A 72,089-nucleotide genomic window follows, 5' to 3' on the forward strand; every position below is an offset into this window, starting at 1 on the left:
TACATTCCAATAAATACTCCTTCTTTTTCCCTTATACAGTTGACTCTCTATACCTTGGAGGGGGTTGTCCCCGAGTGCTGCGTTGGGACCTGCGTAGCTCTGGTGTTTGCCCCTGACTACGTGGTGCGTCTTCTACCTCAGCACTACAGGTGGGCCTAACCCCGGTAGGTAAGCGTGATGGTTGCCTATGTGGTCTAAGAGTCGCCAAGGGTATGACAGGTTCACCACTGACAGGGGGTTGATCCTCCTGTTCCACTGCTGGCGTGTCATCTCGTGTTGGAGCGGACGGTTCTTTAGGTGGATCCGGAACCTTTTCTGTTTCTGGCTCGACCAACTGCGGAAACGTCAAAACTGGTACCACTATGGCATTGTTTATTTGGGTCCAAGTTTTGGGGAATTTTCCAAGGATGGTTTGAATCATCTCCCCTTCTTTCTCTTGACTTTGGGGACTTCCTTGTACTTCTTCCATTTCTCTTTGGATTCTGCACCGTTCAGGGCACGCTTTCAGGCGGTCTCGAGAAATTGCTTGATAGGTCTTGCCTTCATCCTTGCTTATGAGGCATACCTTACTATTGTCAAAGTTGGAGGGGATAATGGTGTAGGGCTCGTTTTCCCACTGATCATCCAATTTATGCGTCCTCCGCTTCTTCTTGAGGACTTGTTCTCCAGGTGCTAAGGGAGTTGCTGGGGCTGTTTGATTGTAATGCTGCTCTTGTCTCGTTCTTGCTTGAGACAGGCTCCTCTCTACGCACTCCTGGACCTTACGGTACCGCTGCTGCCGTTCTGTATCCCAATCCTCTATTTCTTGAACCGCCTCAGGCGACACAGTCCCCATCTCAAAGTCTACAGGTAACTTGCCAGGTCTGGCTCGCATCAGGTAAGCGGGGCTGCAGTTGGTCGAATTTACTGGGATATGGTTGTACAGGTCTACCAGATCTGGCAACTTCTCTGGCCATTGGTTCCTTTCTTCCAGCGGTAGGGTCTTCAGCATATCAATAACCACATGGTTCATTTTCTCGCACAGTCCATTGGTTTGGGGGTGGTACGGTGTGGTTCGGATTTTCTTACAGCCGTACATGTTACAGAACTCTTGGAACACTTCGGCCTCGAATGCAGGACCTTGATCAGTCAGTACCCTTTCCGGATAGCCGTGAGGTCGACAAAAGGATGCCTGGAACGCTCTAGCTGCTGTTCTGGCTGTCTGGTCCTTCACAGGCACTACTACCAGGAAACGAGAGTAATGGTCCACAATGGTGAGGGCGTACACATAGCCTGACCGGCTTGGTGTTAACTTCACGTGGTCCAGGGCCACCAACTCCAGGGGCTGCTTCGTGACAATTGGCTGTAGGGGAGACCTTTGGCTGGCATCATCCTTCCGCCTCAGGTTACACGGGCCACAGTCTCGGCACCACTTCTCGATCATCTTTCTCATGTGCACCCAATAGAACCGATCACGGAGTAGGGCCTCCAACTTCTTCCACCCGAAGTGTCCTGCGTTATCATGATACGCTGCTAGGACCATTGGAGCATCCCTCTGCGGAACCACTATCTGCCAGACAAGTTCATTTGTTCGCCAGTTGACATATCTCTTGCAGAGCTTGCCTTGGTAGGTGAACAGTCGTCCCCTCTCCTTCCACAGCTGCTGGGCTTCCTCTGGAGCGTCTGGGCCAAGATGGGTCTCAGCTTGCGCTAGCTTCTCTTTGACCAATCGCACGGCCGGGTCACCGTTCTGTGTCTCTTCCCAATTATGGTGGAGTAATGGGTTGACCGAGACCTCGTGCTGGCTTGAGCGCTTCACTCCCACAGCATGCTCACACTGGGAAACACCTTGGTGATGGAAAGCCGGTAACTCTATCTCTTCGAGTTCATCCAGGTCTTCTCCAGACTCGGGTAAGTGAGGCATTCTGGACAGCGCATCAGCATTGTTATTCTTCTTGCCAGCCCGATACTTGATGGTAAAGTCAAAGTTAGACAGCCGGGCCATCCATCGCTGTTCCATCGCACCTAACTTGGCTGTTGCCAGGTGTGTCAACGGATTGTTGTCCGTGAAGATGGTGAACTTGGCCGATGCCAGATAGTGCTTGAAGCGTTCAGTCACTGCCCAAACAATAGCGAGGAACTCCAGCTTGAAGGAACTGTAGTTTTCTGGATTCCTTTCTGTGGGCCGAAGCTTCCTACTGGCGTACGCTATCACCCTCTCTCTGCCTCCCTGTACCTGGGACAGAACTGCTCCCAGTCCCACGTTGCTGGCGTCTGTATACAGTACAAACGGTTGGCTGTAGTCAGGGTAGGCCAGAATTTCTTCTCCCGTGAGAGCCCCTTTCAGCCGGACAAAGGATGTTTCTAGTTGGCTGCTCCATTCAAATGGAGGGCTCTGCTTCTTAGCCTGCTTTGGCTGGCCCACCAGGAGATCTTGAAGGGGCGCTGCTATCTTGGTGAAACCATCAATGAACCTTCGGTAGTAGCCCACCAGTCCAAGGAACTGCCGCACCTCCTTCACTGTGGTGGGTCTTGGCCAGTCCTTGATTACAGTGACTTTCTCCGGATCAGGTGCCACACCTTCTGCGCTGACCACATGACCCAGGTACTGTACCTTTGGCTTCAAGAGGTGACATTTGGACGGCTTGATCTTCAGGCCATATTCCGACAAGGACTCAAACACTTCTGCTAAGTGCTTCAGGTGGTCCTCATAAGTCTTGGAGTAGACTATGACGTCATCCAGGTACAACAGCACGGTTTCAAAGTTGTGGTGGCCCAAGCAGCACTCCATCAACCTTTGGAATGTCCCTGGGGCGTTGCAGAGCCCGAATGGCATACAATTGAACTCACAGAGGCCCATTGGTGTCGTGAATGCAGTCTTCTCTTTGTCCGCCTCTGCCACGGGAACCTGCCAATACCCACTGGTGAGATCCAAGGTGGAGAAATAGTTAGCTGACTTTAAGGCTGTTAGTGACTCCTCTATTCTGGGCAGTGGATAAGCATCTTTATGTGTAATGCGGTTAATTTGCCTGTAATCTACACACATTCTCATTGTACCATCTTTTTTCTTTACGAGCACTAGTGGAGCTGCCCAGGGGCTACAACTATCTCTGATAACCCCAGCCTCCTTCATTTCTCGCAACATTTCCTTGGCACACTGATACTGTGCGGGGGGTACAGGGCGGTATCTCTCTTTAATGGGATGATGATCACCCGTGGGGATTTGATGTTTAACCCCTTTCACCTGCCCAAAATCTAGGGGGTGTTTGCTGAAGACCCGCTCGTACTCCTGTACCACCCGGTAAACCCCATGCTTCTGGTGCGAGGGGGTGGAGTCGGTGCCTACATGTAATTTTTGGCACCAGTCTTCCAGCTGCCCCTTGGAGCCATTGTCTTCCGCCTGGTCGGACGGGATCAAGGGTTCCACTGCTTTAATGGTATTGTTGCTGACAGTGTACAGTTTTGCTACAGTGGCGTACCGGGGCAATTTGGCCTCCTCCTCCCCACAATTCAAGACACGGACGGGCACTCTCCCCTTGCGGACATCCGCTACCCCTCTGGCTATCAGGACTCCAGGCCTACTGTCTGAATACACCGGTTCTACCAAGGCATGGTAATCCTGACCCTTGAGGCCTATTGCTGCCCGACACCATATCAACATTTCACTTCTTGGGGGTATTGCAATGGGGAGGGGGTCACTTACCCTCACACTGCCAATTTCTCCTCCAGCCAGCTCTACCTGCTGCCTCCTCATCAGGGCTCGGATCTCCCTCTGTAGGGCACGCTGCTGCCCGGAGCTGGCAGTTTCAGACGCCTGTTGCAACAAAATTATCACTTCGGCAATACAATTTTCTATCACATTTGTACCAATGGTTAGCAGTGGGTCAGATTCTTTGCGATCAATATCTACAATTATCATCCCCTGACATGGCAATTCCACCCGCCCCACTTTAATGGTTACTTCTTTGTACCCAATTTGAGGTAAGGGCTGACCATTACTGGCCACAATTGTTAAATCATCATCTGGGCCATGGTCAATGTCTGAATCAGCCCAATATCTTTTGTACAGTTTGTGGGGGATGGTTGTTACCTGGGACCCCGTATCCAGGAGGGCATTCAAAGGGATCCCATCCAGCACAATGGGAAGGACCGGTCGTCCTCCCACATACTTGCTACGGCTGGGGTTTGAGCCGGGCTTCCTTACACCTGGGGGTTGGCTCCTGGCCCCAGGCTCAGCCCATTTAAAGGACAGCGTTGTGCAATGTGGCCCGCCTGGCTGCAGCGGCGGCAGATCGGTTGTCCCGTTGAATCATACCGGTCTGTGTCTCTGCCTCGGGTCGGCGGAATCCTCCTCTGTCGCATCCATGGGACGTCATCTGGGCTGGAGGCCAACTCGATTTTTGCAGGCGAGGGGGTCATTTGTAGAGACTGCACGGTCTTGGCAAGGGCAGCTACAGTCTTGGTCAGCTCCTGGACCTGCTGTCTGAGCTCTGCAGTGGGATCCTTATCCAGGGACTGCGCCTCAGCCCCTGCAGTGGCTCGTGTTGCAGGCACCACCCCGGGGTACGTGATAGCAAGAGGCCGGAGGGGTACTGGGTCATTCGGTGTAGATTCTCTCAGTACCCTGATGGCCTGGTCCTTAAACTTTGCAAAGTCCAGAGCAGGGTTCTGCAGGACCAGGATACGCAGCTGGGTCCTGTGGGCATCTGACAGGAGCCCCTCTATGAACTGCTCAGTTAGGAGTTTGTCTTCTTCACGTACACTCTCTGGGTCCACCTGCTTAACTGCTTTCAGGGCCTCTTGCAGGTTTAAGGCATAGTCCCTTAGGCTGTCTGTGGCCCGCTGCTTGCACCCAAAGAATCTCATCTTTATCTCTGCTGCGGTGCGGGTGTCAAAAGTACTCTTTAGCTTGGCCAGTATCTGGGCTGCTGTCCCTTTATCTGTATCAGGCCAGGACTTCGCTTCACGCTGGGCTGCGCCGGCTAGCTGTCCCATTACTATGCCCACCTTCTGGCTCTCAGTCAGCGGATACACCCGGAATAAGCTGTGCAGGCTTTCTCTGAAGTCACTCAAGGTATGGGACTCCCCGGAGTACTGCGGCAGCCATTCTGCTCCCGGTATGTACGGCATGGTGATCGGCATTACCGGCGCTACAGTGGGGGCTGGGGCGACGGCGACTGGAACTGCTTCGGCCGGTGCTGCGGCGCCTTGGGCGATGGCAGCCACCTGCTCTCCCTCTGAGTCGGACATCTTCCTCCCCCTTAGTGAACCTTACCAGGCTCCGTTCACTTTTCAAATTTTCTTCTGGGTCGCGCGGGGTTAACAGCGCTCTGCTCTGATGGCGCGCTCCCTTCGCGCTCTTTGTCAGGCACGCCCCCCTTCTTCCTGCGCTCGGCGCGGCTAATGGCGGCGGCAATTTACAACCAGTACACAGTCTTTTAAGCACAATTCCTGCAGGCGCACAGTACCCGGTGGGACCGGGCACGAAATCCTGTTCGTGACGCCAAAAGTTGACTCGCCCACCCCAGGGCTATGGGACACCCGGTGCCGGGCCGGACTAGTCCGGTAGTAGTCAGTGGTGGCTGGGCCCGGCTCCGTGGCCCTGGTGGGTGTCAGTTGAATATGTGGCTGATATTAAAGTCTTTGTGTTCGTGACGCCACCTGTGGTATGCGGCTATTAAGCCGCCGCTGCTGTGCAAGGCCTCCGGGGTGATGTTATGGCAGCAATGTTGGTACTGCTCCCCACAGGTGGAGCGGAGCCCCGGGGACACTGTTGGTGCTCGTGAAAGTCTATGGTGTTGTGTGGCTAACACGGTGCAAGGCCGACAGGCGGGGAAAGAACCAGGCACAAACAACAGTCTCTTTACCTTTTCCTCTTTTACTCTGGGAACAGTCCAGTCCTGGGAGACCGTTACAGGTGGTGATGGGAATCCGGTCGACCTGGAAGTACTTGGGGTGATCTTTCTGGCCAGCTGAGTATGAGGCCTACTCCTGTGCTTTGCTTTGTTCTGATAGGACCCTGCTTCTCTAAATCCAGCAAGGGCCCTCTTTGCTGCTGGGACCGATGGTACGTCCCTTCCCTCTGTAGCAGGCTGCGCAGGCCCTCTCTCTGGTGCTTCTCTGCTGGAGCCCACACCGGGCCCTGCTGCTGCAGCTGTACCTTTGGGATGTTTATGGGCCAGGGGCTTGCAGCTCTCCTGCCCTTCGGATTCGGCTACCAGAGGCGGATTTTATACCCTGGTGGCCACAGACTCCGATGTCCGAGTCTCTCTCTGCTGCCTCTCAGCTACTCCTGCTTCTCTGGGCCAAGCTGCTCCAGCTCTAGGCCCCAGATCCACAGGACAGCTCACTCTGCGTCTGTTCACTTCTACTGCTCCCTCCAGACTGAACACTACTTCCTCTCTCAGACCAGGCTTAAGGGGATCCTCCCTGGAATCCCAGGTTCAGAGCTCCCCCTGCTGGCCGGAGGGAGAATTGCGTTGGGTGTTAAACTTGCTGGCCAATGGATCTCCCAATTACCTCCAGGCTCAGCATTAACCCTTTGGAAGGGCAATGCTGTTGTGGCGACCAGGTCCTGGGGCGCCACACAGGTGCGACTGGATCAGTGGGTACAGAGCGGTGGTGCAATGCAGGTACGACTGGATCAGTGGGTACAGAGCGGTGGTGCAATGCAGGTACGACTGGATCAGTGGGTATGGAGCGGTGGTGCGATGCAGGAACCGGCTCAGTGGGTAAGGAGGGCTGCTGGGACACCGGGAGCGTGACAGTACCCCCCCCTTGAAGCCCCCCTCCCCGCGGCCGGGACATGTAGGCGCGCCGAAGAGGGGCAGCAACGTACTTCCGGGACAACCAGGACCGAGCCTCGGGACCGCAATCCACCCAATCGACCAGGAAGGACTGCCTACCCCGGACCGTTTTCATGGCCACTATGTCCCGTATCGGAGAACCCAAGTCAGCGGCAACGGAGGCAACGGAAAGGGGAAGACAGTCAGAAGCAGGACTGGAGTCGTGGGCGACCGGTTCGGGCGTCTCGGACCGGGTACAGGATAGTGTGTCATCCTCAGTAGCAGGGGGCATCAAAGTCTCAAGTGCCAGGGATGGTGGCACGACGTTGGACTGCGTCGACTCTGCTTCTGGGTCCGGTGGCACCACAGGCACAAGTGCCAGGAGCTGTGGTACACCGCTGGACTGCGTCGTCGCCTCTTCTTCTTCCGGCGGCATAGCAGGTTCAGGTGACAGGGGCCGAGGAACGGGCTGTAGGCAGTGGTCATGACACAAGGAGCCCCAGCGAGTAATAGCGCCAGAGTGCCAACTAATGGCAGGGTCATGGAGTTGAAGCCAGGGTAGGCCCAACAGGAGCTCAGGAGCCATCCTCGGGATCACATAGAAGGTGATGGTCTCAGTATGCCAAGTGCCAACCTGGAGTCTCACTGGTTCAGTGGTATATCGGACAGGTTCGTATAGCAGTTTGCCGTCCACGGAGGCAAACCAGAGGGGCTTGGCAAGCGGGATCACAGGTACCTGGTATCGGTCCACTGCAGACTGGTGTATGAAATTAGCCGCTGCCCCAGAATCGATGTGGGCCTCTGCTGTGAACCTGGTCTTCTTCGTCGTCACCTGGACAGTCTGTGTAAGTGGAACGGAGGGGATTCCGGTGCCAAGGGTAGCGGTTCCCACCATCCCTTGGGCCTGGGGTCTACCAGGTTTCTCAGGGCATGTCCGAAGCATGTGTGACCCGTCTCCACAATAGAAGCACAGGCCCAGGGCGAGCCGTTCTGCACGGCGTTGCTTGGCTTGGTTCAGTCGGTCAATTTGCATGGGTTCCGGAAACATGTCACAGGAAGGCAGGGGCAAAGGAGCGGTAGGCCTCTGCGGGGACAAGGCGTGACGGGGTGGTTGCTTCTCCCGGAATACCTCTTTGGTTCACTCCTGGAAACGGAGGTCGATCCGGGTGGCTAAGGATATTAAAGCGTCCAAGGTGCGTGGAACGTCACGGCCAGCAAGCTCGTCTTTGACGCGGCCAGAGAGTCCTTCCCAAAAGGCCGATGTCAAGGCCTCATTGTTCCAGCCCAGCTCAGAGGCGAGCGTGCGGAACTGGATGGCGTATTGGCCGACGGTCAGGGTCCCTTGGCGTAGCCGGAGGAGCGAAGAGGTCACTGTGGTGGTACGTCCGGGTTCATCGAATGTACTTCGGAAAGCGTGCAAGAATTCCCGGATGTTAGTGGTCATTGGATCCTCATTCTCCCACAGGGGGTTAATCCAGGCTAGAGCTTCGCCTTCCAAGTGTGACATCAGGAACGCCACTTTAGCCTGGTCTGAGACAAACAAATGAGGAAGCAACTTGAAATGCAGGGAGCACTGATTCAAGAAGCCGCGGCAGGACTTGGGATCCCCTGCATAGCGAGGCGGAGCAGCGAGGCGAAGTTGCGAGGCCGTGGAGGAAACTGGTTCGGAGCCGGAGACTGGTTGCTGTGTAGACTCAGACGAAGCAGCGGTCTGCAGTGTATATAACCGGTGGTCCATGGACGCCAGGAATTTCAGCATCCGGTGTAACGTGTCACGCTGTTGCACCAGTTCCTGGCGTAGTTCGGCCAGCTCAGATGTTTGTGCTCCAGCGGGATCCATGGCCTGATCAAACTGTCAGGACCGGGAGGACTGATGGGCCCAGGAGGTGGATCCACTGGACCGAGTATCCCACCGGGGGGCAGGGTACACGGCAGCCGGAGCACTGGCGTGGCCGGGACAGGAATAACCAGGTCAGCAGAGTCACTGAGTTCTTCAGGACGGTAAGGAAACAGGCACAGGTACCAGGAAGCAAAGACAAGAAGTCTACAGGACACGGCACCAGGGGGCCTGAACACCTAGCTCAAAAGACAAAGCTTCCAGACACGTTGATCAGGCAACGCCCCTATGGAAGGGCCAGTCTTATATACCCAGCACAGCCGTAGGTCACATCCTGCTTCAGGTGTGCTGGGTCCATAAAACCAGGAGAGTGGGCGCGGCCTGGTCCTATACAGAGGCATGAGGCTAATACTCAGAGTCAGACTCATGAGACCAGGAGCAGGACACAGGAGAGCACGAGCGGGAGCGGCAGCCATGACCGGTGGACACGTGGAGTGGTTCAGTGGGTACGGAGCAGTGCAATGACGGTGTGGCCGGATCAGTGGGTATGGAGCGGTGGTGCGATGCAGGTGCGACTGGATCAGTGGGTACAGAGCGGTGGTGCAATGCAGGTACGACTGGATCAGGGGGTACAGAGCGGTGGTGCAATGCAGGTACGACTGGATCAGTGGGTATGGAGCGGTGGTGCGATGCAGGAACCGGCTCAGTGGGTAAGGAGGGCTGCTGGGACACCGGGAGCGTGACATATAGACTCATTACACACAGAGGGATCTATTCCTATATATTATATAGAGTCATTATATACAGAGGGATCTATTCCTATATATTATATAGAGTCAATACATACAGAGGGATCTATTCCTATATATTATATAGAGTCATTACACACAGAGGGATCTATTCCTTTATATTATATAGAGTCATTACACACAGAGGGATCTATTCCTATATATTATATAGTCATTACACACAGGGGGATCTATTTCTATATATTATATAGTCATTACACACAGAGGGATCTATTTCTATATATTATATAGAGCCATCACACACAGAGGGATCTATTCCTATATATTACATAGAGTCATTATACACAGAGGGATCTATTCCTATATATTATATAGACTCATTACACACAGAGGGATCTATTCCTATATATTATATAGAGTCATTACATACAGAGGGATCTATTCCTATATATTATATAGAGTCATTACACACAGAGGGATATATTCCTATATATTATATAGAGTCATTACACACAGAGGGATCTATTCCTATGTATTATATAGAGTCATTACACACAGAGGGATCTATTCCTATATATTATATAGAGTCATTACACACAGAGGGATCTATTCCTATATATTATATAGTCATTACACACAGAGGGATCTATTCCTATATATTATATAGAGTCATTACACACAGAGGGATCTATTCCTATATATTATATAGAGTCAATACATACAGAGGGATCTATTCCTATATATTATATAGAGTCATTACACACAGAGGGATCTTTTTCTATGTATTATATAGAGTCATTACACACAGAGTGATCTATTTCTATATATTATATAGAGTCATCACACAAAGAGGGATCTATTCCTATATATTATATAGAGTCATTACACACAGAGGGATCTATTCCTATATATTATATAGAGTCAATACATACAGAGGGATCTATTCCTATATATTATATAGAGTCATTACACACAGAGGGATCTATTCCTTTATATTATATAGAGTCATTACACACAGAGGGATCTATTCCTATATATTATATAGTCATTACACACAGGGGGATCTATTTCTATATATTATATAGTCATTACACACAGAGGGATCTATTTCTATATATTATATAGAGCCATCACACACAGAGGGATCTATTCCTATATATTACATAGAGTCATTATACACAGAGGGATCTATTCCTATATATTATATAGACTCATTACACACAGAGGGATCTATTCCTATATATTATATAGAGTCATTACATACAGAGGGATCTATTCCTATATATTATATAGAGTCATTACACACAGAGGGATATATTCCTATATATTATATAGAGTCATTACACACAGAGGGATCTATTCCTATGTATTATATAGAGTCATTACACACAGAGGGATCTATTCCTATATATTATATAGAGTCATTACACACAGAGGGATCTATTCCTATATATTATATAGTCATTACACACAGAGGGATCTATTCCTATATATTATATAGAGTCATTACACACAGAGGGATCTATTCCTATATATTATATAGAGTCAATACATACAGAGGGATCTATTCCTATATATTATATAGAGTCATTACACACAGAGGGATCTTTTTCTATGTATTATATAGAGTCATTACACACAGAGTGATCTATTTCTATATATTATATAGAGTCATCACACAAAGAGGGATCTATTCCTATATATTATATAGAGTCATTACACACAGAGGGATCTATTCCTATATATTATATAGAGTCATTACACACAGAGGGACCTATTCCTATATATTATATAGAGTCATTACACACAGGGGGATCTATTTCTATATATTATATAGAATCATTACACACAGAGGGATCTATTTCTATATATTATATAGTCATTACACACAGAGGGATCTATTTCTATATATTATATAGAGCCATCACACACAGAGGGATCTATTCCTATATATTATATAGAGTCATTATACACAGAGGGATCTATTCCTATATATTATATAGACTCATTACACACAGAGGGATCTATTCCTATATATTATATAGAGTCATTACATACAGAGGGATCTATTCCTATATATTATATAGAGTCATTACACACAGAAGGATCTTTTTCTATAGATTATATAGTCATTACACACAGAGTCATCTATTTCTATATATTATATAGAGTCATCACACAAAGAGGGATCTATTCCTATATATTATATAGAGTCATTACACACAGAGGGATATATTCCTATATATTATATAGAGTCATTACACACAGAGGAATCTATTCCTATATATTATATAGAGTCATTACACACAGAGGGATCTACTCCTATATATTATATAGAGTCATTACATACAGAGGGATCTATTCCTATATATTATATAGTCATTACACACAGGGGGATCTATTTCTATATATTATATAGAATCATTACACACAGAAGGATCTATTTCTATATATTATATAGTCATTACACACAGAGGGATCTATTTCTATATATTATATAGAGCCATCACACACAGAGGGATCTATTCCTATATATTATATAGAGTCATTACACACAGAGGGATCTATTCCTATATATTATATAGGGTCATTACACACAGAGGGATCTATTCCTATATATTATTTAGAGTCATTACACACAGAGGGATCTATTCCTATATATTATATAGAGTCATTACACGCAGAGGGATCTATTCCTATATATTATATAGAGTCATTACACACAGAAGGATCTATTCCTATATATTATATAGAGTCATTACACAAAGAGGGATTTATTCCTATATATTATATAGAGTCATTACACACAGAGAGATCTATTTCTATATATTATATAGTTATTACACAGAGAGGGATCTATTCCTATATATTATATAGAGTCATTACACACAGAGGGATCTAATCCTATATATTATATAGAGTCATTAACACAGAGTGATCTATTCCTATATATTATAGAGAGTCATTACACACAGAGGGATCTATTCCTATATATTATATAGAGTCAATACATACAGAGGGATCTATTCCTATATATTATATAGAGTCATTACACACAGAGGGATCTATTCCTTTATATTATATAGAGTCATTACACACAGAGGGATCTATTCCTATATATTATATAGTCATTACACACAGGGGGATCTATTTCTATATATTATATAGTCATTACACACAGAGGGATCTATTTCTATATATTATATAGAGCCATCACACACAGAGGGATCTATTCCTATATATTACATAGAGTCATTATACACAGAGGGATCTATTCCTATATATTATATAGACTCATTACACACAGAGGGATCTATTCCTATATATTATATAGAGTCATTACATACAGAGGGATCTATTCCTATATATTATATAGAGTCATTACACACAGAGGGATATATTCCTATATATTATATAGAGTCATTACACACAGAGGGATCTATTCCTATGTATTATATAGAGTCATTACACACAGAGGGATCTATTCCTATATATTATATAGAGTCATTACACACAGAGGGATCTATTCCTATATATTATATAGTCATTACACACAGAGGGATCTATTCCTATATATTATATAGAGTCATTACACACAGAGGGATCTATTCCTATATATTATATAGAGTCAATACATACAGAGGGATCTATTCCTATATATTATATAGAGTCATTACACACAGAGGGATCTTTTTCTATGTATTATATAGAGTCATTACACACAGAGTGATCTATTTCTATATATTATATAGAGTCATCACACAAAGAGGGATCTATTCCTATATATTATATAGAGTCATTACACACAGAGGGATCTATTCCTATATATTATATAGAGTCATTACACACAGAGGGACCTATTCCTATATATTATATAGAGTCATTACACACAGGGGGATCTATTTCTATATATTATATAGAATCATTACACACAGAGGGATCTATTTCTATATATTATATAGTCATTACACACAGAGGGATCTATTTCTATATATTATATAGAGCCATCACACACAGAGGGATCTATTCCTATATATTATATAGAGTCATTATACACAGAGGGATCTATTCCTATATATTATATAGACTCATTACACACAGAGGGATCTATTCCTATATATTATATAGAGTCATTACATACAGAGGGATCTATTCCTATATATTATATAGAGTCATTACACACAGAAGGATCTTTTTCTATAGATTATATAGTCATTACACACAGAGTCATCTATTTCTATATATTATATAGAGTCATTACACAAAGAGGGATCTATTCCTATATATTATATAGAGTCATTACACACAGAGGGATATATTCCTATATATTATATAGAGTCATTACACACAGAGGAATCTATTCCTATATATTATATAGAGTCATTACACACAGAGGGATCTACTCCTATATATTATATAGAGTCATTACATACAGAGGGATCTATTCCTATATATTATATAGTCATTACACACAGGGGGATCTATTTCTATATATTATATAGAATCATTACACACAGAAGGATCTATTTCTATATATTATATAGTCATTACACACAGAGGGATCTATTTCTATATATTATATAGAGCCATCACACACAGAGGGATCTATTCCTATATATTATATAGAGTCATTACACACAGAGGGATCTATTCCTATATATTATATAGGGTCATTACACACAGAGGGATCTATTCCTATATATTATATAGAGTCATTACACGCAGAGGGATCTATTCCTATATATTATATAGAGTCATTACACACAGAAGGATCTATTCCTATATATTATATAGAGTCATTACACAAAGAGGGATTTATTCCTATATATTATATAGAGTCATTACACACAGAGAGATCTATTTCTATATATTATATAGTTATTACACAGAGAGGGATCTATTCCTATATATTATATAGAGTCATTACACACAGAGGGATCTATTCCTATATATTATATAGAGTCATTAACACAGAGTGATCTATTCCTATATATTATATTGAGTCATTACACACAGAGGGATCTATTCCTATATATTATATAGAGTCATTACACACAGAGGGATCTATTCCTATATATTATATAGAGTCATTACACACAGAGGGATCTATTCCTATATATTATATAGAGTCATTATATACAGAGGGATCTATTCCTATATATTATATAGAGTCAATACATACAGAGGGATCTATTCCTATATATTATATAGAGTCATTACACACAGAGGGATCTTTTTCTATAGATTATATAGTCATTACACACAGAGTGATCTATTTCTATATATTATATAGAGTCATCACACAAAGAGGGATCTATTCCTATATATTATATAGAGTCATTACACACAGAGGGATCTATTCCTATATATTATATAGAGTCATTACACACAGAGGGATCTATTCCTATATATTATATAGGCTCATTACACACAGAGGGATCTATTCCTAAATATTATATAGAGTCATTACATACAGAGGGATCTATTCCTATATATTATATAGAGTCAGTACACACAGAGGGATCTATTCCTATATATTATATAGAGTCATTACACACAGAGGGATCTATTCCTATATATTATATAGAGTCATTACACACAGAGGGATCTATTCCTATATATTATATAGAGTCATTACACACAGAGGGATCTATTCCTATATATTATATAGTTATTACACACAGAGGGATCTATTCCTTTATATTATATAGAGTCATTACACACAGAGGGATCTATTCCTATATATTATATAGAGTCATTACACACAGAGGGATCTATTCCTATATATTATATAGAGTCATTACACACAGAGGAATCTATTCCTATATATTATATAGAGTCATTACACACAGAGGGATCTTTTTCTATAGATTATATAGTCATTACACACAGAGTCATCTATTTCTATATATTATATAGAGTCATCACACAAAGAGGGATCTATTCCTATATATTATATAGAGTCATTACACACAGAGGGATCTATTCCTATATATTATATAGAGTCATTACACACAGAGGGATCTATTCCTATATATTATATAGAGTCATTACACACAGAGGAATCTATTCCTATATATTATATAGAGTCATTATACACAGAGGGATCTATTCCTATATATTATATAGAGTCATTACACACAGGGATCTATTCCTATATATTATATAGAGTCATTACACACAGAGGAATTTATTCCTATATATTATATAGTATCATTACACACAGGGATCTATTCCTATATATTATATAGAGTCATTACACACACAGAGGGATCTATTCCTATATATTATATAGGTTCATTACACACAGGGATCTATTCCTATATATTATATAGAGTCATTACATACAGAGGGATCTATTCCTATATATTATATAGTCATTACACACAGAGGGATCTATTTCTATATATTATATAGAATCATTACACACAGAGGGATCTATTTCTATATATTATATAGTCATTACACACAGAGGGATCTATTTCTATATATTATATAGAGCCATCACACACAGAGGGATCTATTCCTATATATTATATAGAGTCATTACACACAGAGGGATCTATTCCTATATATTATATAGAGTCATTACACACAGGGATCTATTCCTATATATTATATAGAGTCATTACACACAGAGGGATCTATTCCTATATATTATATAGGGTCATTACACACAGAGGGATCTATTCCTATATATTATTTAGAGTCATTACACACAGAGGGATCTATTCCTATATATTATATAGAGTCATTACACACAGAGGGATCTATTCCTATATATTATATAGAGTCATTACACACAGAAGGATCTATTCCTATATATTATATAGAGTCATTACACAAAGAGGGATTTATTCCTATATATTATATAGAGTCATTACACACAGAGAGATCTATTTCTATATATTATATAGTTATTACACAGAGAGGGATCTATTCCTATATATTATATAGAGTCATTACACACAGAGGGATCTATTCCTATATATTATATTGAGTCATTACACACAGAGGGATCTATTCCTATATATTATATAGAGTCATTACACACAGAGGGATCTATTCCTATATGTTATATAGAGTCATTACACAAAGAGGGATCTATTCCTATATATTATAGAGAGTCCTTACACACAGAGAGATCTATTGCTATATATTATATAGTTATTACACAGAGAGGGATCTATTCCTATATATTATATAGAGTCATTAGACACAGAGGGATCTATTCCTATATATTATATAGAGTCATTACACACAGAGGTATCTATTCCTATATATTATATTGAGTCATTACACAGAGAGGGATCTATTCCTATATATTATATAGAGTCATTACACACAGAAGTATCTATTTCATGTGTTTATTTCTATTAATGTTGATGATTATGGCTTACAGCCAATGAAAACCCAAAAGTCATTATCTCAGAAAATTAGAATATGATATAAGACCAACTGAAAAAATGATGTTACTCTCAGAAATGTTGGCACCTACTGAGAAGTCTGTACAGTAAATGCCTCAATACTTGGTCGCTGCTCCTTTTGCATGATTTACTGCATCAATGCGACTCTATATAATATTTAGGAATAAATCCCTCTGTGTGTAATGACTCTATATAATATATAGGAATAAATCCCTCTGTGTGTAATGACTCTATATAATATATAGGAATAGATCCCTCTGTGTGTAATGACTCTATATAATATATAGGAATAGATCCCTCTGTGTGTAATGACTCTATATAATATATAGGAATAGATCCTTCTGTGTGTAATGACCCTATATAATATATAGGAATAGATCCCTTTGTGTGTAATGACTCAATATAATATATAGGAATAGATCCCTGTGTGTAATGACTCTATATAATATACAGGAATAGATCCCTCTGTGTATAATGACTCTATATAATATATAGGAATAGATCCCTCTGTGTGTAATGACTCTATATAATATATAGGAATAGATCCCTCTGTGTGTAATGACTCTCTATAATATATAGGAATAGATCCCTCTTTGTGTAATGACTCTATATAACATATAGGAATAGATCCCTGTGTGTAATGACTCTATATAATATATAGGAATAGATCCCTCTGTGTGTAATGACTCAATATAATATATAGGAATAGATCCCTCTGTGTGTAATGACTCTATATAATATATAGGAATAGATCCCTCTGTGTGTAATGACTCTATATAATATATAGGAATAGATCCCTGTGTGTAATGACTCTATATAATATATAGGAATAGATCCCTCTGTGTGTAATGACTCTATATAATATATAGGAATAGATCCCTCTGTGTGCAATGACTCTATATAATATATAGGAATAGATCCCTCTGTGTGTAATGACTCTATATAATATATAGGAATAAATCCCTCTGTGTGTAATGACTCTAAATAATATATAGGAATAGATCCTTCTGTGTCTAATGACCCTATATAATATATAGGAATAGATCCCTCTGTGTGTAATGACTCAATATAATATATAGGAATAGATCCCTGTGTGTAATGACTCTATATAATATATAGGAATACATCCTTCTGTGTGTAATGACTCTATATAATATATAGGAATAAATCCCTCTGTGTGTAATGACTCTATATAATATATAGGAATAGATCCCTCTGTGTGTAATGTCTCTATATAATATATAGGAATAGATCCCTCTGTGTATGTAATGACTCTATATAATATATAGGAATAGATCCCTCTATGTGTGTAATGTCTCTATATAATATATAGGAATAGATCCCTCTGTGTGCAATGATTCTATGGAAAGAAAGTTAGAATGTTTTCCCACCGCTCCACTCTGCCCCCATGTGGCTGCTGAGTGCTGGACTCGGCTTTTTCTGGCTGCCGCATCGGGATAAATGGAACGGGTCCTCACGATCAATATTCTAGATATGTTGATAATTGTGAATGGATGAAGAACCCCTTTAATGCATATGTGATCAAAACTTTTGCACAGCACTGTACACATACTGTACATATAGAGACCTATATATTGTAAATGAGTATTAAATGCATTATAATAATTGGAGTAACTGAAGTAGCATGCATGGATATTGAGCCCTGTATACAGGTGTAGTAATGCACTTTGGCCACTAGATGTCGCACGTTTACTGGAAGATATCACAGATCTCAATTCATCCGGAAGAACTGGGCGATTGTAGTTTTTGGCGAGGATCATTTTGACCCCGCTTCTAGCCACACCCCAAGCCACACCCATTTGTCAGTGAGGGATGTTCAGCAGATGCCCTTCATAGTTGCAGCAGCCAAAACTTTCTCATCTTTATGTCGCTTCCTATATGACATGTTGCTTGTTGTGTCTGTAAGGCCGTTTTCACACAATACAGAAATCCTGTGTGTTTTGTTTGTCTGCAAAAATTACACAATATTATTTTCTTTGATTATTGCATTTTTGCTGCTTTTTTATGCCCTTTCCCCCATTATGTGACGTGTTTTGGTGCAGATGAGGTTTTTATAGTATACAATAGCTTTAATTCTGCCCTTAAAAAAACTGCAGTTTTTCCATCTCCACATAGAAGCCTCTAGAAAAAAAAACAAAACACCAAAAACCGCAGAGTCCAGTCTGTAGACGCACAGCGGATGACGTTTTCATGAAATCACATCACTTTGTGCAAAAAAAAAAACAGAAGAAAAAACACAATTTATGTTACGTGGGAATATGGACTAAATGTGCAATCAAATTGGATGTGATTTCATGAAATCTCCGCCTGCTGAGCATCTAAACACAGCGCTCATCTGTGCAGTTTTTGTGCTTTTTTTGTCTAGCGGTTTCTAAGTGGAGCCTGAAAAAATGAAAGCAAAAAAAAACAAAAAACACATTTTTATATGCAGAATTACAGCTTTTTTGTAGTATTTTTTAAAAACCCTTTATTCACATCTGCACCAAAAATGCATCAGACAAAAAAAAAACAAAAACAAAAAAATGCCATTTCTGCAATTATTTCTTATTTTACAGTAATTTTATATAAACAAAAAATCTGACTTTTTCTTCACCTCTAGAATACAGGTACATAGAGATACACTGCTGTGTACATATGTATCTCTATGTACCTGTATGATCTGCTGTGTACATATGTATTTCTATTTACCTGTATAATCTGCTGTGTACATATGTATCTCTACGTACCTGTATAATCTGATGTGTACATACGTATGTCTATGCACCTGTATAATCTGCTGTGTACAGATTTATCTCTATATACTTGTATAATCTGCTAGGTACAGATGTATCTCTATGTACCTGTATAATCTGCTGTATATATATATATCTTTATGTACCTGTAAAATCTGCTGTGTACATATATATCTCTATGTACCTGTAAAATCTGCTGTGTACAGATGTGTCTCTATGTACCTGTATAATCTGATATGTACAGATGTGTCAACATGTAATTGTATAATCAGCTGTGTATAGATGTATCTCTATGTGCCTGTATAATTTGCTGTGTACAGATGTATCTCTATGTACCTGTATAATCTGCTGGGTACAGATGTATCTCTATCTGTATAATCTGCTGAGTACAGATGTATCTATATATATCTGTTTATTCTGCTGTGTACAGATGTATCTCTATGTACCTGTATAATCTGCTGTGTACATATGTATATATATGTACCTGTATAATCTGCTGGGTACATATGTATATATATGTACCTGTATAATCTGCTGGGTACATATGTATATATATGTACCTGTATAATCTGCTGGGTACATATGTATATATATATGTACCTGTATAATCTGCTGGGTACAGATGTATCTCTATGTACTTGTATAATCTGCTGTGTACAGATGTATCTCTATGTACTTGTATAATCTGCTGTGTACAGATGTATCTCTATGTACCTGTATAATCTGCTGTGTACAGATGTATCTCTATGCATCTTTATAATCTGGTGTGTACAGATGTATCTCTATGTACCTGTATAATCTGCTGGGTACAGATGTATCTCTATGTACTTGTATAATCTGCTGTGTACAGATGTATCTCTATGTACTTGTATAATCTGCTGTGTACAGATGTATCTCTATATACCTGTATAATCTGCTGGGTACAGATGTATCTCTATGTACTTGTATAATCTGCTGTGTACAGATGTATCTCTATGTACTTGTATAATGTACTGTGTACAGATGTATCTCTGTGTACCTGTATAATGTACTGTGTACAGATGTATCTCTATGTACATGTATAATGTGCTGTGTACAGATGTATCTCTATGTACCTGTATAATCTGCTGGATACAGATGTGTTTGTATGTACCTGTATAATCCTCTGGTACAGATGTATCTCTATGCACCTGTATAATCTGCTGGGTACAGACGTGTTTGTATGTACTTGTATAATCCTCTGGTACAGATGTATCTCTATGCACCTGTATAATATGCTGATGTATTTATATGTACTTGTATAATCTGCTATGTACAGATATTTCTCTATGCACCTATATAATGTGCTGTGTACAGATGTATCTCTATGTACCTGTATAATGTGCTTTGTACATATGTATCTCTATGTACCTGTATAATCGGCTAGGTACAGATGTGTACAGTTATACAGTTTATTTAATTACAGTTTATACTAAAGAATGCAGAATAATTCAGAAATAGGCATTACAGATGATTGGACCCGTGGAAGTTCAGTTCGGTTTGGGACCCAGACTTGACCTGAACCCCAATGGAAGTGATGGGTTCCGAACTGAACGTTTGACTAAAGTCCAGCCAAACCTGGAGAACCCGAACATCCATTGGTTTGCTCATCCCTATTCAGGAGCTGATTAGATTCTCTTCTACACTCTTATAAAAGGATTGGAAAGAAGAACAGACAAAGAATGAGTTGTGTCTCCAAGTTGCAGCCATGCGATGTCCATTCTTCAGCCTTGTTCAGGCGTCCGTTTTTGACATACGTGTTTTTCATTACATTTCACGGGCATTTTCATGACTCCAGCAATGAACTCTTACTTTGGACTAATTGCTAGATAAAAATTGCCCATTCCATTCAATGGTTTAAAAATAGCAAATGGCTGCAACACAACTTCCTTGTGCTGTCCTTTTATATCCTTCCTTGTGCTGTCCTTTTATATCCTTCCTTGTCCTGTTCTGTTTTATCCTTCCTTGTTCTGACCTTTATTTATTCTTCCTTGTTCTGTCCTTTATTTATTTTTCCTTGTTCTGTCCTTTTTTATTCTTCCTTGTGCTGTGCTTCTTATTTTTCCTTGTACTTTCCTTTTGTATCCTTCCTAGTGCTGTCCTTTTCTGTGCTTCCTTGTCCTTTCCATTTTTATCCTTCCTTGTGCTGTCCTTTTTTTATCCTTCCTTGTTCTGACCTTTTTTATCTTTCCTTGTGCTGTCCTTTTTATCCTTCCTTATTCTGTCCTTTATTTATTCTTCCTTGTGCTGTCCTTTTTATCCTTCCTTATTCTGTCCTTTTTTTATCCTTCCTTGTGCTGTCCTTTATTTATTCTTCCTTGTGCTGTCCTTTTTATCCTTCCTTATTCTGTCCTTTATTTATTCTTCCTTGTGCTGTCCTTTTATTTATTTTTCTTTGTTCTGTCCTTTTTTATCCTTCCTTGTGCTTTGCTTCTTATCCTTCCTTGTACTGTCCTTTTTTATCCTTCCTAGTGCTGTCCTTTTTTGTGCTTCCTTGTCCTTTCCATTTTTTATCCTTCCTTGTGCTGTGTTTTTATATGCATCCTTGAACTTTCCTTTTTTATATTTCCCTGTGCTGTCCTTTTTTATCCTGTCCTTTTTATGCTTACTTGTGCTGTCCTTTTTTATCCTTCATTGTGTTGTCCTTTTTTATCCTTCCTTGTACTGTCCTTTTATTTCCTACCTTGTGCTTTCTTTTCTATCCTTCCTTGTGCTGTCCTTTTTATGCTTCCTTGTGCTGTCCTTTTTTTATCCTTCATTGTGCTGTCCCTTTAATGCTTCCTTGTGCTGTCCTTTTTTTATCCTTCATTGTGCTGTCCTTTTTTATCCTTCCTTGTGCTGTCCTTTTTTATTCTTCCTTGTGCTGTCCTTTTTTTTTCCCTTCATTGTGCTGTCCTTTTTTATCCTTCCTTGTGCTGTCCTTTTTTATTCTTCCTTGGGCTGTCCTTTTTTATTTTTCCTGTGGCACCGTGATAAACTACAGTTCAAAAGTTTAGGGTCACTTAGATATTTCCTTATTTTTGAAAGGATAGCACTTTTTTTTTATCAATGACGCTAACATTAAATTAAACAGAAATCCCCTTTATACATTGTTAATGCGGTAAATGACTATTCTAGCTGCAAACGTCTGGCTTTTAATGCAATATCTACATAGGTGTATAGAGGCCCATTTCCAACAACCACCACTCCAGTGTTCTAATGGTGCATTGTGTTTGCTGTGTTAGAAGGCTAATGGATGTTTAAAAATCCTTCGAAAACCCTTGTGCAAGTATGTTAGAACAGCTGAAAACAGTTTTGCTGATTAGAGAAGCTATAAAACTGAACTTCCTTGGAGCTAGTTGAGAATCTGGAGAATTACATTTGTTGGTTCCATTAAACTCTCAAAATGGCCAGAAAAAGAGAACTTTCATGTGAAACTCGACAGTCTATTCTTGTTCTTAGAAATGAAGGATATTCCATGTGAGAAATTGCCAAGAAACTGAAGATTTCCTACAACAGAGTGTACTACTCCCTTCAGAGGAGAGCACAAACAGGCTGTAACCAGAGTAGAGAGAGAAGTGGAGGCCGCGCTGCACAACTGAGCAACAAGACAAGTGCATTAGAGGCTCTAGTGTGAGAAATCGAGGCCTCACAGGTCCTCAACTGGCAGCTTCATTAAATAGTACCTGCAAAACGCCAGTGTCAACGTCTACAGTGAAGAGGTGACTCCGGGATGCCGGCCTTCAGGGCAGAGTGGCAAAGAAAAAGCCATATCTGAGACTGGCTAATAAAAGGAAAAGATTAATATGGGAAAAAAACACAGACATTGGACAGAGGAAGATTGGAAAAAAGTGTTATGGACAGACGAATTGAAGTTTGAGGTGTTTGGATCACACAGAAGAACATTTGTGAGACGCAGAACTACTGAAAAGATGCTGGAAGAGTGCCTGACGCCCTCTGTCAAGCATGGTGGAGGTTTGGTCTGGGGTTGCTTTGGTGCTTGTAAAGTGGAAGATTTGTACAAGGTAAAAGGGATTTTGAATAAGGAAGGCTATCACTCCATTTTGTAACACCATGCCATACCCTGTGGACAGCGCTTGATTGGAGCCAATTTCATCCTACAACAGGACAATGACCCAAAGCACCTCCAAATTATGCATGAACTACTGTATTTAGGGAAGAAGCCGGCAGCTGGTATCTATCTGTAATGGAGTGGCCTAGTCACCAGATCTCAACCCTATAGAGCTGTTGTGGGAGCAGCTTGATCGTATGGTGCAAAAAGTGCTCATCAAGCCAATCCAACTTGTGGGAGGGGGGAAGCATGGGGCGAAATATCTCCAGATTACCCCCGCAAATTAACAGCTAGAATGCCAGAGGTCTGCAAAGCTGGAATTGCTGCAAAGGAGCATTCTGTGCCGAAAGCAAAGTGTGAAGAGAAAATTATTATTTCACGTAAATATCATTATTTCTCACCTCGTCACTGTCTGGACGATATTCTCTATTCATTATGCAGCTCATCTGATAAATAAAAGTAGGATATTCATGGAAAAGACAAAATTGTCTGGTGACCCCAAACTTTTGAACTGTAGTGTGTATATACACATTTATAATGGTGGCAGAATATAACTGCTGCCATTCTCCTTGTTTTTTCTCTTGTTTCTGCGCCTCTATGCTCCGGAGATATGGCCCCCTCTTCCCTGTATATAAAGCTACTCTTTTTAACAAGTGGGTGTGGCCCCACAGTTTTCTCTATGGGTGTCGTTTTGATGACTCTGCCCGGTTGGCTAAGAAAAAAAAAATATATAGAGGCACAGGAGGAAAAGAAAAACAACGCCGGATTCAGGAGAAGAGGTGACATTTACACCAGGTCCAAATGATGTATTTTTGGAAAGTGAAAGGTCCTGTAAACATCATGCAAGGAGGCACGCAGTACAGAAATAATCAGTGCCTTACAGAAATAGACTGATAAAAGAGAAAACAAGAAAGGCAGAAGAAAAGGCAAATAATAATAAAAACATTAAAGATATCTAATTATGGATAATATGGAAAAAAAAAGCTGCGTGTGAACCATTATAGAGGCACCAACAACCTACATAGAAAATGATCATGGACACCGGTAATATGCAATGATTAACCAAGGGAATAATCACTATCTGTACAAATGAAAAGCTCAGCGCCGGCCATAAAGGACAAGAGCGCTACAGTACAAACACGGGCAAGAATAATAAAGGTGATAGAGGAGATCAAGATAAAACTATATACATATATGTATGTATACATTATATGTATGTTTGTATACATATATATACCCACTCACACGCACACATGGAAGAGTCAAAAATAATGAACCGGCTGTACAGTCAGTATGTCCTCTCCTTGGGGAGACAGCTACCTTATCTGGAAAGACCTGAAATCCTAAGTCATGAAGGGGTGATCACTGCTGGCTGCTGCAGTGATTCGGCAGTGATCTCTGCACTTGTCTGCTGATTTCTACAGCAGATGTGTGTCTTGCAGGCGCAGGTGGATCCACGATCCACCCATGCCTGTTAACTCGTCAGATAATGCTGTCAAAATGTGACAGCCACATTTAAATGGCTGCGGCAGAGAACGCGCCATTCCCTGCCACCATCAGAGGCCCCATGATGCAATCACGGGGAGTCAATGGTCGCCATGGTGGCGACGGGTAATATGATGACTCCTGCCGCTATCATGACGTAGTTCCTGTTACAGCCGACTCACAGGAATGCTGCATTTCTGCAGATCTCGCTGTGCAGCTCTGCTCAGGAGAAATGAACAATAGATCAGACTGCTGATCCTTATTTCCCCATAGAAAGACTAGTAAAATAAAAAATTAAAAAAAGTTTTAAAAAATTTAAAAAAACCTAAAAGTTCAAATCACCCCCCATTTGACCCATTGAAAATTAAACAATAAAAAAATTAAAAATGTACACACATTTGGTACCATAGCGTTCAGGAATTCCCAATCTATCAAAATATAAAATTAATTAACCTGGTCGGTAAATGGTGTAGTGGCAAACAAATTCGAAACGCCAAAATTACATTTTTTGAGTCATCACAAATTTTGCACAGAATGCAATATCAGGCAATGAAAATGGTGCATCTGTACAAAAATGGTACTGTTAAATACATCAGTTCGAGACGCAAAGAATAAGCTATCATGGAGCCCCATATCCTGAAAAATGAGAAGGCTACGGGTCATGGAAAATGGCACAAAAAGTGCACCTTTTTTTTGGACAAACATCTGAATTTTTTTTCACCCCTAGGATAAAAGTAAACCTATACATGTTTGGTGTCGACGAAATCATACCGACCTAAGGCATCACACTGACACATCAGTTTTACCATATAGTGAGCACGGTGAACACAATACCCCCCAAACCATCGTGCAATCACACTTTTTTTGCAATTATACTTTTTTGCAATTTTTCCACAATTAATTTTTTTTGCCGTTTTCCAGTACATTATATGGTAAGACTCTTGGTTTCATTTAAAAGTACAACTCATCCTACAAAAAAACAAGCCCTCATATGGCAAGATTGATGAAAAAATAAAAAAAGTTATGGCTCTCGGAAGAAGGGGAGCAAAAACAAAAATGAAAAATGGAAAATCCCCCTGTCATGAAGAGGTTAAAGAAGGGAAAATGTTGTCATCTTCAAAAAAGGAAAGAAGATGGAATCAGGAAATTAAAAGTTAGTGAGAGCCTTATTTCTATACCAGGAAAGATCTTTGGATAAATTTATTAAACAGCATGTATGTAACTAGTCAGATAAGAATACAGTAATGAACCAGAGCCAACATGGGTTTGTAGCAAACAAGTCATGCCAGACTAATCTAATTTTCTTCTATGATGGAATCACTGACTGGGTGGATCAGAGAAATGCAGTAGATACAGTATATCTTGACTTCAGCAAAACATTTGATAAAGATCTCATACTATCACTATCCTTACTGAAAAAAATTACCAAGTATCGCATTGACAAAGCTACGATTAGGTGGATTCATAACAGAGTCAGTGATTGCACTCAATGAGTGGTAATAAATGGTTGCACATGCAATTGGAAAAGTCTTTCAAGTGGGATATCACAAGGCTCTGTCTTTGCCCCAGTGTGGATCATCATTTTTATAAATGATCTAGATAAGGGAACTGTAAATAAACTAATCAAATTTGCAAACAATGCAAAGCTAAAAGGATAGCTAAGACTAGAGAGGACAGAGAAAGGATTCAGAAAGATCTATATAATGCACACCTGAAACACACTGCATCTTTGTGTAGCATCATGGGAAAGGCAAAAGAAATCAGCCAAGATCTCAGGAAGAGAATTGTGGACTTGCACAAGTCTGGTTCATCCTTGAGTGCAATTTTCAGAGACCAAAAGATGCCGTGTTCATCTGTACAAACAATTATATGCAAGTACAAACAAGATGGCAATGGGATTGTCCAGCCATTATACCACTCAGGAAGGAGACGGATTCTGTGTACCAGAGATGAACGTGCTTTGGTCAGACATGTACAGATCAACCCAAGAACAAAAGCAAAAGAACTTGTGAGATGCTGGCGGAAGCTGGTAAGATTGTGTCATTATCCACCTTGAAACGAGAACTGTATCAACATGGGCTGAAAGGCCACTCTGCCAGGAAGAAGCCATTACTCCAAAAGATACATAAAAAAGCCAGATTAATGTTTGCAAATGTGCACAGAAACAAAGACCTTAATTTCTGGAGACATGTTCTGTGGTCTGACAAAAGTAAAATTGAACTGTTTGGCCATAATGCAGGAGGGACTGGTGACTTTACAAAATAGATGGCATCGTGAGGAAAGAAGATTATGTGGCAATACTGAAAACATCTGAAAAGATTAGCTAGGAACTTAAAGCTTGGGCAGAAATGGGTCTTCCCAATGCACAATAACCCGAAGCTACTGCCAAACTGGTTACAAAGTGGCTTAATTATAACAAAGTCAATGTTTTGGAGTGGCCATCACAAAACCCTGATCTCAATCCTATTGAAAATTTATGGACAAAGCTGAAAATGCAGGTGCGAGCGGCGACCTACAAACATGGCTCAGTTACACCAGTTCTTTCAGGAGGAATTGGTCCAAATTCCTACCAACTATTGTGAGAAGCTTGTGTGAGGATCCAAAACGTTTCCCTCAAGTCACTCAGTGTAAGGGCAATGGCACCAAATAGTAATGACATGGTTGAAACTTCACTGTTCAGAAAGTAATAAAAATGCCTGAAAACATCTTCCCTCTCTCATTATTCTGGCGTTTGCGAAATAGAAATAATTTTGGCTCTTAATTGTCCGAAAACGAGAAAAGTTTATTCTGATTTCATGTCAGATAGTGAGAAAAACCTGCAGATGTGTCTGTATAGAGAGCGGAGAGAAAAACCTGCAGGTTTTTCTCTCCGCTCTCTATACAGACACATCTGCAGGTTTTTCCCTCTGCTCTATAAAGACAAATCTGCAGGTTTTTCCCTCCGCTCTATAAAGACACATCTGTAGGTTTTTCCCTCTGCTCTCTATAAAGACACATCTGGAGATGTGTCGTTATAGAGAGTGGGGGGAAAATGTGCAGGTATGTCTGTAGAAAGAGCGGAGGGAAAAACCTGCAGATGTGTCTTTATATAGACCGGAGCGAAACTAATAGTTTGAACTGCATACAGAGGGGCTAAATAATATGTAACATACCTAAACCCTGTCATATAGTTGCCAAATAACAGCAACTTATAGTAACCAACTAACAACTCCATAAAAGGCCTAAATACTGTCATATAATGCTAAAAGAGATCAGAACTCAATATTTTCTGGAATAACCATGATTGTTAATCCCAGCTTTCATGCGTCTTGGCTGCTTTCCACCAGTCTTCACACTGTTTTTGGGTGATCTTATGCTACTCCTGGCGGAAAAATGTAAGCAGTTCTTCTTTGTTTGATGGCTTGTGACTATTCATCTTCCTCTTGATTACATTCCAGAGGTTTTCAATGGGGTTCAGGTCTGGAGATTGGGCTGGCCATGACAGGGTTTTGATGTGGTGATCCTTCATCTACACATTGATTGACCTAGCTGTGTGGCATGGCGCATTGTCCTGCTGGAAAAAACAGTCCTCAGAGTTGGGGAACATTGCCTGAGAAGAATGAAGCAACTGTTTTTCCAGGATAATCTTGTGTGCGGCTGTTATTTTCACCATTTCTCGTTTTCAGAAAATAAATACAAAATTTATTGCTCGGAAATTCGGAGACTTCGTCAGTAGTTTATAGAATAAAAGAACAATTTACATTTTACTCAAAAATATAAAAAGAAAAATGAGAAAAACTGACAATTTAGAAGTGGTCTCTTAATTTTTGCCAGAGCTGTATATGAACAAAATAATGCCATGAAATGCCTAAATACTGCTATATAATGCCAAGATAATACAAATATATAGTGACAAAATAATAGTTACCTAAGTGCCAAAATACTGTATAGTCATATAGTACTGAAATAGCACCAGGAAACAAATACTGCCATATGGTGCCTAAGCCCCACCAACATGATGATATAATAATACCCAGGGGTGGAACAATCGCGGTCGCAGGGCCCGGGGGTTCAGGGGGCCCGTGGTTCTCAGCTCCTGCTTCAGGACATCTAGCTGAATTACAGCACAGTGACCGGTGGGGACCCTACACTGCAAACTGCGACACCGTGGGGTTACAGGAGACAGCAGCAGGCTGTGAGGCGGACAGTGTGCCGGCTACTTAAAAAAATGCATATTCACTGCTCTCCACGCCCATAATCCCGCCCACCTCTTTCCACTGCAGTTGGTGCTGAGAGGTTGGCGAGATTATGGCAGTGGAAGCCATGCATATATGCATTTTCTTTAATGTCAGCACACTGATAGCCCAGCTGCCGGCTTCCTGCAACTGCTGGGTGATCAGGTGTGCTACTATTAAAGAGAACCAATGGCGGACACACCACATGTGCATTTGTACTGGGGCCCCTAAGGAGGTGGGGCCCAAACAACTGTAGAAAGCTCAGTCTCCCAGTGACTGCAGAGAAGCAGGGGCCATTCCAGCGTCATATGCAGATGTAAGGGCCGCACTCTGCAGTTGATGCTGTCACCCCCTGTGCCTTCTGGAGCTGCTGCTGGCAGGGTCTGTGCAGGAGACGAGGGCACTGCGGGAGGGCATGAGGTGAGGCTGGGGAGGGCTCTGTCACCCTGGACACCAGCCTTTATGCTGCTGCGGGAGGGAGGGGGTTGTACTGCTGCCATCACGAGCTGCAGGGGAAGTGAATGGTCAGTACAGCCCAACCTCTCCCTACATCTCAGCACTAGAAGTAGTTGGGACTGAGAACAGAGGGAGAAGGACATGGCAACTATGGCAGCAGAACCTGAGACAGGGGCAGCTCAGCTCCCAGTCCTGCTCGGTGCTGTGTCCTATATTTCCTGCAGAGCAGAGACTTCACTGGTCATGGCTGCTGCCCTATGATGGGGCAGAGATGAGAAGGCCCCGCTGCTCCTGGAGACTGACGTCAGCATAGGTAAGTACATGTAATAGTGTGTATGCAGAAAACAGTGTATATCAGTGTGTATGTGGGTAGTATATAGTGTATATCAGTGTGTATAGTGTATAGTGTATATCAGTGTGTATGTGGGTAGTGTATAGTGTATATCAGTGTGTATGTGGGTAGTATAGTGTATATCAGTGTGTATGTGGGTAGTGTATAGTGTATATCAGTGTGTATGTGGGTAGTATAGTGTATATCAGTGTGTATGTGGGTAGTGTATAGTGTATATCAGTGTGTATGTGGGTAGTGTATAGTGTATATCAGTGTGTATGTGGGTAGTATATAGTGTATATCAGTGTGTATGTGGGTAGTATATAGTGTATATCAGTGTGTATGTGGGTACTGTATAGTGTATATCAGTGTGTATGTGTGTAGTGTATATCAGTGTGTATGTGTGTAGTGTATAGTGTATATCAGTGTGTATGTGGGTAGTGTATAGTGTATATCAGTGTGTATGTGGGTAGTGTATAGTTTATATCAGTGTGTATGTGGGTAGTATATAGTGTATATCAGTGTGTATGTGGGTAGTATATAGTGTATATCAGTGTGTATGTGGGTAGTATATAGTGTATATCAGTGTGTATGTGGGTAGTATATGGTGTATATCAGTGTGTATGTGGGTAGGGTATAGTGTATATCAGTGTGTATGTGGGTAGTGTATATCAGTGTGTATGTGTATAGTGTATATCAGTGAGTATGTGGGTAGTGAATAGTGTATATCAGTGTGTATGTGGGTAGTATATAGTGTATATCAGTGTGTATGTGGGTAGTGTATAGTGTATATCAGTGTGTATGTGTGTAGTGTATAGTGTATATCAGTGTGTATGTGGGTAGTATATAGTGTATATCAGTGTGTATGTGGGTAGTATATAGTGTATATCAGTGTGTATGTGGGTAGTGTATAGTGTATATCAGTGTGTATGTGTGTAGTGTATATCAATGTGTATGTGTGTAGTGTATAGTGTATATCAGTGTGTATGTGGGTAGGGTATAGTGTATATCAGTGTGTATGTGGGTAGTATATAGTGTATATCAGTGTGTATGTGGGTAGTGTATAGTGTATATCAGTGTGTATGTGTGTAGTGTATATCAGTGTGTATGTGTGTAGTGTATAGTGTATATCAATGTGTATGTGGGTAGGGTATAGTGTATATCAGTGTGCATGTGGGTAGTGTATAGTGTATATCAGTGTGTATGTGGGTAGTATATAGTGTATATCAGTGTGTATGTGGGTAGTATATAGTGTATATCAGTGTGTATGTGGGTAGTATATAGTGTATATCAGTGTGTATGTGGGTAGTGTATAGTGTATATCAGTGTGTATATGGGTAGTGTATAGTGTATATCACTGTGTATGTGGGTAGTATATAGTGTATATCAGTGTGTATGTGTATAGTGTATATCAGTGAGTATGTGGGTAGTGTATAGTGTATATCAGTGTGTATGTGGGTAGTGTATAGTGTATATCAGTGTGTATGTGGGTAGTGTATAGTGTATATCAGTGTGTATGTGGGTAGTGTATAGTGTATATCAGTGTGTAGTGTATAGTGTATATCAGTATGTATGTGTGTAGTGTATAGTGTATATCAGTGTGTATGTGGGTAGGGTATAGTGTATATCAGTGTGTATGTGGGTAGTGTATAGTGTATATCAGTGTGTATGTGGGTAGTGTATAGTGTATATCAGTGTGTATGTGGGTAGTATATAGTGTATATCAGTGTGTATGTGTATAGTGTATATCAGTGTGTATGTGGGTAGTGTATAGTGTATATCAGTGTGTAGTGTATAGTGTATATCAGTGTGTATGTGTGTAGTGTATAGTGTATATCAGTGTGTATGTGGGTAGTGTATAGTGTATATCAGTGTGTATGTGTGTAGTGTATAGTGTATATCAGTGTGTATGTGGGTAGTGTATAGTGTATATCAGTGTGTAGTGTATAGTGTATATCAGTGTGTATGTGTGTAGTGTATAGTGTATATCAGTGTGTATGTGGGTAGTATATAGTGTATATCAGTGTGTATGTGGGTAGTATATAGTGTATATCAGTGTGTATGTGGGTAGTATATGGTGTATATCAGTGTGTATGTGGGTAGGGTATAGTGTATATCAGTGTGTATGTGGGTAGTGTATATCAGTGTGTATGTGTATAGTGTATATCAGTGAGTATGTGGGTAGTGAATAGTGTATATCAGTGTGTATGTGGGTAGTGTATAGTGTATATCAGTGTGTATGTGTGTAGTGTATAGTGTATATCAGTGTGTATGTGGGTAGTATATAGTGTATATCAGTGTGTATGTGGGTAGTATATAGTGTATATCAGTGTGTATGTGGGTAGTGTATAGTGTATATCAGTGTGTATGTGTGTAGTGTATATCAATGTGTATGTGTGTAGTGTATAGTGTATATCAGTGTGTATGTGGGTAGGGTATAGTGTATATCAGTGTGTATGTGGGTAGTATATAGTGTATATCAGTGTGTATGTGGGTAGTGTATAGTGTATATCAGTGTGTATGTGTGTAGTGTATATCAGTGTGTATGTGTGTAGTGTATAGTGTATATCAATGTGTATGTGGGTAGGGTATAGTGTATATCAGTGTGTATGTGGGTAGTATATAGTGTATATCAGTGTGTATGTGGGTAGTATATAGTGTATATCAGTGTGTATGTGGGTAGTGTATAGTGTATATCAGTGTGTATATGGGTAGTGTATAGTGTATATCACTGTGTATGTGGGTAGTATATAGTGTATATCAGTGTGTATGTGTATAGTGTATATCAGTGAGTATGTGGGTAGTGTATAGTGTATATCAGTGTGTATGTGGGTAGTGTATAGTGTATATCAGTGTGTATGTGGGTAGTGTATAGTGTATATCAGTGTGTATGTGGGTAGTGTATAGTGTATATCAGTGTGTAGTGTATAGTGTATATCAGTATGTATGTGTGTAGTGTATAGTGTATATCAGTGTGCATGTGGGTAGGGTATAGTGTATATCAGTGTGTATGTGGGTATTGTATAGTGTATATCAGTGTGTATGTGGGTAGTGTATAGTGTATATCAGTGTGTATGTGGGTAGTATATAGTGTATATCAGTGTGTATGTGTATAGTGTATATCAGTGTGTATGTGGGTAGTGTATAGTGTATATCAGTGTGTAGTGTATAGTGTATATCAGTGTGTATGTGTGTAGTGTATAGTGTATATCAGTGTGTATGTGGGTAGTGTATAGTGTATATCAGTGTGTATGTGTGTAGTGTATAGTGTATATCAGTGTGTATGTGGGTAGTGTATAGTGTATATCAGTGTGTAGTGTATAGTGTATATCAGTGTGTATGTGTGTAGTGTATAGTGTATATCAGTGTGTATGTGGGTAGGGTATAGTGTATATCAGTGTGTATGTGGGTAGTGTATAGTGTATATCAGTGTGTATGTGGGTAGTGTATAGTGTATATCAGTGTGTATGTGGGTAGTGTATAGTGTATATCAGTGTGTAGTGTATAGTGTATATCAGTGTGTATGTGTGTAGTGTATAGTGTATATCAGTGTGTATGTGGGTAGGGTATAGTGTATATCAGTGTGTATGTGGGTAGTGTATAGTGTATATCAGTGTGTATGTGGGTAGTGTATAGTGTATATCAGTGTGTTTGTGGGTAGTATATAGTGTATATCAGTGTGTATGTGTATAGTGTATATCAGTGTGTATGTGTGTAGTGTATAGTGTATATCAGTGAGTATGTGGGTAGTGTATAGTGTATATCAGTGTGTACGTGGGTAGTGTATAGTGTATATCAGTGTGGATGTGGGTAGTGTATAGTGTATATCAGTGTGTATGTGGGTAGAGTATAGTGTATATCAGTGTGTATGTGGGTAGAGTATAGTGTATATCAGTGTGTATGTGTGTAGTGTATAGTGTATATCAGTGAGTATGTGGGTAGTGTATAGTGTATATCAGTGTGTACGTGTGTAGTGTATAGTGTATATCAGTGTGGATGTGGGTAGTATATAGTGTATATCAGTGTGTATGTGGGTAGTGTATATCAGTGTGTAGTGTATAGTGTATATCAGTGTGTATGTGTGTAGTGTATAGTGTATATCAGTGTGTATGTGGGTAGGGTATAGTGTATATCAGTCTGTATGTGGGTAGTGTATAGTGTATATCAGTGTGTATGTGGGTAGTATATAGTGTATATCAGTGTGTATGTGTATAGTGTATATCAGTGTGTATGTGTGTAGTGTATAGTGTATATCAGTGAGTATGTGGGTAGTGTATAGTGTATATCAGTGTGTACGTGGGTAGTGTATAGTGTATTTCAGTGTGTATGTGGGTAGTGTATAGTGTATATCAGTGTGTATGTGGGTAGTGTATAGTGTATATCAGTGTGGATGTGGGTAGTGTATAGTGTATATCAGTGTGTATGTGGGTAGTGTATAGTGTATATCAGTGTGTATGTGGGTAGTGTATAGAAATGGGCTTATAATGTATCTAATAGTTTGTATTGTATATAAGTGTGTACATGGTATACACTTAATGTCATATTGTGCATAGTATACTATGCGTGTAATATTGTGTACGTACAGTATACAGCGTGTGTTTCTCTGCACTGGTATATAAGTGCTTGTGGAAAAACTGTATCAGAAGACAACACCACACACCGGGACAGCAGAGGGGAGGGGAGTATAATTGTTACATTTGTTTACTGCATGCGGTGTGATGTTGATCATATGTACCAGGATGGGAATATATATACAAGAATGAGTGACAAATATACAAGCATAGGGTGGGGAAGCTGGGTGAAAGAGGCTCTTAACCTCAGCACTCAGCTTTCCCATGCTCTGCTAAAAGCCTTTCACTCAGCGCTCAGCTTTTCCATGCTCTGATATCAAGGGAAAGCTGGGTGCTGAAGGAAAGATGTACTGCAGAGCATGGGGAAGGTGTGTGATAAGGACAAGATGGATATTAACATAGGAAAGCTGGGTGCTGAGGGAATGAATGTAATTATCTTGTATCCCGAATGTCGGTGTACGGTTGGGGGGGGGGGGCAGGTCCAAATTCTGCATCGAGGCCCATCGAACTTTAGTTACGCCACTGATAATACCGCTATGAAATATTTACTCTCCGAGGTGGCCGAATAGACTAGTGAAGGAGACGGTTGATCAAATATGCAAAATTGTATTTAGGAAATGTCTTGATATGAATATCACCGGAGTCTGGAGACATAGATCAATAGATGGGGGATGGGCAAGATGGAAGCGAGCACCGCGTGTCATTTTTTACAGCAGATGGCACAGTTCAGTACAGCAGATGGCAAGCACTAATGTACAGTACAGCAGTCACAGATGTCCTATGTGCAGGAGCAGTGGACTTTGATCCATTTTGTGCAGCAGCCAAGGGGTGAGGGGCGCTCCCTAATCAATGCCACGGGTCGATCTTATGATCCAGTCACCGGGTCACTGAATGTATTTCTATATCACAACAACCTGACAATATATTTGTGATTATGCAATAATTCCAGAAGTTTCATACACATAGTGCTCCGGGCCCTGCCCCTCTGCCGGCCTGTCTGTCTTCTCTATCTTTTATTTATGCTAATTCTATTATAGAATCGTTTTACTAACTGACTAGAAGGACCTGTGCAGATGTCATACCTATGTGACCAGAAGGGGCAGGGCTTCAGCCAACATAGCTGATACCAGGAAGGAACATTATTTTTCTGTTGGCTGAGGCCACAACATCAGCACAGGTCCTTCTAGTTAGTTAGTAAAACGATAAATGACTATAACTGGTGGAACTCGAAATTTACTGAAAACACATTCTTTTGTATTTTCCCGATGCCTTGGAGTGAATCCAACTTTAACACCCTTTTATTGTTTACCTAGATTTTGTGCCGAACATATATGTATGGCTGTGCCTGGTACTGTAGCTTTATCTCACATAGGTGCAGTACCAGGCACAGCCACAACTATATGTAAGGCTCTGTGTCTGGATACACAATGAAGAGAATGGGATCTCTTGATGGTTGCATTTAAGGATCCAAGGTATCTGCCAACTCAATACTCTGCAAAATAGGATAAAATGGTAAAATCACAATAAAAATTGACTATTATTTAAAAAAGCAAGTAAACACATAGACGGTACTACAACAAAATCTGAGTTTAATTACAAATGTACAATATAAATGATATGGAAAGGCATAACCGCTATATACAGATCACATGATGAGACGGTCAGGGCCTAGGCCCGGGAATCCTTCATTCCGTCACTTGGAGTTCACACTAATGCTTCTGCCTGTCATCCATGACGATGAGGGGTTAATTAAGTGCTCTAGGGCCAGGCAAAGGAACCAGCCCTTGGTAATACAGATCATCTTCATGTACCATGATGGGAGATGTGAGGAGTCAAACTATAGTAAAAAAGAAAGAAAAATATTTCATAAATACATGACATGAACAAGTAATGATAACAAACAACTTCACCCCGTGCAAACCCATGACCCTGGTATAATAAGGCAGCATTGCCAATCTCTATATCTTTAATACACTGGCCTTGGTAAGCAGTTTGCAATATAAATCTAATCAGTAAGGCAGTAAATTATATTGCCCCTACAGCCACTTGCACATTCAGGGCCGCGCCATTAATGCCATCTGCACCCTACCAGAATATAACTATCGATTGCCGTAATCGGAATGTCAGCATTAGTTTGTAACAAACAAGCATTTGCTTATGAAGTTGTAAAAGGATTTGTGCCCAGCTCTTAAAGCGGACCTGCCATCTGATTAAAAGTGCCCAATTTTTCATTTTATATTTGTTCCCGCTGTTCCCCTGAGTATTCCACTTTTTTAATTTTTAAAATCCCTCTTACAGTTCCCGAGATATGGACCTTTTTATTTAGTGGTAATTTTATGGTCTTTACAAAAGGGGTGTGGCTCTCGGTAGTAATGAGAGTAGCCTGAGACACGCCCCCCAGAGAAGCCTGTGAGCTACACCAAATAAAAAGTCCTATATCTCTGGAACCGTATGGCCAATTTAAAAAAGGAAAATAACTGAATACTCAGGGGAGCATCAGGAATAAATTAAGATACAAAACTTGCCACTTTTGATTTGGTGACTAGTCCTCCTTAAAGCAGTGCAAGCGCCAGTATTTGGCCTACACGTAAGTCTACGCACCATTTAATCCTTGTTTCGGCAGGTTCCACAGAGGCAGCCAAACAGGCCGTTGAGCATCTGGATAGTGCACAAGACCAGAGAGATACCCGTTGAGGCAATGACCATAGAGAAAAGGATGACGTTGAACTCCACCACACCATTGGGATATAGGCAGGTACTCCACAAGTTTTGATGAAACAAGTAGTTGTCCTTACTAGATAAGACAACGGAAAGAACAAATTCAATCCTGAGGTAAAAAGTTACCAAAGGGTCTTTCAGCTACAGCCCCTTTGGTCAGTATTTACAGGGGAGGGGTCTATATACATGACAGAACATGGAAAGTGATGACCTCTCCCAGAAGCAGTTTAAAAAATCTAATGTGAAGAATAAGTCAGGGTCAGAAATCCTTACCTGAAATTTTCAAGCTCCGAGTCAAATGGTCGTCCCCATTTTAAACCAGTAAATGAAACATAGTAGCACTGAGGTCCTTTCACCATGCCCACCACAGATATCACAAAACCGTACAAAGATCCAACAACTCCAACGGCGGCAAATATGATTGACAGGAACATCTGTGGGAGGGAAGAGAAGAACTTATTGAGATTACTTCAAGCCCTATGTAGAATTAAAGACAACCTACACCATCCAAGGACGGGCTGTTCTACCGAAGAAGCAGCATTCAGAGGTCTTCACAACCTACACCATCAAAGGAAGAGCTGTTCTACAGAAGAAGCAGCATTTGGACGTCTTGACAACCTACACCATCAAAGGAAGAGCTGATCTACCAAAGAAGCAGCATTCGGAGGTCTTGACAACCTACACCATCAAAGGAAGAGCTGTTCTACAGAAGAAGCAGCATTTGGAGGTCTTGACAACCTACACCATCAAAGGAAGAGCTGATCTACCAAAGAAGCAGCATTCGGAGGTCTTGACAACCTACACCATCCAAGGAAGAGCTGTTCTACTGAAGAAGAAGCATTCGGAGGTCTTTTAAGAAGCATTAACCCCCTTCCCCATGGATGGTATAAACAGGGCTCCGTCCTACAATAATTTCACAACTTTTGGGTGGTTTCCCGGTAACACCGAATCGATTAGAAGCCAAATCCAGACATGCCAGAATAAGCAGGAGGAACCATTTTCCTATAGATGTGCTTCAGTTTAGGACCAGACACTTATGAGGCTTTACAAAAGCCTTTGAGAAACCAAAAATACAAAAATTCCCCCCCCCACCAACCCATCCATGGAACCATGGACTAGACATTAGTGTTGGACTGGGCACACTTTGTGCTCATTACTTCTTCCTAGTCTAGATACTAGATATTAGCAGTTGCCTTCTTTGCCTCTCCGATGGGGCTAACATTGTATTGCAACAATAGCATAAGGTAAGTGGACTCACCCCACATCGATTGTTACAGCAGCCCTCTCGACCTGTGGCCTGGATATGGATCGCTGGAATGAGGACCTGGGAACAGAACACAATGATTATGGGTTTCTGCAAAGATTGAACACATGATTTTGATCACTTCCAAGGAAAATCCTACTCCAAGAAAACCCTTTAATCAAGCTGACAATCTTACCAGTAACCCTCCTCCGATCACCCCTCCAAGGTAAATAACCTCTGGAGTCATCTGTTCTGATGGGTGCTTCACTGGGTCAGTCTCCCATGCTGGAAAGAACTGGATCACATTGCAGACAATAGAGATGACAGACAATGGGTACAAGGCGATCCCAATAAATTTCGCACATTTCCCAGTGCACATGGTGGTGAGACAAGCTAGAGGCTGAGAGCAGATGGAAGAAGCTTGAGCTGTGGTCAGAGACTGATTTGGTCCCTTATATGCCCAGCCCCAGCCCCATAGATAAGAGTCTGAGTCACATGAGAGTGAAGTTTGAACTTCAGGTGACGCAGGGAGGTAGAGAGAGCCATCACTTTTTCCAAAGAACAGCCCTCAATGACTTTGGGAACAATACAAGGGTCATGTATACGTTTAGACATTTTTGAGATGGATTATGCCTCAAATGTATTATTCTTGTAGATTGAACCTTTTTTTCTTACCTCTCACTAGTAGGCAGAAGATTAGTAGTGAGAACCAGTCAGAGCATCACCAGCTCTAAACCTGAGGCTACGTTATTGGAACCTTGCGAAGTGATCTTATGATGTTCAAGTGATCTATAAAGTGAGTTGTATATGGGATTATCTTCTATCGGACTCCATTAGAACTGTTGTGGCTGGTATCCATTATCATGCCCATTGAAGGGGATTCCTCTTGGACAGGGGTGGTGAAACTCTGTCCCTCTGGCAGATTCCCGGTGGGGCACAGTGTGTCTTTCCATAGTGTGTGTGTGGCGCCCCTGAGGCTTCAGTCGCCACAGAGTACTGCACCTCATTTAAGGTGTAGTGCTTAAACAGGATCCGGAGGATGTTGGTACCGGTCTCACCACTTACACATATTCAAATACACAACCAGGTTGCTCTCCTCAGTGGGGACCTGGCTAGGGTAGTGTCTTAAGGTTGCCTTTAAACATGGGGGGCACCACCCACTAGTGACAGGGACCCGGGAGTAGCAGCCACCAGAGGGAGTTAGGAGCCAACACAACAGTTAAGGAGTTCTTGAGCAGGAGAGGAGAGGAACAGATGTACTGCCCTGCGGGCTCGGCCGGCCGCCGTGCCGCTCGAATCCGTGCTCGTACGGTGGGTGGCTCGAGCTCCTCACGGACCGGGGGGTCACGTCGCTCTGCAAGGGGGTTGGCGCTACACGTAGGGACTTCGGTGGGGAGTTCCACGGCCGGAGCCGCGGTGGTTTGTAGGAGATTTAAGTTCGTGACGCCACCCACGGGTTGTGGTGAATGGATGGACACCACCTTTGCCGTTGACTAGGCTCCCGGGGACGGTGTTGCGCAGCTTGGTGTTGACCCTCTCCGTGGGTAGGGGGGATGATGGTCCCGGGGGCCCGAGGGAGGTGCTGAGGCGAGGGGATGGGTGCGTGCTGGGTGCTGGTGCGGTGCGGCGCGGTGCGTGGCCCGAAGGCACTGGTGTACTCACTATGATACAACACACTGGAGTCTCTGGTAAACCAAATGGGATGATGAACGGGGCCCGCAGCCAGCTGCAGCTTCTCCCGGTATAGGTTGGTGGTTTCCGCCTTTCTCCTGCACCTCTTTAGTGTAGACGTTATGACTCCTTTGCCTAAGCAACAGTAGTCTGCTCCGCGGCTTGTTGTGTGTTGGGAGAGCCCTGTTTGCCCGCAGATGCTGGCCCCTTGGGTCTCTATGCCTTGGCGGTGGTTTTACCCTAATGGTTGGGCTGTTGTCTTCAGTCGGGTCTTGTGTGGGAAAGGTCCTAAAGTCCAGTCCTCAATCAGTTGATTCGACTTAGCCTAGTGGTTTCTGGGCTTCGTACTGGGTCTGAGTACCTCTCCTGGTGCTCCGGTTTCCAATCGGTTCCCCGGTTCGGTACCGGCGGGCCACCGCCCGACCCCGGTCCCTACGGTTCCACCGCCTGTAATCCCAGCTCCTGCAGGCGGCCACCACCGTCTGCCTCCTTGCCAGAGGTGACTGGGCTCCAGCGCAGACACCTGGTAGACTATGGCAGGCCTGGTCACAGGTCTGCCCTTGAACTTGACTACTCCACTCCACTGTCAAAGCTAATCTACTCCGAACTACTGTTTTTCCCACCTCCAGGCCTGTGAACTCCTCGGTGGGCGGAGCCAACTGCCTGGCTCCGCCCCCTGGTGTGGCCATCAAACCTGGAGGGTGGTGACAAGGGTTTGTTGGTTGGCTGCTGTCACCTTTCTAAGGGAAGGGGTGTGTGTATGCATGGGACTACCTGGGATGACCTGACTAGTCCAGGGCGTCACACAGACATGTCTTAGCAGTGCTCTGGTGGGACACAGGAGTTCATGTGGTTGCCGAGGGGGGAGCTTCATTGCTCCATCAGAACCGGCTCCACACAGGGTGCAGGACCCAAGGGAAGATCATTCTTCAAGTTGGTTTTCCAGAATCTGGCAGGACGGGGAGGTAGCAAGCTTCCCTGGCCACACAGAGCCTGAAAGCACAGTGCTACATAAGATCAGGGGCCTTATACACAGCCAGGCCCCACTGCAGAGCCGCGGCACCTGCAAATAGGGACAAGAGTACTACTTGAGACGGACTGGGGTCCCCAAGTAGCTTTAAGCCATGGGGATCCAACACACAAGGCACCAGGAGGAAGGGACCCACTGAGCACTACACCGGACTGACCTCCGAAGGAATCCGGGTGCGACGGGGCATAGTAGGTGACTAGTACTACCCGGGCAAGCTGCACAAAGAGTGAGTAAAGACACCTGAAACCGCAGCATCTGACTTGGACTCCTATTACTGGCGCGGCCGCCACACCGAGCCTCGGTGCCAAAGGCCTTCGCCATGACTACCCCTCTCATCCTTCCCGGGGCCCGTTCCACATGAGGGGAGCGATACCATCTTCGGCTGCTATTACCATCCACCCCGGAGGACAGCGACAGCAGCGACGGCTAATTTTTGCCGTGTACCACAGGTGGCGTCACGGCAATCTTCCTACTACAGTCCCCATCATCCTTCCTCCTTATTAGTGTACACCTCCGGGCACGAATCCAGGCAGGCCTCCGCGACATTCCAGACCATGACTCCGGCCCGGTGACAAGTAACACAGGTACCGTGCCTGATTCACCCTGCGCCCTGCGTGCTACATGTGCTCAACACTGCGCATACAACACTGGATTACGTCAGGATGTTCTTTGCAGGTGGCAATCATGAGCTTTGTGCTTCTATTCCGCTCTATCCTGTGATGTATTCAGCAGTCTCACTGTATCTTATGTTGTCTAAGTGTATCCTCTGTAGTGTGTATATGTAGCACCCAGGTATATGGGGTACTCGATTCCGGGCAGTGTCTCTCTTGGGAATGTCACGGTGGTGGCCGTTACCTGGTTCCGTGCCCTGAGCCCTTTTTGTAATGGGGATATTTATAGGGGAGAATATGATAGTGTTCACATGTGACGCCACTTGTGGTGTTGCGGCTAAGTGTAGGGATCCGCCGCTGCAAAATGTCTCTACTGGGGCTGGTGGTATTGGCAGCTAGTATGGTAGTCTCTCAGCAAGTAGGGTTTTGCCCCAGAGGGTGTATGGTGCAGTGGGCATCGGAAGAAGGTAGTCCACACAGGTGTTCAGTGCAACTGGTTTACTCACTGCTGAAGATATTAACTGGTTGCCCGAGGCCGGCTGGTTTCACCTCCAGGTCCCCTTCGTCCCAGTGCCAGTTTTGTTCTCTGGTACATCGATGGTCCCCTTGCTGTGCCGGTGTTAACAGGTCAGCTTGAAGCTCTTTCCTATCCTAGGGTCCTGTACCCCGTCGGTGCGTAGTTCCGGGTGTACTCCATCATACTCCACCGTCAACCACTTCTCCTGGGTACCAGGTCAACGCTAACCCAAGTCAGGACGTCACTTTGCTTTCACCTTCACTCCTCGCCTGTCAGACAGCTAACTGACTACTCTCCACAGTCTGCCCCTCCCACCTGGTCAACTTGTGGACTGGTCTGGCTCCATCTCTACGCGGCCATCCATTGGTCTCAACCTAGCTGGGTACCATTGTATGGGGGATTGTTGGGTAAAAACTGGGATTACCTGGGTTTTTGGTGTTACCGGCACTGGGGTTCTGGGTCCTTAAGGGGGTAGGCCCTGCATCCTTGTGGGGATGCAGAACCTTGTGGCACCCTGATGGTCTCAGGGACGGTACATATACAGCACTTGCAGTATCTCCTATCTGTTGTATACCGGAGTCTCAGTGTCTCCTATTTGATATATATACAGCAAGGAGAGGAGCTAGTGCTGAGGAAGAGAAAGGCTTTCTGTGGGAATGTCAGGGCACAGCCTGTGACAGAAACAGATCTCAGGTCTGAGTAGCAGCAGAGCCACATGACGTGGGTGTCTTGAATAGAGAGAGACTGTTACATAGGCTAGCATAACATTAAAAAAGGGGAACCACTAAGAAAGAGAAGGAGGTGACCATGATATGGAGGGATCTAGTTGTGCCGAGTCAGCGCACTGGCCGAAGGAATGAAGTGACAGAGAGAGACAAGTCCTGGTGCAGGACAGAGCAGGACAGGGAATGAAGTGAATGTCTTGAGAGGGTGTCCTCTAGGTGTCTTCAGTAGCTTATAGCTCAGTCTAGCCATATAGGCAACATCCCTCTAAGGTCGCTTTCACAGTGCATTGTGACCTCCATTCAGTGATCCTGTCGGGGCTTCCGCCCGAACTCCCCTGCAAAACGGGTTTCGGATGCATGCGCACAGAGGGCCATTGATTATACTGGTGCAGACGGAGTCACCATGTCCTCTGTCTTGCACCTTTTTTGGTAGTATACGCTTTCTGGATGTGTGACGCCCTGGACTAGCCAGGTAGTCACAGACATAACATCACACACACCCCCTCCCCTGGATAGTTCACACCAGTCAGGCAAAAACCCTTGTTGCCTCCCTCCAGGGTCTGATGTCCACACCAGGTGGGGCGGAGCCAGGCGGTTGGCCCCACCCACCGAGGAGTTCACAGGCCTGGAGGCGGGAAAAGCAGTTAGTGCAGTTCAGTTTAGGAGTTGAGGAGTGGAGGAGATTAAGTATGGAGGTGAAAGTGAGAGGACAGAACCTGTTAGTGTCTGGGTTGGAGCCCAGGCACTGTCAGCAAGGTTGGCAGACGGTGGTGGCCGAACCGGGGAGCGGAGTGAAGCTAAGCACAAAGGCAGGGCCATCGGACACCGACTAGGCTTGGAGCCGCCGACAACGGTCAAATCCGAGAGTGACCGGAACCCCAGGGGTTTCCTAACACCCAAGACCCGACAGAAGGCAACAGTCCACACCGTGAGGATACACAGCCACCGCCATAGGCTAGAGATCCAAGGGCCAGCGCCTGCGGGCAACACGGGCTCCTCCGGTACCTATACGCCAGGGAGCGGACTACCGTTGGGAAGCCATCGGAGTCAACACATACATACACAGGTGCAGGGAAAGACAGCCACCATCAACCTGTCCGGGGAGAGCAAAGACACTGCAGCCGGCTGCGGGACCCATCCATCCAGCCGTTTGGTTTACAAGAGACTCTGTGAATTTGTGCCTGAGTGAGTACCACAGTGCCATCCGGCACCGTGCCGCGCTGCCCCTGCAACCCTGCACCCCAGCCATCCAGCCTCCCCGTTCCACAACCGGGCCCCGGGATCACCTACCCACGGAGGGGACAACATCCTAGCTGCTCCCTGCCATCGCTCCCGGGATCCCCGTCACCAGCAGCGGTGGTGCCCATCATCACCACGACCCGTGGGTGGCGTCATGAACTATCTCCCAAAACAAACCACCCCCTTTTCACTCGTGGGCGAGGAGCGCTGCTCGAGTCCCCGGGTCGGCCCACCGCTCGAGCCACCGAGCAGCAGCAGCAGCTGCGGACCCGAGCGTAGCGATCGCGGCCCCTCCGCCCGCGACAACTTGGCGTCACGAACAGGATAGAACCAATCTACCTACCAGTGGAAGTGCGCCTTGCAGTCCATGCCGGCAGCGTCCGGCAGAAGGGTTTGGGGTTCCGCTATCTTTGGCGTGAAGATTTCCCGCTCGAGCGTCTTCCCCGAGCAGGGAAGGCGTGAAAGTGAAGCCCCGCCCCCTGAAGAGGGAAGTGCTAGAAAGAACCAAGGGGGGGCGGGTGCAGGTGTACCTGATGTAACCGAAGGCATAAGAGCTGGGACGCCAGGACTCTGCACACATACGGTTCCTGGAAGCACAAGGGCCACTATGTCCGTCCCGTCCAGCAATGCTGAGATCCCGGAGCCCACGCCAGGAATAGCGGCGTGGGTGGAGGCCCGGACCGCGCAAATGTGCTGGCGCCTGCAGGCCCAAGTCCGATTCCTGATGGAGAGATGGGTGGCTGAAATGGAGGAGGTGGCGGCAGCCGTGCGGAGACGCGAGGTGGAGACAGTGTTTGAGGAGCGAGTAAGCGACCCACGCCCCTGTGTCCTTGAAGGACCGGTAGCTGCGGCTGAGGGGCCCGGTCTGTGTCCGTTCCCCCTGCTGCCTCCCCCGCCATCTGCATCGGCTGTTGCTGCACCGCCACTAGGCCCGCTGCCCCCAACACCGGTAGCGGAGTTCAGCCCGTCCGCCCTGGAGGACCAGCCTGTAGGCGTTGCCCGCGAACGACCCACACCGCTCCTGCTGTCATGGAAGATCCCGCGGGAGGTGCCTGTCCACGAAAAGGAGCCGCCGGAAGCGGCCGCGCCCAAGACAGTCCCAGCTCTGGCAGTCCGTCCGGCTACAGAGGAAGTGGGAGCCGTGAGCGGGAAGGCCCAGCAGGTGAGGCCTGTTGTCCCCAAACTCCACGCCTCGGCTTAGGCTGCGCCGGGTCGCCGCTGCAAAGCAGCAGCCCAGGCCGCGTCACCGCAGGACCCTCCAAAGATAGTACCGGTCGTGGCCGGTGAGGGGGAAGTCCAGCGGGGCCCAACCCGCGCGCAGGGGCACGCAAACGCCCCCTACTGGGACAGGAAGCCGAGCCCGCTGGGCCGCGAGATTGCCGCCCGAAAGCAGCAGAGGTCCGAGGTGCTGGCTCGCACCATAAAAGAAAAGGACAACATGCGCAATGCCACTTTCCGGGTGCGAGGCCCGATCAACGAGGGCCAGGTCAGGCGGTTTGACCCTCAGCGGGGATATGGCTTTGTCTATAAACCGGGCCTGGAGGCCGAGATATTTGTGGCACGCCGGGATGTGAACTCTCATTTACCAACCGGTCACCCGGGTCGTGACCTGCAACCGGGCGACCTGGTGACCTACATCCGACATTGCAGGGAGAGGGGCTGGTTTGCCCTAGATGTGAAGCAGAGGGAAGGCCGCGGTGTCCAGATGCGGTCCCAGTCCCCTCCCCCACCGTACCGTCCGGATGTCGAGTTGGAGGAAGAGTATGAGGAGGGCGACCTCAAATAAGGCAGCGGTCCACCGTTGCAACCCAGTTGTCCCCGTTGGGACCCTCAGCACCTTGTTTTAACTGAATGAATGAACATTAATCATCCGAGTTTGTAACCTGATTGCCAACAAGTTGATTTTACCGTCTGTTGCAGACAAGCTGTCCCCGTGGGGACTTTATGTGTTTCTACTAGCCTCTTCAGAGACAAGGCCGAGAACTTGCAGGCCAACCACGAACTTGTGGTCTTGTAAATAATTTGCTGGGCTGTGTTCCGTTACTGCATCCAGAGAGGCAGATTGGAGGAAGGACCTGCAGCAGAGTAGGCTGGGGTCCGGCCACCACCAGGACCGGTGGCCATCCTCCGGGGGTCAGGGGTCCCCCTGGACGTGGGGTCCCCTGAAATGACAGCCGGGTGCGAGATACTGTACCCGTTCCTGCTTGGGTGACCTGGAACCGAGTTCCTGCTTCCGGACTGGGGAAGAGGGGTGCTGCCCATTTCTTAGGGGCAGCATCAAGGTGTAGGTTGCTTGGGTGGGGAAGCAGAGGAACATGAACCCGTCCGTTATTATTAAAAATGTTTTTTATATGTTTTGCAACATTAAAGTGCCGAGCCTCCCGTAAGGGAAGAATGAAAAGTATACTTGTGTTTAAATGTTTCCCATGTTAATTTATCTTTTGCAGAAAAATAAAACCGGTGATGGACGGGCAGACCGCGGACGGTCTGCATTTCACCAAGGGGGAATGTGACGTCCTGGACTAGCCAGGAAGTCACAGACATAACATCACACACACCCCCTCCCCTGGATAGTTCACACCAGTCAGACAAAAACCCTTGTTGCCTCCCTCCAGGGTCTGATGTCCACACCAGGTGGGGCAGAGCCAGGTGGTTGGCCCCACCCACCGAGGAGTTCACAGGCCTGGAGGCGGAAAAAGCAGTTAGTGCAGTTCAGTTTAGGAGTTGAGGAGTAGAGGAGATTAAGTTTGGAGGTGAAAGTGAGAGGACAGAACCTGTTAGTGTCTGGGTTGGAGCCCAGGCACTGTCAGCAAGGTTGGCAGACGGTGGTGGCCATCTGCAGGAGTTAGTGGATCTCTGCGGAACCGTAGGACTGGGGTCGGGCGGTGGGCCCGCCGGTACCGAACCGGGAAGCTAAGCACAAAGGCAGGGCCATCGGACACCGACTAGGCTTGGAGCCGCCGACAACGGTCAAATCCGAGAGTGACCGGAACCCCAGGGGTTTCCTAACACCCAAGACCCGACAGAAGGCAACAGTCCACACCGTGAGGATACACAGCCACCGCCATAGGCTAGAGATCCAAGTGCCAGCGTCTGCGGGCAACACGGGCTCCTCTGGTACCTATACGCTGGGGAGCGGACTACCGTTGGGAAGCCAATCGGAGTCAACGCATACATACACAGGTGCAGGGAAAGACAGCCACAATCAACCTGTCCGGGGAGAGCAAAGACACTGCAGCCGGCTGCGGGACCCGTCCATCCAGCCGTTTGGTTTACCAGAGACTCTGTGAATTTGTGCCTGAGTGAGTACCACAGTGCCATCCGGCACTGCGCCGCGCTGCCCCTGCAACCCTGCACCCCAGCCATCTAGCCTCCCCGTTCCACAACCGGGCCCCGGGATCACCAACCCCTACCCACGGAGGGGACAACATCCTAGCTGCTCCCTGCCATCGCACCCGGGATCCCCGTCACCAGCAGCGGTGGTACCCATCATCACCACAACCTGTGGGTGGCGTCACGAACTATCTCCCTACACAAACCACCCCCTTTTCACTCGTGGACGAGGAGCGCTGCTCGAGTCCCCGGGTCCGGCCCACCGCTCGAGCCAACCAGCAGCAGCAGCTGCGGACCCGAGCGTAGCAGGCACCCAGACGTAGTAGACAGAAGCCCAACGGGTCCATTGAATGGAGGTCAGATCGCAATGTGAAAGGAACCTAAAGGGAAAAGACGTGGACCTGATTCAGGAGGAGAATGACTTCAAAGGACTGCATTGAGCAGTCAGAATGGCACAGGCTACTGTGGGAGGTAGTGAGCTCTCCATCAATGGAAATCTTCAAGCAGAAGATGGATAAACAATTAGCTGGAATGATTTCGGAAAACCTGCACCATCTGGTCCTGGCCAGCCGAAACTATAGGTCACGGCATATCGCCTCTGGAGTGCAACACCACCACGCCCAGCTAGGATCTCCAGTTTCATGTAGCGTGCAGACGACCAGCTCGCGCCACATTACACTTGTTATAGTCAGCAGGATTGGGCCTTGCTCTAGGTAAACCAGCATGAAGCCGTCAAGGCTCGCTCCACAGTGAAGATGGCGTCAGACATAGGCACTTAGATGGCGAACGATAGCGCAGGTCTACACCCTGCCAATCATGGGCAGCAATGTAGTGAAAGTGCACTAAAGTCCATGCAGCCCTCCAAAGGCATGGTCTGAAACAGAGCAGTACGGGGCCATTGCTGATGAGCATGCAGGAGAAAGAAGGAGCCGATATGCTGAGTTCCATGTTGCACCCATTGTGCCCTGGGATGGAAGAACAAAAGTATGGGACTCCTGTTTTTAGCCATAAATGGCTGCAGGTTTGGTTTACTATGTGATGTCTACAGCAGTCTCAGTGTATCTGTTGTGGCCAGAGAAGGGGGTACTCGGTCCCAGGCGGTAACAGATAGAAATGTCACTCTGGTGGCCATTGCCCGGCTCTGTGCTCTGGGACCCTTTTGTTAATGGGGAGTATTTACAGGGGAAATAAGAGTTTTTGTCATGTGGCGCCACCTGTGGGTTGCGGTTAAAGGTGGAGAACCGCCGCTGCTAAATGTGGGTATTCCCCGAGCTGATGGTCGTGGTAGCTGTGATGGTAGGCCCTCCGCAGGTAGGGCTCTGCCTGGGAGATGTACTGGGACAATAATAGAGACCAAACCAGGTTGTCTTTAACAGTCTCTACTCACTGTGGACCCAGGGGTTGCTGGTTCAGGTCCCTTGGAGGACCAGTGCCATTGTAGTGACCCAGGTTGCTCTGTCCCCGGCGCTCTCTGAGAATTGAGGCCCCGTAGCTTGAAGCGTTTGGGAACCCCGACCGTCCCTTTTGGGGTACAGTCTCCACTGTACGGCGGGCAGTGCAGACCCTGCGGGGAGGTAAGTGTCCAAACCCCGATCCTAGTTTACTGCTGATGCCCCCGAATTATTTGGTTTGATGAAGTCCGTGAAAGTGTCCTCACAATACAAGTATTTGCCAAATAGTGTGAAACTTACGCTTGAGCAAGGGCCCTGTGCCCCATTCGTGCTCCGGGCACAGCGGTATCTCGGTACCCGTTCTGGCGACCTCTCTCCTGTGCCCCCGGGGTCACCGTTGCACGGACCCAGCTCAGGCACGTCCGCACACCTCTCCTGTGTGCTTCACTCTCCTCTGACTACCACTGACTGACTGACCCCTCCCACCAGGCTGGCTATACCCAGGGACTCGTTCCCATGGCGACCATCCCCTTACGTGGTTAACCCTCTATGCCCAGTGTGGAGAGGAGAACTAGGATTTAGATTGTGTGTTGGTGGAATCGGCACTGGTACTCCAGGTCCCAAGGAGGATGCAGTTTCTTGTACTGCCCTGAGGGTCTCAGGGGCGCTACATATCCTATCTGATGTATACAGCAGTCTCAGTGTATCCTATGTGATGTATACAACAGTCTCAGTGTATCTTATGTGATGTAAATGGTAGTCTCAGTGTCTCCTATGTATTGTATCCACAGCAATTGCGCTGTCTCCTATGTGATGTATACAGTAATCACGGTATATCATACATCAGTCTTAGTTTATTCTATATGATTTATACAGCAGAGTCTCAGTGTATATATCAGTCTCAGTGTATCCTATGTTAGGTATATACAGCAATCTCAGTGTATCCTATGGGATGTGTATACAGCAGTCTCAGTATATTTTATGTGATGTATATACAGCAGTCTCAGTGTATGCTATGTGATATAAATATAGCAGTCTTAATGTATCCTATGTGATGTATATACAGCGGAGTCTCATATGAGATATGTCGCCTGTGGGATGAATGCAGAAGTTACAATGTATCCTGTGTTTTGTATATAGCAATCTCAGTGTCTCATATATATTATATACATCAAGTCTCAGTGTTTTCTATGTTATGTATTAACAGCTGAGTCTCTGTGCCTAATATGTGATGTACACAGCAGTCTCATTGTATCTTATGTGATGTGTACAGCTGTCTAAGTGTATCCAATGTTATGTATACACAGCAGTGTCAGTGTAGTCTATGTGAAGTATACAGCAGTCTTAGTGTTTCCTATGTATTGTATGTACAACTGTCTCAGTGTAGTCTATGAATCTATGTAATGTATACAGCAATGTCATTGTATCCTATGGGATGTCTATACAGCAATCTTAGTGTAATTTATGTGATCTATACAGCAGTCTCGGTGTTTCCTATGTGATGTATATACAGAATTCTGTTTCTTATGTGATTTACAGTATATACAGCAATCTCAGTGTAATCTATGTGATGTATTCAGCAGTATCAGTGTTTCAATGTTCCTTCTGTGATGTATATACATAAGTTTCTTTATCCTATGTGATGTATGAAGAGCAGTTTTATTATCTCCCATATAATGTGCACAGCAATCTTAGTGTATATTATGTGATGCATATACATAATTCTGTATGTCCTATGTCATGTATATAGAGCGCAGTTTCATTGTGTCCTTTGCAATATTGTACAGCGGTCTCAGTGTATCCTATGTGATGTATAAACAGCAGTGTCAGCGTCTCCTATCTGATGAATATACATCAGACTCAGAGTATCCTATGTGATTTGTACATAGCAGAGACTCGTCAATGTCAAATGTGATGTATACAACAGTCTTATTGTCTCTTTTGTTATGTATGCAACCAGTGGCTATGGGGCCCATCAGTCCAGGGGATGACATCACTATATTGCGCCCACTGCGCTGATATGTGCAGCACATCAGAATGTTCTCTGCAGAGACTGGAGCAGCAGGGAACTAGGTGAGGTATTTTCCTTATTTTTTTGTTTCTTCAATCAATAATTACATTGTGGGGGCCATCATACTGTTTAGGGGTGCTTCGGGGCATTTTGCTGTATAGAAGGCAATGGGGGCGCATTATACTGTAGGGATTGCAATGTGGGAGCATTATACTATATGGAGGGTTAAGTGGGGTGCATTATACTGTATGGAGAGCTATCTGGGGCTCATTATGCTGTTTAGAGAACAATGTGTGGGTATTATACTATATGAAAGGCAATGTGTGGCCTATTATTTTGTATGCAGGGCTATCTGAAGAACATTATACTGCATGGCGGAATATGTGGGGCCCATTATTCTGTATGGAGCACAATGCAGGGCATATTATTCTGTATGGACGGCTATGTGGGGTACATTATTCTGTATGGAGTGCAGACGTCCTGAGCCCCCGCACCATCCAGCAAACATCTGGACACGGCCTACACGTCCTGTGCCTAAGCACTATCCAGCAAGCCCAATGGAGACAGCCCGCAAGTCCCGACCCCCACACCATCTAGCAAGCCCCTGGAGACGGCCCGCAAATCCCAAGCCCCCGCACAGTCCACCAAGCCTCTGGTGACTGCCCACAAGTCCCGAGCCCCCACACCGTCCAGCAAGCCCCTGAAGGTGACCCCCGCTACACCCAACAATACCCTGACTTCACCTGTCAAGACTCCCAAGAATCCTGCTATGCCTTTAAAGACCCCCACTTTGCATGTCAAGACCTCTGGACTGGACTACGTGGTCAAGCCGCAGATGTTGCCATTCAAAATAGCCATCCGTGGGTGATCCGAATCTGCCAGGCTTTTGCTTCCTGCCCGGCTGCGCGGTACATGATGTGGGGGACTATGTTGATAGTGGTTTAAGCTTTGTGTATTCAGCAATTTGGTGACCGTAAGCCAAAGAGATGGAAGGTATAGGGTCTGGGGACTACGGATGGAGGCCCTGACATATCTATACATTTTCCTACAAGAATTAACATATTTGTTCCCCTGCCTCTGTATGACTGAATCTTTATGAGCTGCTGTGTCGTTAATTTCTAGTGTGACCAGAAGATGAACTATTTTTCCCTTGTGATAACATTCCCCTGCCTTTTGTTTCCCAACCCCCGGTTGGAATATTAATGAATAGAGTTCACCACCGAGTTCACCACTGAGTCTTCCTCCTCTGTGTGCTGCAGCCTGCTCTTGCAATGCCAACCTGAAAAATCTGTTGCAAATAGTATTATCAATACTACTAACATCACACCTCCGTAAGCAGACGCAGGTCCAGCCGTAGGGCTCAGTTCATTAAATGATTGACCGCAAATAGCAGGATTATTTATAACTTGATAATTTTCATGTCCTATGAACTATGTGATAAACGTTCTAATGGCCCTTGGCAGAAAAACATTTCCACACCCCGGTTCTAGTTACACTGTGTTCAAAATTATTATGCAAAAAATATTTTTTCATATTTTCCTAAATTAACTTTATGAATTGCAGTCATTGTTATTTTCCAGTTATCTACTATTTGAGTATAATTGAAATGTTTTTGATCAAACTGCCTATGAAAACAGTGTATTTTTAAAAATAATAAACACTCAAAATGCATGTTCCAAATTATTATGCACAGCAGCGTTTTCAACCTTTTTATTTTTATTTTCAAAAACAAAATGGTTAATTGTGACATTATAAGCATTATCAGTAGAGTTGAGCGCGGTTCGTGGTTCGTGGTTCTCCAGTTCTAGGCTCGAGTGATTTTGGGGCATGTTCTAGATCGAACTAGAACTCGAGCTTTTTGCAAAAGCTCGATAGTTCTAGAAACGTTCGAGAACGGTTCTAGCAGCAAAAAAACAGCTAATTTCCAGCTGGCTTTCCGCTGTAATAGTGTAAGTCACTCTGTGACTCACACTATTATGACATTTCAGTGTATAGTGTGCGGGAACAGCGCCTTCAGATCACTGCTGCTGGGATAATGGCGATCGCCATTTTTTTTTTTTTTCCTTGTCTTCCTTCCCTAAGCGCGCGCGTGTAGTGGGGCGGGCCAGCATGTCAGCCAATCCCAGACACACACACAGCTAAGTGGACTTTTAACCAGAGAAGCAACGGCATGTGTGATAGGATCTGCATGTCACATGTCCCTGCATTATAAAACCGGACATTTTCCTCCAGCACGCCATTATCTGCCTTCTGCGTCCTTGGTGTCAGACATCACTGGCGCAGCTCCGTCCTTTGTCCTATCGCCGATACAGCTGTATACGCTCCATACACAGCGCTGGACAGCATAGGGATAGCACTTTCCATTTCCTTTTAAGGGCTCGTACCGGCAGGGTCAGAGCCATAGGTGACAGGTCCTGAAAACAGAGACAGCGTCTGTGTAGCTAAGGCATACCTCCCAACTTTTAAAGAAGGAAAAGAGGGACAAAGTTTGCGGCGCGCGTAGCGCGCCGCGGCAAATTTTTAGGCCACGCCCCCTAACCACACCCATTTCATAGTCACGCCCATATCCACTCCCCATCCACACCCATTCAGCACAAACACGCAGGCAGCCGGCGGGCCTCCAGCACGGACACGCAGGCAGCCAGCGGGCCTCCAGCACGGACACGCAGGCAGCCGGCGGGCCTCCAGCACGGACACGCAGGCAGCCACAGTGAGGCGGCCGGTCGCCTTCACAGACAGGCGGCCGGCCGCCTTCACAGACAGGCGGCGGGCCGCCCGCACAGAGAGGCGGCCAGCCGCCCGCAGAGAGAGGCGGCCGGCCGCCCGCACAATGAGGCGGCGGGCCGCCCGCACAGACAGGCGGCAGGGGGGCGCCCGCACAGACAGGCGGCAGGGGGGCACCCGCACAGACAGGCGGCAGGGGGGCGCCCGCACAGACAGGCGGCAGGGGGGCGCCCGCACAGACAGGCGGCAGGGGGGCGCCCGCACAGAAAGGCGGCGGGGGGGCGCCCGCACAGACAGGCGGCAGGGGGGCGCCCGCACAGACAGGCGGCAGGGGGGCGCCCGCACAGACAGGCGGCAGGGGGGCGCCCGCACAGAAAGGCGGCGGGGGGGCGCCCGCACAGACAGGCGGCAGGGGGGCGCCCGCACAGACAGGCGGCAGGGGGGCGCCCGCACAGACAGGCGGCAGGGGGGCGCCCGCACAGACAGGCGGCGGCAGGGGGTGAGGGGGGAGGGAGGGAAATCAGCGCTGGGGAGATTAGTTTACTGTACCAGCAGCAGCACAGGCAGCGCTCCTCTCTATGCCATGTCTACTAGGATGGTAGGAGGGAAAAGCAGGGAGGCGGAGAGAGAGTGGGTGGGCGGAGCCCGGGAGCCGGCCGTCCCGCCCGTGGCAACGGGACAAACAACGTAAAGCGTGAAAGTCCCGCTGTATCCGGGACGGTTGGGAGGTATGCAGCATGTTAGAATGTGTACATAAGATCCCGCTGGTGGTGGCCGCAGCTTATAGGCCCCAAATCTGGTGACAGTTTCCCTTTAAAGTGAACCTGTCAGGTGCAATATGCACTCAGAGCCAGGAGCAGTTCTGGGTGTATATTGCTAATCCCTGCCTAACCGTCCCTGTATACACTAGCATAGATAAAGAGATCAAGAACAAATATTTTTAAAGATCTTATATCTTATGCTAATGAGCGCGGGGACTAGTCACAAGGGCGTTACTTCACTTGGCTAGTCGGCTCGCATAGCATGTTAGCATGTTATTACGCCCCTGTGTGAGTACTAACACGCTATATGAGCCGACTAGCCAAGTGAAGTAACGCCCTTGGGACTAGTCCCCGCGCTAATTAGCATAAGATATAAGCTCTTTAAAAATACTTTTTCTATAGATGCCTTTATCTATGCTGGTGTATACAGGGACAGTTAGGGAGGGATTAGCAATATACACCCAGAACTGCTCCTGGCTCTGAGTGCAGATTGCACCTGATAGGTTCCCTTTAAAGGGAACCTGTCACCAGAAATTTAGCAAAAAAAATAAAAGATTCCCCTCTGCAGCTCCTGGGCTGCATTCTGGAAAGGTTCCTGTTGCTATTGTGCCCCCTTTGAGACCTAAAATAATACTTTATGAAGTCTTACCTTTTTGTATGCAAATCTGTTTTTATGGTCACGGGGGCGGGCTGCCTGGCGTCCGTTATTCCCCCTCCTGCCGCTGTACGCCGTCCCCCATTGCTCATTTCCATACATGAGGACGCCTTCCTCATGTAACTGTCCTCCTGAAGTTTTGTGCATGCCCAGTGCCACTCTCGCGGGAGTAAGCACTGTGCAAAGTGTGAACGCTTTTGAGGTGATTGCGCAGGCGCGAGATTATGGGCGGCGCTGTGATTGTCATCAGCAGCGTCATCCAAGTACCTGCCCATAATCTCGTGCCCGCGCTTCTCACTCTGCCTCCACCGTTATGCGCAAGCACTGGCCATATGAACCACGTTACCTATTACCGTGGGCGCGAGATTATGGGCGGCGCTGTGATTGTCATCAGCAGCGTCATCCAAGTACCCGCCCATAATCTCGTGCAAGCAGTAATAGGTAACATGGTTCATATGGCCAGCACTTGCGCATAACGGCGGAGTCAGAGGGAAAAGTGCGGGCACGAGATTATGGGCGGGTACTTGGTTAACGCTGCTGATGACAATCACAGCGCCGCCCATAATCTCGTGCCTGCGCAATCACCTGAAAAAGCGTTCACATGCGCAAAACTTCGGGAGGACAGTTACATGAGGAAGGCGTCCTTGTGTATGTAAATGAGCAATGGGGGACTGCGTAAAGCGGCAGGAGGGGGAATAACGGACGCCAGACAGCCCGCCCCCGTGACCATAAAAACACATTTGCATACAAAAAGGTAAGACTTCATAAAGTATTTTTGTAGGTCTCAAAGGGGGCACAATAACAACAGGAACCTTTCTAGAAGCAGCCCAGGAGCTGCAGAGGGGAATCTATTACTTTCATTGTGAAATTTCTGCTGACATGTTCCCTTTAACTGGTAGAGGAGCCAGGATAAAGCAGAGCTGAAGCTGTTGGGAAGCTAGGACCCAGCAGCTCTGCTCCACAGGCAGGAGACCACTGATCGGTAAGCTAATAGAAGCCTGCAGATGTCACTCTGCATAGGTTATTACTGGCCACTGCTATCTGCAGGAGATAAGTGCTGATTGCACGGTCTCCTCAGCTTCCTGACTCCCCGCGTGTCTGCAGCAGTGAGAAGCCGCACACGGGGAATCAGAGAGAACAGCTGCAGACAAACGCAGGCTTCGGGACTGGGGGGGTCGGCTCTGGTGCAGGGGGGGGGCTCTGGTGCAGGGGGGGTCGGCTCTGGTGCAGGGGGGTCGCTCTGCTGCAGGGGGTGATTCATACCTCAGCAGCAGTCACAGGAGTAGGTGCGCGCTCGGCTCTGTAATGAATAGTAGAAGGGAGAAACAGCGAGGCGGGGCTACAGTGGGTGGGTGGAGCCGTGACAAACAGCCTCACGGGCGGGACCCGGGATCAAAGGCTCAGAAGAGGGACTGTCCCGCTGTATCCGGGACGGTTGGGAGGTATGGCTAAGGTCAGGGATTTCCTCGCTGCATTTCCCCATTAGGAGGGATAGAAAGACAGGCTTCCATTCCTCTACCCAGAGCCCCACAATCCTGGCACTGTACCCTCCTGTCCTCTGCACACTCCAACTCATTATAACTAAGCCATTATACTAGCAAACACTCAGTGTACCTAGTGGCATCCTAAACGTGGCTGTTGGACTTCTGTATAGTCACACTAGTGCAAAGATATTTGCAGCACGTCTGCCTGCATTGCACACTCCAACTCATTGTTACTTACTAAGACATTATAATACCAAAAATTGAGTAAACTTAGTGGCATACAAGAAGTGGCTGTGGTACTCCATTAGTGCCCCACTGGTGCAAATCTATGTGCAGCACCTGTGCAGGACACCCTCCTGCTCTGTTTTTAATAAGCTATATTGATAGCAAAAAATACTGCCATTTAGTGGCATACAAAAAGTGGCTGTTGGACTCCTTTATTGTGCCACTTGTGCCAAGCAATCTCAAGCACCTCTGCATTCTACCCTCATGCACATTTTGCTATGCTAATTTTATAGCAAACTCAGGGAATTCCTTGCTGCATTTGATCATTAGGAGGGATAGAAAGTGAGGCTTCTTTTACTGTCCTGGTACCCACAGAACACGGCCACTGTACCCATCTGTCCACTTTTGCCACGCTATTTAATTTGCCCAAAGAGCTGACTCTTTTTCTGCCATCCTAAAATTGTCTGGGATACTAAGTTAGTGTTCCTTTGCTGCCAAGCAAGGTACAACACATGTGCATTCTACACTCCTTTCCATTTCTGGAATGCAATTATTAACTGCAGGTAGTCCAGCCAATCTGTGACGAAGGTGCAGGCGTGGATATAATGTAGCCTGCATCCAATGATGGTTCTCTCGATGTCTGACAGCTCAACAATACCTTCTGTTTCCACTTCCAAAACAAGTGATGACCTGCCAATCACACTCCCTGTTGCGGGTAAAGGAGTGGAAGTTCAGTGTGAAAAACCATGTGTGACTGCTGTCCCCACAGTCACAGAGGATGAAGAGCACGCAGATGCACTTGATGGGGCAGGCGGTGGTTGCACAGGCACGCTAGGCCGCATTGTAGCACAGTGAAATTCACATTGCGACTTATGCTTCCTTTTAAGTCGTGTACAGGGTGGGCTCCCCAGTATGCAGCAAAACCACGCAACAGGAAAAGGACTCTAGGCAGTTGGGTTGATAAATGATTGTTTAACTTTACCAAAACAAACAATAAGAACCATGCATACAATTTAAATAATTGAACAATCTATTCTGTTGCCTACTACCTGCTAATCCCTCTGTGTAGCAGTAATTGTGTGTTTGTGCGTGTGTGTGTGTGTGTGTGTGTGCGAACACGACTTACCAGTGGCGCATCATAAGAGCTTCCAAGTTACCTACCTAAACAAAGACAAAACACATTACCCCCCCTGAATACCCTTGTTAGCTGAAGCCTCACAGAAAATGCAGATGATAACAGTGTGAATGCAAACCACACAGCTCTGCAACACAGTCATGGAAATCTTGAAAAGCAACAGTCAATGCAAACATGTGTTGCTGTCCCTCTATGATTTAAACTGTATGTGACAATTTGACAGTGCAGAGGCAGCAAGTCTTATTATCTATATAGTCGGCCTACCCAGAACAGATATGTGTTTTGCTAATAAAACAAAGTGTTGCGTGCCCGCATTATTGTCTGGGCACAGCCTACCGTACCCGGGTACTCTGATGTCCAGTTGCCAGAAATACAGACTTTACGCTCCTCTCACGGTAAACAGTATAGACAGCACTGTAAGAATGTTGGTCTGTGGCACAGGATGCTGCTCACTGGCATTACGGGGCTCATCATCAAAGTACAACATGACTCCCCTCACAATTGAACGAAGTGTTTCCGCGGTGGCTCCTTGCTGTAACACACACCTTTAGCTTTTCCTTCTGTTCATAGACAGCATCTCCAAGTCCACACCCGAAGAGCAATTTGATATTGCTATAGTGACCAAACAAAGGCAGATCCAAAATAACAGCAGCCCCTTGTGTGTAGTCTGCAACAATGCATGCAATGAACGGCAAATAAGCATATTGCATTGACAGTTGCTAAAGCTGAGCAATACACCTTCACGCTGTTAATTCAAATCCATGTGATACTTCATGGAGGAAGTACTCAAAAGTGTGAGTTTTTGCCTTCTACTTACAGATTGTTGACAAATCTTACAGATTCCATGACTTGGGTGATCCTTTGGGATGTCCAAAAATTCACAGGCTAGGCAAGGCTTACAGCCCATGCGACCTGCATAGCCAACACGACTTCTGTTCAGAGTCAAAGTTGTGGTCCAGGATTCAGTTGTTGACGTGCTTCCAGTACTTTGTCTCTAGCCAGGAAGACGCAACGTAACCTCGTCGTCAGTAGCATCCTCCTCCACCTCCTCTGCTGACCTCATCGACTGGCTGACTTTGGTTTGACAGTAAGTGTGGTCTCCAACCTCATCAATAACCCTGTGTGTTTTCATTCCCCTCGTCCTGAGTCCTCCGAGACAACCTCTTCCTGCCCTGACCGAATAGTAAAGTTTTCATTCCAATCAGGTATCTGTGCTCCTCATCATGTTCCCCATTGTCTCCACCAGGAGGATTTACTATTTGGAAATGAGGGTGTAGATTAGGCTCAGCACCTTCTTCATCGGGGCCTGGATCCCACTCACAAAGCTTCTGGCCATCTGCGCAGATCATTTCCCCTGTCTCATGGAACTCGCTACCTCAACACGTCAGATTATCTGCTACACCCGCAAGCTTCAAACTGAATCTGAAAACTCATCTGTTCAGAAATGACTATAACCTTCAATGACACCACCACCATACGTACTTGACGCTCAACCGAAACCACTCCTACTGTCTCCTCCCAAAAATCCTTTAGAATGTAATCCCGCAAGGGCAGGGCCCTCTTCCCTCTGTACCAGTCTGTCTATAGTTACTTGTATATGTATTCTGTATGTAACCCCCTTCTCATGAACAGCACCATGGAATCAATGGTGCTCTAAAAATCAATAATAATAAAAATAATAATAACTTCCTTGTCTGTACTCATTGCAGCTTTGGAGCAGACCTCTGATTCCCAGGCTATAGTGCGACTGAACAGCTATGCAAACTCAATCATCTCTGTTACCCCATACTCAGCAGGGCTGGTGGAAACTTGAGAGCTGTTAGGAAGCAAGTGCGATTGGATTGACACCACAGAGGAATGGAGTATTTGGGATCTTGAAATTGGGGTGGAGGAGAGGCCACTTGATGGAGCACTTGAGATCCATTGAAGCAGCTGCTGTTTTGGCCTCATCTACATTTGTTAGCGATGGTTGTGTCAGTGAAAAAAAGGATCATATCAGATTATCCATAGGAAGAAGTACACCTGTTCTTTTTGATGGTATTTGTTGTTACAAAACCTGTAACCTGAAGCCTGCTGCGGTTTCATTTGCGCCCAGGCGTCAGCTGCCATTTAGGGCTGTGCCTTGGGTTGTCCAGCTGGCTACTTTCTCCTCCACGTCTAAGTGTGGAGAGGCAGCTAGTGCGCATGCGTGTGCCGATTTACCCCAGCCGCAGCCTAACTACAGTGTTTCGCCTAGTGAGTATGCTCTGCCTGACTTTGCCATTGTTAAGGCTAAGTCTTCATTTCGTGATACAGCGCATGCTCCCACACTAAGTGTGAAAAGCCTCTTTGCACAGGTGCTTGCATTCCGTGCCGGGTCTAAGTCCTGTTTTGTGCCTAGACAACATGCTAAAGCTGATAGTCTTTTTTCAGAGACTGTATTTCATGCTACTGAGCATGCTCAGGCACTTACTGCATCAGACACTAGGTCCGGTAATGAACTCTTTGGCCCTGCCCCTGATGTGGGGGTCCCATATAGACCACAGGGCATCAGGTGTCCTGACGATGTGGCCAGGCCACTCCCAAATGGCTTGCAGAGGCCCGCCCCTATGACTTGTCACCGCATTATTGATGGTCAGACGATGACTGGTGAGGTGTTTGGGTCATGGCAGCCATGAGGTCATCATTGAAGTTGCGGTTCCAAATAGGACGCTAGTTATGCCACTCATGACGTGTCACTCTACTTTTGTCTCCAGGAGGTGCATTGTGGTTCACCCTGGTTTGGGGCGGACCCAGGTTATAAAAGGGGCTGGAGCCAACAAGGAGGTGCGCAGTCTTCTATTATGCTCCGAAAGAGCACACCTCCATGTGTTGAACCCATTGTGGCTTTAGGCCAGAGGAAGGCAGGGATAGGGTGTCGATGCAGGCCGCCACCACAGTTGGTAACGCAGAACGGTTAAGACCAGCTCCTGTCCTACCAGTCCTGCTTGTGCAGCCCAGTGGCATTAACAGGCCTGCTGCTGCTGATGCGCCTGCTGTCCACAGATGTGGCCCCTACGCACACGGTCAGCGTACTCAATGGCCCCTGTGTTGTTAACAGGGAGTTCCTGGGCTGGGTGGGCATGTGAACCCTGTGACGCTAACAGGGCTCCCAGTCTCCAGATCCGAGTGGCGTCTAACTCAGTTCAGGCTACTATTAGTTTCATAGCCACACAGCTCTGTATCCTCCACCAAACCTTCCAGTTGCCAACCTCTCCTTTTCCATCTGGGAGCACGGTGGACACTGACTGCTGATGGGGATATATACCTTTCTCTTTCTTTTCTTATTAATTTTCGTTATATAGCAGTAACATAGTATATACCACCTTATCCAAATCTGCCAGTCCCACTGTAACAGTTGGTGTTTCTTCAGCAAATGTTACTGTTGCTTAACCACCAAATCCACGGACCAAAACCTTTTTCCCCTTTCCAACACACCTGTTCCCCTTTCCACCAGCATCTGTCCTTTTTCAACTCATTTTGGTATATGACCAAAAGTGCAACTCTGCAGGGACAGCGTACTCAACGCCATCTCAGCACAGCAGCCAGCCCTCGGTCCCTCCGATGTGGACAAGTAAAAGACCATTTCCTCATATCCATGACAAAGCGTTGAGATTCTCTCTGTGCAGCACTGGTGTTTAGTGGAAAAGCAGATCTAAGATTGCGTACCACATTCTGCAGATACTCCTGTATACGTGCGTCCATTTCTATGGCAGGAATTATTTTGCCAAATTTTGTCTTGTACCGGGGATCTAACAGTGTGGCAACCCAGTATTCAGGATTACTTTGAATTCGTACAATCCGAGGGTCATGTTGTAGGTAGTGCAGCAAGAAGACGCTCATGTGTCTTGTGCATCCAGGAGGACCAAGTCCTTGGTGTGTTGGTGGCAGAGAGGTGAGAATCGTGCCTCCTTCCTCTGCCCTCTCACCACAACCTCGCACAACCGAAATGTGAGCAAGCTCTCACTCATCTGCTGAGTCTTCCATGCCCATCGCAAGTTCGTCCTCCATTTCTTCATGGGCTCCTGCACCTTCCTCAACACTTTTTGCTGATACTATGCGCTCTTGTTAATCCCTCTCCCCCACCATGACTGCCGCATAGGTGCCGCTGACCATCTGGACCTCGTAGATCTTGTTATCCCTTCCACATATGACTCCTCCTGTACTTCCTCCCCTTCCTCCCCTTCCTCTTGTCCCAACACCTGACTCCGAATAATAATTACAGTGCGCTCCATCATGTAGATGACCAGAATTGTCACGCTGAGAATGACATTGCCAGTGCTAAACATCTTCGTCGACATTTGTAAACTGTGTAGCAGGGTGCATAGGTCCTTGATCTGACACCACTCCAGCAGCGTGATCTGCACCACCTCTGGATCAAGTTATCCCAGGCTATATGTCATAACGTATTGCAGCAGGTCTCTGCGGTGCTGCCACACACGCTGCAACATGTGCAGATTCCAATTCCTGCGTGTCGGCACATCGCATTTCAGGCGTTTAACCACCAGACCTAAAGACTTCTGTAGCGACGAAAGTTGTTGAGCTGCTGTGTGCGCACGATGGAAGTGAGCACATAGCGAGCGTGCCCGCTGCACAAGGCCATGTAGGCCGGGATGGTGTTTTAAAAATTGCTGGAGAATTAGGTTCAACACGTGAGCCATACAAGGCACGTGTGTCACATTGCCCTGCTGATGGCCCGCAGCCAGGTTTGCATCATTGCCGCACACGGCTGTTAAGTCACCAACGGAGTCCGCTCCGTCAATTTGTACTCCGGTCGCCAGGTGACAACGTGTTCCTTTCATGCATAGTGCTGATGATGGGAGAGGAGTCGATGCCAGCGGCGCAGGTGGACGCAGGTTATGCTCACCCACTGGGCTGCATTACCTTGACAGATGCAGAATCTCTGGCTGAATGTAGCTGGTGGGTATCTCACAGATGAAGTACCATCATTCAGCTACAACCAATGGGAAGACACCGTTTTTTATGCCCATCCTGTCTGCAGACCACTGCCAGACATAGCTATGAACCTCTGGTTACTTTTACCCCCAGTTCAGTTTTATGATTTTGTGTGCTTGTTACCTGACTACTTTTCCTGCTTGCTGTTTATGTACCTTGTTGGCCGATCCGCATTTCACCTCTGCTTGTTTTCTGATTAAGTCCTGGCCGTCCCATTCTGTTCCTGTTCCTCAATTAATGTTTTGACCCTGCCTGACTACTATTCTCTGGAACTGCAGCCTTCCACAGGTATTGATCACCTTGGGCCCTGTGTAATTCCAAATCACTGTATAGGGGTTAAAGGGTTTCAGGGTTCTAGGGGTCCTGCTTGGTGAGTGGCTTCCCTCTAGCCTATCATTTACAGCCCATCTGAGTGTGTGGATCAAGGAAGGCGTTACACCGTGCTCTCTGCAGAAGGCCATGTGGGCCAGGATAGTGCTTTAAAAATTGCTGGACAACCAGGTTCAACACGTGAACCACACAAGGCACGTGTGTCACATTGTCACAGCGAAGGGCCGCACCCATGTTTGCATCATTGTCGCACCCGGCCTTCCCTGGCTGCTGGTTGAGTGGAGACAACCATTGATGAAACTCGGTCTCCAGAGCTAACCGTCCACAACTTCTCATCTCAGCGGTGTGACTCAAATTTCCCATACATTTCAAAGTAAACCTTTGACCGCCTGATGGCATTGAGCTCTGCTGCCAGCATAGTAAGGAGGTGTGTGGTATTCCTTGTGCGCAGTTACAAGGAAGGGTGGCCTGACCACACAGGGTTTGGGCCAAGGTGGAGGACCCACACGAGGTTGAAGAGGCAGAAGCAGTGTATTAACGTCTACATACAGAAGAATGATTGACACAACTCGTGGGGATGGCAAGACTTGTACAGCAGACCCTTCTCCATCTCTCCCCACAGTAACCCATTGCCCAGTCAGCGACATGTAACGCCCCTGTCCATGCTTACTGGGCCAATTATCTGTGGTGAAATGCACCCTGTCACACAGAGTTTCTCAAGGAATCAGTGATGTTTAGTGCGACATGCTGGTGTAGCGCGTGCACGCCTTTGTTGGAGAAGGAGTGGCGCCTGTGCATCGGCTCTTGGGGCACTTCGATGGGCATACGGTTTGGAAATTCCTCAGTTTAAAAGGTTGGAAAGGCAGTATTTTGGTAGCCAACAGTTTGCAGATGCTGAAAGTCAACCTCCAAGCCATGTCATGCCCTTCTAAAAGCATGTAAAACACAGCGAGGGGACTCCAACCACAGTCTCCCTCGTTTCCACTAACTGGGCCACACACACCCCACTTGACTGGCATCAGTTGACCCCCATTTTCAAGCTTACAAAGATGCTTTGCATGAAGCACTATCAAAAATACGCGTGCCTTTCCCGTCCCCTGGCTGACCCAGGGGAAGAAAAGTCCTCTGAGAGTCATGACTTGTTCATCTTGGTTCTTTTAGAAACACAGCGAGGGGACTCCAACCACAGTCTCCCTCGTTTCCACTAACTGGGCCACACACACCCCACTTGACTGGCATCACTTGATCCCCCTTTTCAAAATGAAACAGATGCTTTGCATAAAGCACTCTCAAAAATACGCGTGCCTTTCCCGTCCCCTGGCTGACCCAGGGGAAGAAAAGTCCTCTGAGAGCCATGACTTGTTCATCTTGGTTCTTTTAGAAACACAGCGAGGGGACTCCAACCACAGTCTCCCTCGTTTCCACTAATTGGGCCACACACACCCCACTTGACTGACATCACTTGATACCCCTTTTCAAAATGAAACAGATGCTTTGCATGAAGCACTCTCAAAAATACGCGTGCCTTTCCAGTCCCCTGGCTGACCCAGGGGAAGAAAAGTCCTCTGAGAGTCATGACTTGTTCATCTTGGTTCTTTTAGAAACACAGCGAGGGGACTCCAACCACAGTCTCCCTCGTTTCCACTAACTAGGCCACACACACCCCACTTGACTGGCATCAGTTGACCCCCATTTTCAAGCTTACAAAGATGCTTTGCATGAAGCACTATCAAAAATACGCGTGCCTTTCCAGTCCCCTGGCTGACCCAGGGGAAGAAAAGTCCGCTGAGAGCCATGACTTGTTCATCTTGGTTCTTTTAGAAACACAGCGAGGGGACTCCAACCACAGTCTCCCTCGTTTCCACTAATTGGGCCACACACACCCCACTTGACTGGCATCACTTGATCCCCCTTTTCAAAATGAAACAGATGCTTTGCATGAAGCACTCTTAAAAATACGCGTGCCTTTCCCGTCCCCAGGCTGACCCAGGGGAAGAAAAGTCCTCTGAGAGCCATGTCCACATTGTCAGTGGACAGACGCATGTGCTTATCTGCCAGCAGACCCCCAGCAGCACTGAAGACAGGTTCCGAGAGAACGCTGGCTGCAGGACACGACAAGATCCCCAAGGCGTACGTGGCGAGCTCAGGCAATTTATCAAGATTGGAAGCCTAAAATGAGCAGGGCTCAAGTTGCACAGTAATGGCATCGATGTGTCCTCCTCTTTTTCCTTGTCCAGCTGTTTTGTTTTCGCATGAGTACATGTCCTTGTCACTTTCCCATGTGTTTGTGTTGTGTTGTGAGTTGTTTGTCACCTTTTGGACACCTTTGAGGGTGTTTTCTAGGTGTTTTTATGTGTTTGTGATTGCCTGCCATTGTTTCCTATGCAGTTCGAGTTCGGTTCGTCGAACGTTCGACGAACCGAACTCGAACGGGAGCTCCGTTCGGCGAACCGACCTCGAGCCGAACCAGGACCGGTTCGCTCATCTCTAATTATCAGCTTATTACAAAATGAAATCAAACAGTTTTCAAGTCAAAACTTAATTCTAGGTGATGTTACATTTGCACATAGGACCCCTTGTTTGAAAGAAGCTTCTGAACTCTCTCGTCCATTTAATTTGTCAGTTTTTGGATGGTTTGTGCTTCAATTGTTTTGCATGTGGACAGAATACCCTCCCAGAGCTGTTGCTTAGATGTGAACTGCCTCCCGCCATCATAGACACTGTCGCGGGCGGGGAGGAGGGTGTCAGCACTGCGCTCACCCCTCTGCTCGGGTCCCGCTGCTGCTGCTCAGTGGTGGCTCGAGCGGTGGGCCGGATCCCGGGGGTTCTCGAGCGGCGCTCCTCGCCCGTGAGTGAAAGGGGATTGGGTTGTTGGGATATAGTCTATTGTCCGTGACGCCACCCACGGTTGTGGTGATTTGTTAGCACCACCGCTGCTCGGTGTGGGGATCCCGGGAGTGATGGTGTGAAGCAGCAAGTTGTTGTGTTGCCCCTCCGTGGGTAGGGGTTGGTGATCCCGGGGCCCAGTGATGAGGTGGGAGATGCAGGGCTTGGTGGGCGCAGGGACGCGGGGCCAGCGCTGTGCCTTGCGGTACCGTGGTACTCACTCAGCCTGAGACGTTGACACAGTTCTCGGTAAAACACATGGCTGGAAAGACGGTTCCCACGGACGGCTGCACTTGCTTTCCCCAGTAGGTGATGGTGATGTCCCTTTTCCTGCACCTAATGTTGTTGATGGTCTCGATGGGTTCCCACCGGTAACCCGCTCCCCGGCTTCAAGCTGGACCGGAGGAGCTCTACTCTTTGCCCGCAGGCGCTGGCCCTTAGAAACTGGTGCCCTGGCGGTGGCGGTGTCTCTACTGTAATGGTTGGGCTGTTGCCTTCAATCGGGACTTAGTTGTTGGGGGATCGGCGTCCCCTTCACTGACGGATTTGGCAAATTATGGCGACTCCTAGCCTTGCCGGGGTCCGAGAGGCCCCTGCCCTGGTGCTGACTGTCCTTTGTACACTGCTCCAGACCGCCGGGCCACCACCCGTCCGCGGTCCTTCCAGGAACTTCCAAACGGTCACCCCTCCGGACAATCACCGCCGTTGCTGACCTTGCTGACTCTGTCCTGCACACAGCTGGACCAACTTCAGGCTTTTCTACTCTCACTTTTACTCCTTTTCTCTAGTTTTCTCCTTTACTCCTCTACCACTTCACTTCCTTCTACTTTCACTTCCTTAACTCATCTTAGCTGTTTACTCAAGCTCTCCCTGAGCTAATCTCAAGCTCTTCCCTGAGCTGACTCACTGGTTTCTCCCGCCTCCAGAGCTGTGAACTCCTCGGTGGGCGGAGCCAACCGCCTGGCCCACCCCCTGGTGTGGACACCAGCTCCTGGAGGAAGGCAACAAGGATTTTGGGTTAGCTTTGGTGTTCCTAACTGGGGTGTAGGGTGTGGTGGTGTGATGACCTGTGACCCCTGGCTTGCCCAGGGCGTCACATTCCCCCTTAGAAAAATGCAGACCGTCCGCGGGCTGCCCGTCCAACACCGGTTTTATTTTTCTGAAAATGCATAAAAGATAAACGGTAACATATTTATATTTTTAATAATTCTTCCCATAACGGGAGGCACATTTCTTAAACGTTGCATAACGGTTCACGGTTACGGTTTCCGCTCTCTCCCACCCAAGCAACCTGGCCCTGATGCTGCCCCTAAAGCCCAGGCAGCACCCCTTGTCCCCAAGTCCAGCACAAGTTACCCGAGCGGGATCTGTCCTTCCCCTCCAGAGGATAGCCACCGGTCCCTGTGGTGGCTGGGCCCCAGCCGGCTCTACTGCGGGCCCTCCCTCCAACCTGCCTCTCCAGAGGCGGCATTGCGGAAACGGTAACGGTAAACAACTTATTTACAAGCCACTTAACGTTTGTGGTTGCCCTGCAAGTTCACGGGCTTGTCCATGAGCAGTTCCTCATGCAAAACAACTTTTTGAACGGTCCCCACGGGGACAACGGTGCCGGCTCCGGCCGGTTCAATCACTGTTGGACAATCAGATGACTTCTTCGGTAATCATTTTCATCATTTTCAAAACTTTCACACAAACTTAAACAGAAACTCAGTGGTGGCCCCAACGGGGGCTGCTGCAGCGGGCATCCGCTGCCCTACTCCGGACTTTCAGCTTCTTCCGAGGGAGGGGGTGCGGGACTCACTCTGCTCTCCTGGCTGCCCCGCAGTTTTACATCCAGGGCAAACCACCCTCTCTCTCCACAGTGCTGGGTGTACTGTACAATATCGCCCGGCATTAGCTTACGGCCGGGATGTTCTTCAGGCAGGTGGGCATTCACATCCCGCCGGGCTACAAACACTTCGGCCTCCAGGCCCGGTTCATAGATAAACCCGTAGCCCCGGCGGACATCAAACCGCCTCACCTGCCCCTCGTACAGCGGTCCCCGGACACGAAATGTTGCTTGTCGGAGGTTCTCTTTTTCTCTAATGGCTCTGGCCACCAGCTCGGCCTTCTTTCTCTCCCGTTCACCGATCTCCAGGCCCAACGGTACCGGCTCCCTATCCCAATACGGCGCTGCTGCGAGCTCCGGTGCACGGGTCGGGCCCCGCGGGACATTCTGGACGTTGCCCACTGTCAGGAATCTGGGCGGCGTGTCCCGCGGTGTCTTGGCCTTGGGCGCTGCCTTACAGCAACAACCCGGCGCTACCTCAGCCGAGGTGTGGGGGATGGGCATAGGGGCTTTCCGCTGCTGGGCCTTCGGCTCGGAGCGGGTCATCAGCTCCGGCTCGGGGGACTTTTCATGGGATGCCTCCGGTTCAGTTTTTGGGACCTTCCAGGGCAACACCTCCGGTCGACTACGGGCTCCGGCTACAGGTCGGCCCGCCTGGGCGGGGACGCTGGTTATTGCTACCGGTTGCGGTGGTAGCAGGCCTAGTGGCGGGGTCACAACCTCCGAGACGGGTGGCGAGGGAGGCAACGGGGGGAGAGGGCTTGGACCGGGTCCCGCAGCCGCAATGACCGGCCCTTCCAGGGCATCGGGGCGTGGGTCACTCACCCTCCCTTCCTCCGCCTCCTCCTCGCGTCTCCGCACGGCTGCTATAACGTCCGCCATGTCGGCCTCCCACTCCTCCATGAGGAGCTGCATCTTGACCTGCAGCCGTTGGTAGAGCTGCGCGGTCCGGATCTCCACCCACGCCGCGGTCCCAGGCGCGGGGGCTACGGTGTCGCGGGACGGCATCCACATGTTGCTGGCGGCTTTTCCCAGGAACAAGATGTCTGCAGAGTCCTAGCGTCCCTGCTTTTATAGCTGCGTTCACATACAGCCAGCCACCATCGCATCCCCCTTAGCTCTTTCCGGCCCCTCCTCTCTCGGGGCGGGGTTTTGGCCTTCGCGCCTCGACTACTCGAGAAGACGCTCGAGCGGGAACTTTTCGCGCCAAAGATGGCGGCTTCTGAAATTTTTCTGCCGGATACCTCCGGCGGTAACAAGGCGCACCTCTACCAGACGGCAGAGCAGTAAGATCCTGTTCGTGACGCCAAGTTGTCACGGGCGGGGAGGAGGGTGTCAGCACTGCGCTCACCCCTCTGCTCGGGTCCGGCTGCTGCTGCTCAGTGGTGGCTCGAGCGGTGGGTCGGATCTCGGGGGTTCTCGAGCGGCGCTCCTCGCCCGTGAGTGAAAGGGGATTGGGTTGTTGGGATATAGTCTATTGTCCGTGACGCCACCCACGGTTGTGGTGATTTGTTAGCACCACCGCTGCTCGGTGTGGGGATCCCGGGAGTGATGGTGTGAAGCAGCAAGTTGTTGTGTTGCCCCTCCGTGGGTAGGGGTTGGTGATCCCGGGGCCCAGTGATGAGGTGGGAGATGCAGGGCTTGGTGGGCGCAGGGACGCGGGGGCAGCGCTGTGCCTTGCGGCACTGTGGTACTCACTCAGCCTGAGACGTTGACACAGTTCTCGGTAAAACACACGGCTGGAAAGACGGTTCCCACGGACGGCTGCACTTGCTTTCCCCAGTAGGTGACGGTGATGTCCCTTTTCCTGCACCTAATGTTGTTGATGGTCTCGATGGGTTCCCACCGGTAACCCGCTCCCCGGCTTCAAGCTGGACCGGAGGAGCTCTACTCTTTGCCCTCAGGCGCTGGCCCTTAGAAACTGGTGCCCTGGCGGTGGCGGTGTCTCTACTGTAATGGTTGGGCTGTTGCCTTCAATCGGGACTTGGTTGTTGGGGGATCGGCGTCCCCTTCACTGACGGATTTGGCAAATTATGGCGACTCCTAGCCTTGCCGGGGTCCGAGAGGCCCCTGCCCTGGTGCTGACTGTCCTTTGTACACTGCTCCAGACCGCCGGGCCACCAGCCGTCCGCGGCCCTTCCAGGAACTTCCAAACGGTCACCCCTCCGGACAATCACCGCCGTTGCTGACCTTGCTGACTCTGTCCTGCACACAGCTGGACCAACTTCAGGCTTTTCTACTCTCACATTTACTCCTTTTCTCTAGTTTTCTCCTTTACTCCTCTACCACTTCACTTCCTTCTACTTTCACTTCCTTAACTCATCTTAGCTGTTTACTCAAGCTCTCCCTGAGCTAATCTCAAGCTCTTCCCTGAGCTGACTCACTGGTTTCTCCCGCCTCCAGAGCTGTGAACTCCTCGGTGGGCGGAGCCAACCGCCTGGCCCACCCCCTGGTGTGGACACCAGCTCCTGGAGGAAGGCAACAAGGATTTTGGGTTAGCTTTGGTGTTCCTAACTGGGGTGTAGGGTGTGGTGGTGTGATGACCTGTGACCCCTGGCTTGCCCAGGGCGTCACAACACTCCTTTTGATGATGCTGCAGAGGTTCTCAATGAGGTTGAGGTCAGGGGAAGATGGTGGCCGCACCAAAAGTTTGTCCTCTTTTATGCCCATAGCAGCCAGAGATGCAGATGTGTTATTTGCAGCATGAGACGGTGCATTATCATGCATGAAAATGATCTTGCTGCGGAATGCACGGTTCTTCCTCCTGAACAATGGCAGGAAAGGCTGTTTTAGAAACTCCACATAGATTATGGAGTTCATCTTTACCCCTTCAGGGATCCTAAAGGGGCCGACAATTTCTCTCCCCATGATTCCAGCCCAAAACATTACTCCATCTCCTCCTGTTGGCGCCTTAGCCATGTTTTCATGGGGTGTCCATCAACCAGCCATCCTCCACTCCATCCATCTGGACCATCGAGCGTTGCATGGCACTCATCGGTGAACAAAACAGTTTGGAAGTCAGTCTTCATGTATCGTTTGGCCACTGGAGCCGTTTCTGCTTGTGTGCAGTGGGTAGAGGTGGTCGACAGGATGGCTTACGCACAGCTGCAAACCTCTGAAGGACCCTGCATCTTGTTGTTCGAGGACGTTGGAGGCACCAGCAGCTTCATAAACTTGTCTGCTGCTATGACAAGGCATTTTAGCAAATGCTCTTTTAACCTGACGCAATTGCCTGTTGGAAAGAGTCCTCAATTTCTCCTTATCAGCACGCACACGCGTGTGCTGTGACTCCGCTACAAACTTCTGGATTGTGCGATGATCACGATGAAGTGTCTTGGCAATGTTGATTGTAGTCCTGCCTTCACCGAAATACTCCACAATTTGTTGCTTCTCAGCAGCCGACACATCCTTTTTCTTTCCCATTTTGGCAAAAAATGTAGGCTGCTTAATAATGTGGAACATCCCTCTTAAGTAGTCTAGCCTTTATTTGGACACACCTAACGCCAAACTAATGTGCACAGGTCTCTGCAATTGCTTTTAGTGATATAAAGAGCCCTGACACACATCACCAGCAATGAGTTTAAGTGACAAACAAAAAATTTCTAACCTTATCACTCCTAAACTCTTTTTGCATAATAATTTGGAACACAGTGTATATGGCTTCCATTTTAGACCTAAGTTACCACTTCCCATTTTATTGAGGCGTAGACTTTGCTTCATAAGTGAACTTGGTGGACATTTGGTGACTGGGATGTCCTTAAATTAGAGATGAGCGGATCTTTTCAAATTGAAATTTGCCAACTTTGCAAATTTCCCACAAAAATTTTGGCTTGCTGTGAATAATTTTGTGTGAATGTCAATACTAAAGAGTTTGTAATTGCACTACACTAGAATACACTACTGTCCGCGTGTATTCTAAGTCCAGCTCAAATGGATGTCTTG

The 72,089-nt window shown here is 46.5% G+C and overlaps 1 protein-coding gene across 1 annotated transcript; it reads right to left on the reverse strand.

The window, feature by feature from the left end:
- Positions 1-36,228: 36,228 nt before the first annotated feature.
- LOC142302107 (transmembrane 4 L6 family member 4-like) lies at positions 36,229-39,050 on the reverse strand. The gene is made up of 5 exons (XM_075343194.1): positions 38,814-39,050; positions 38,633-38,698; positions 37,648-37,808; positions 37,258-37,450; positions 36,229-36,493 (listed from the first exon to the last, which is right to left on the reverse strand). The coding sequence occupies exons 1-4, from the start codon at positions 38,994-38,996 to the stop codon at positions 37,261-37,263; spliced, it is 600 nt and encodes a 199-aa protein (XP_075199309.1). The 5' UTR covers positions 38,997-39,050; the 3' UTR covers positions 36,229-36,493; positions 37,258-37,260.
- Positions 39,051-72,089: the final 33,039 nt, after the last annotated feature.

The sequence above is a fragment of the Anomaloglossus baeobatrachus genome, chromosome 4 (assembly GCF_048569485.1).
Source record: "Anomaloglossus baeobatrachus isolate aAnoBae1 chromosome 4, aAnoBae1.hap1, whole genome shotgun sequence".
Classification (NCBI taxonomy): domain Eukaryota; kingdom Metazoa; phylum Chordata; class Amphibia; order Anura; family Aromobatidae; genus Anomaloglossus; species Anomaloglossus baeobatrachus.

Coding starts and splice junctions, on each gene's coding strand:
- LOC142302107 (XM_075343194.1), bottom strand. CDS start 38,996: ATGTGCACTGGGAAATGTGCGAAATTTATTGGGATCGCCTTGTACCCA. Junction 38,699..38,813: donor TGATCGGAGGAGGGTTACTG/GTAAGATTGTCA, acceptor TTCTGTTCCCAG/GTCCTCATTCCAGCGATCCA. Junction 37,451..37,647: donor TCGGAGCTTGAAAATTTCAG/GTAAGGATTTCT, acceptor TGTCTTATCTAG/TAAGGACAACTACTTGTTTC.